This window comes from Saimiri boliviensis, chromosome 19, assembly GCF_048565385.1.
Source record: "Saimiri boliviensis isolate mSaiBol1 chromosome 19, mSaiBol1.pri, whole genome shotgun sequence".
Classification (NCBI taxonomy): domain Eukaryota; kingdom Metazoa; phylum Chordata; class Mammalia; order Primates; family Cebidae; genus Saimiri; species Saimiri boliviensis.
Genome location: NC_133467.1, coordinates 22,245,604 through 22,301,781, shown reverse-complemented (window position 1 = coordinate 22,301,781; position 56,178 = coordinate 22,245,604). Strand labels below are relative to the sequence as shown.

The window sequence follows — 56,178 nt, the reverse complement described above, 5'->3', positions numbered from 1 at the left end:
GGCCCGCCTGTGTAATGGTCAATGCCCTTCCCCCCACATAGCTCAGTCCTTCCGGGTCAAGGTCAAATTGACGTGCTGGCTGCAAAGCAAGAGGGCTTCAGCCTGCTGGGCTTTGTTGGGGGAGGGACCCGCCTAGCCTATCACCTACATCCCTGCTTTTAGCACCCCCTCTCTCCTGGAAGCCAGTAGCCCTCCCAGCCAGCCAGTGCAACCACCTAGATCTGTTCTGACAATCTGTGGCACTGACTGGAGCTACTGTTCAGCTCTATGCTAGTAATTTGGGCACTTTTCAGCCCGGCAAAAATTTCCTGGTCTGTGGGTTGCAGAGGCTTTGGGAGAAGTGCAGTATCTGGACCGGTGTGCTGGCAGGGGGAAGCCCTTGATCCTCCGGTCAGATGCCCTTCCCAGTGGAGCAGCACCCCGCCCCACCTCAGTTTGCCCTCTTTGGGCTATGCCCACTGTCCAGCCAGTCTGATTGAAATGAATCTGGTACTTTGTTTGGAGATGCGAAGATCACTTGTTTTCTGCATCTCTCTCACTGGAAGCTGTGCACCGGAGCTGTTTCAATTCGGCCATCTTGGCAGAAGAACAAAATAAAAACTTTAGACAAGTTATTTAGCATAGCTTATTTGAACAAACAAGTGATTCATGAAATGGGCAGTATCCTAAACCAGTGAAGGTTCAGAAAACTCTAGCTTGCAATCTGGGCAGTCTGTATTCATAGATGGAAAAAGGAAGTGACATACAGAAATAGTCTGACTGGTTACAGCTTAGCACTTGCCTTATTTGGACATATCTGAGCAGTTTGCAGCCTGTGATTGACCAAAAGCTCAGCTGCTATGTTTAACTCAGACTCAGTGACTTGTTACAAGAATGTAGTCTTAAGGTAGGTTTCATATGTATATGTATGTACATATACATACACATATATATGTACACACACATATATATACATTTTATATATATATATATATATATATATATATATATATATATATAATTAGGTTATAATTTGTTTCATGTAGAGACAGCTTTAGGCCAAGGTTCAGTTTAACAATTCCTCTTTTTCATTAGCCTTTCAATTTTGAGAAATTGACCATAACCTAGGTACTGACACCAATTTGTTTCACCATCTTAATGGACTTGTTTGGTCTCAGTAGAAAATTCATGATTCACAATGTCGAATTTGTTGGATTATTCTTTATACTTTCTTGATACTTTTGCTTTTCTAACTATAATGAGATCAGTTGATGTATGACAGATGGCTTCATATGAGCATTTAAGACTCTTAAGGGGCCGGGTATGGTGGCTCACACCTGTAATCCCAACACTGTGGGAGGCCAAGGTGGGCGGATTGCTTAAACCCAGGAGTTTGAGACCAGTGTGGGCAACATGGCAAAATCCCTTCTTTACAAAAATATACAAAAATTAGCTGGATGTCGTGGTGCACACCTGTAGTCCCAGCTAGTCTGGAGGCTAAGGTGAAAGGATGGCTTGAGTCTGGGAGGTGGAGGTTGCAGTGAGTGGTGATCACACCTCTGCACTCCAGCTTAGGTGATAGAGCCAGACCCTGTCTCAAAAAAGAAAAAGAAAAAGAAAGAATCCTAAGGGGTACAATACATTTGGAAGAATATTATGATAGTTATCAGGAGGAAAAATACAAAAACTTGAAGTACACTACTTAACAGGAGTCTCTACAAACCAAAATCATCAAAATTAAGCAATTTAAAGTTCAGGCAATATTAAAGACAATTCAACAGTATTCAAGTCCTATTGATATGGTCTTTGTTCAGTATATGACAGTGATTAAGAACCATAGTTACTAGTAAAATGGCCTGCTTTAAAGAGATGCCTGTTTCTGTAGTTAGCCTCGTAACACAAATCATACTAGTCTGAAGACCTACTAAGAGACACATAAAGACTTTTAAATCTTTGAATATTAGTCCCAATTGATTAGACTAAAAATAAAAATTAAAAAATAACTTGCAATAGCCAAGACTTCCAACCACCATTCCACCATTCAGGATACCTGCAAATCAACTGTTAGATCCTCCTGTAAACACATTATGTGTTCCTTTCCCTTGAGAAATTTCCTTAATATATTTGGTGGCAGTGTCTAGAGAAACATCAGGATCAGCCACATTTTAAGTTAAGCTTTTTGTAGTAGTAAAATCAGGAGAAAGGTAAGTACAATGTCCAGGTTTTTATAGCACATACACAAGTCCTCAACCTAGGCAAAGAGGAGAGCTGCGTGATGCTCCAGTGTTTTTGTTGAATGTGAATATTTTCATATACTTTTCAAAGAGCAGCTTCTACGCATCTGAACTTCTGAGAGGTCAGATTGGCTACAAAATCTAAGATTTTACCCAATTTACAGACTATCTTCAAATTCTATATAACCAGCACAATACTGCCAAGGGTGTGCCCCCAGTAGCCCCATTAAAACATTTCCTCCAAGGAAACTAACTTATCTCCATCTACTTCAAGGTTTGTACTAATTTTGGTTATTGATTGCTTTGGTCTCTGGTTATGAAAAATATAATGGGAACTTTCAGGAAAAGCTATTCAGAAGGTGGGAGGGAGCCAGGTCAGATAGCAAAATCTGAACCAATGAGGAAGAGTTAAGTAAATTCTCTGCAGTCCCAATGTAGGCCCTCAGGGGCTAGGAAAGATGGCCACCTAGTGGTGTTTGAGCCAAAGTAAGTTAAATTTGTCCACAAGTGCACTCCTAAGGTACAGTGAGAAATTTATTTAAAGGGTATGCTGTAAGAGTGCCTAACCACATTTAATGGAAAAGGTACTTCCGGATTTCATTCAGTGACATCATATAAGCAATTATTCATATCTGCATTGGTAGTACCCAAATCTTTAATATGTGATGCCTAGAAACACAATATACCTTTTACAGACATCACTCAGATACATTTTCTGTATTTGGTAACAATTAGGTTATTCATTGGAAAGTTCATGGTACTATTTTTAGTGAGTGTAGAAATGCAAGTAGCAGTAATGTCTAGAATTTTAGGGATAGCTTTCCACTCTTCCTTTTGGGTTTCATGATGACTCTCAATGGGAACACAGACAATGGAGAGAAATTGTTCCCAACACTTGCTTTCATTTCTTTCTAGGGTATAAGCTTTTGATAAAGCCATCCACAGATTATGGTCACATGGATTTTCCTTTAAAGAAAAGGAAGGGATTCAGACAGCAGAAAACTAGGCAAAACGGGGAGAAATAAGGCTTTCATGATGACAGAGAAATCTTAATCCATGATCTTGGAAAAGTGTCTATGTCTAGTATGCCAGCTGCTTCTGGGGAAAAACTTCCCTGGTCATCTTTACCTTAAGGTCTCCAACAAGTGTACACAAGGAGTCTGGAGGAGCCCTTCTTAGTAAAAAGATGTGAATATAAGACTCAAAACCTGGGGGTTTTGCTGCAGAGAAGAATTTGGTATATTCCCTATCAAGGGCAGTTTTTCTCTGCCATCATTTACAAAAGACCCAACCTCTTTGTTCTAAATTATGAAAGGTCTGGTTGTCATCAATTTGTGAATCACAAAGGATTTTTCTTACCTGGTGAAAATATGCTTTGATAGACAGACCACTAGCCAGATTAATAAAAAAGAAAAGAGAGAATAACCAAATTGATGCAATAAAAAATGATAAAGGGGATATCACCACAGATTCCACAGAAATCCAAACCATCATCAGAGATTATTACAAACAACTCTATGCACATAAACTAGTAAACCTGGAAGAAATGGATAAATTCCTGGACACTTGCATCCTCCCAAGCCTAAACCTGGAAGAAGCCGAAACCCTGAATAGACCAATAACATGGTCTGAAGTCGAGGCAGCAATAAAGAGCCTACCACCCAAAAACAGCCCAGGTCCAGATGGGTTCACAGCTGAATTCTACCAGACATACAAAGAGGAGCTGATACCATTCCTTCTGAAACTATTCCAGACAATCCAAAAAGAAGGAATTCTTCCCAAATCATTTTACGAGACAAACATCATCCTGATACCAAAACCCGGCAGAGACTCAACAAGAAAAGAAAATTTCAGGCCAATATCCATGATGAACATAGATGCAAAAATCTTCAATAAAATACTGGCAAACCGATTGCAACAGCATATCAAAAAGCTCATCCACCATGATCAAGTAGGATTCATCCCGGGGATGCAAGGCTGGTTCAACATACGCAAGTCCATAAACGTAATTCACCACATAAACAGAATCAAAGACAAAAACCACATGATTATCTCGATTGATGCAGAGAAGGCTTTTGACAAAATTCAACAACCCTTTATGCTAAAAACCCTCAATAAACTAGGTATTGACGGAACGTATCTCAAAACAATAAAAGCTATTTACGACAAACCAACAGCCAATATCATACTGAATGGGCAAAAACTGGAAGCATTCCCTTTGAAATCTGGCACTAGACAAGGGTGCCCTCTTTCACCACTCCTATTCAATATAGTACTGGATGTTCTAGCCAGAGCAATCAGGCAAGAAAAAGAAATAAAGGGTATCCAAATTGGAAAGGAGGAAATCAAATTGTCTCTATTTGCAGATGACATGATTGTATATCTGGAAGACCCCATCATCTCAGCCCAAAATCTCCTGAAACTGATAAACAACTTCAGCAAAGTCTCAGGATACAAAATCAACGTGCAAAAATCACAAGCATTCCTATACACCAGTAATAGACTTCAAGAGAGCCAAATCAAGAAGGAACTGCCATTCACAATTGCTACAAAGAGAATAAAGTACCTAGGAATACAACTAACAAGGAACGTAAAGGACCTCTTCAAGGAGAACTACAAGCCATTGCTCAACGAAATAAGAGAGGATACAAACAGATGGAGAAACATTCCATGTTCATGGTTAGGAAGAATCAACATCGTGAAAATGGCCATACTGCCCAAAGTAATTTACAGATTCAACGCTATTCCCATCAAGCTACCAATGACCTTCTTCACAGAACTGGAAAAAAACACCTTAAACTTCATATGGAACCAAAAGAGAGCCCGCATAGCCAAGTCAATTCTAAGCAAAAAGAACAAAGCGGGAGGCATCACACTACCGGACTTCAAACTATATTACAAGGCTACAGTAATCAAAACAGCATGATACTGGTACCAAAACAGAGATATAGACCAATGGAACAGAACAGAGGTCTCAGAGGAAATACAACATACCCACAACCATCTGATCTTCGACAAACCTGACAAAAACAAGCAATGGGGAAAGGACTCCCTGTTTAATAAATGGTGTTGGGAAAACTGGCTAGCCATGTGCAGAAAGCAGAAACAGGACCCCTTCCTGACACCTTACACCAAAATTAACTCCAGGTGGATTAAAGACTTAAACATCAGACCTATTACCATAAAAACCTTAGAAGAAAATCTAGGCAAAACCATTCAGGACATAGGTGTAGGCAAGGACTTCATGACCAAAACTCCAAAAGCAATGGCAACAAAAGCCAAAATAGACAAATGGGACCTAATCAAACTCCACAGCTTCTGCACGGCAAAAGAAACAGTCAGTAGAGTGAATCGGCAACCAACAGAATGGGAAAAAATTTTTGCAGCCTACCCATCTGACAAGGGGCTGATATCCAGAATTTACAAAGAACTAAAGCAGATCTACAAGAAAAAAGCAAACAAGCCCATTCAAAAATGGGCGAAGGATATGAACAGATACTTTACAAAAGAAGACATACAGGAGGCCAACAAACATATGAAAAAATGCTCATCATCACTGGTCATCAGAGAAATGCAAATCAAAACCACATTGAGATACCATCTCACACCAATTAGAATGGCGATCATTAAAAAATCGGGAAACAACAGATGCTGGAGAGGATGTGGAGAAATAGGAACACTTTTACACTGTTGGTGGGAATGTAAATTAATTCAACCATTGTGGAAGACAGTGTGGCGATTCCTCAAGGACTTAAAAATAGAAATCCCATTTGACCCAGCAATCCCATTACTGGGTATATATCCAAAGGATTATAAATCATTCTACTACAAGGACACGTGCACACGAATGTTCATTGCAGCACTGTTTACAATAGCAAAGACCTGGAACCAACCCAAATGCCCAACGATGATAGACTGGATAGGGAAAATGTGGTACATATACACCATGGAATATTACGCAGCCATCAAAAATGATGAGTTCACGTCCTTTGTAGGGACATGGATGAACCTGGAAACCATCATTCTCAGCAAACTGACACAAGAGCAGAAAATCAAACACCATATATTCTCACTCATAGGTGGGTGTTGAACAATGAGAACACATGGACACAGGGAGGGGAGCACTACACACTGGGGTCCGTTGGGGGGAAATGGGGGAGGGGCGGGGGGTGGGGAGGTGGGAAGAGATAGCATGGGGAGAAATGACAGATACAGGTGAGGGGACGGAAGGCCACACTGCCAAGTGTGTACCTATGCAACAATCTTGCATGTTCATCACATGTACCCCAAAACCTAAAATGCAATTAAAAAAAAAAAAAAAAAAGAAAATATGCTTTGGCATAATGCTCTAAAGCCTGACACTATTGAGTCATGTCAGAGTTTACAAAAGCATGAGATCCATAGGTTTTATTACTATAATTTCAAATACTTTATAATTTTTATAATTTCAAATATTTAATTTCATAAGCAGTAAACCTAGGTATCTTGTGAGAATTAGTCTGATTGCCATCAGTCGTCTAATAAAATGAGTACCTCTGTCACTGAAGAATCCTCCAGGAATGAACGGTAAAGGAAACACATTTTCTAATATACTTTAGCTACTATTATGGCATGAGCCTTCCTGCATGGGAAAGCGTCTATACAATCAGAAAAGATGCATTTAATATGCACTTGAAGGAAAGCCATCTGTAAGTGTTCAAATGATCCTGCATGTGTGTATCACCTGAAGTTTTTATTTCTTATCAGAACTATGAGGTTGACAATTTATAACCAAAATCAGTTATAAATTTTAGCAATTTTAAAGCAGTCACCTCATCAATATTCTTTATAATTTGAAACATTTTATCTCTTTCATGATGAATAGGGAGTGCAGAGTTTTTAATAATGGAAGCTTTAAGGACTCAGGAAGGACCAAGCAGCTGTCTAGACTCTTCATGAGTCCATACTTAATATTGCATTTACATCTTTTTAAATATCAATTTTGTTTATCCCATTCAGGTGAATAGCACTGCTCATTAAATAGGATATCATAGGTAATTTAACAGCAATCAATCTTTTAAAGTTTATACAGATTGCATATCTTAACAATTTCAGTACTGACTGACTTAGCATAAAAGTCTGCCATATCATTTCACTGATATCTAATTAATTCTTGTCCTGATATACGTTGGGTTCACAGTTTCATGAACCATTCAATTTTTTCATTAGAGTTTTAGAATTCTTACCCAGTCCAATAGTATGAGATTAAAGTTATCAGAAACCTGTATTTACTGGTGTCCTTTTCATGAATCTTCTTGAAGATGAAACACTTTGGGCTTATAGTTGCTCAGGAAAGTGCTATAGTAAACAACTAACCATCTGTGAATGACAAGACTAAGGACAAAGGAAAAAAAGAAAAAGACCTAATGAAAATTTACTACACTAATGATGAAATTGACAAGGACCCCTCCCCAAGGACCCCTGTGAGATAAAGTCAGAAATGGCTTTTCTGGGCTTCCCTGGGGACTGAGAACACCTACAGGGCTCTTCCCAATGCTTCTATTTTTGTATTTCATTTTGCTCTCTAAATTCATTTCAGCTCTAGGTAGGGTTATATCCTTATCCTGTGATCTGGATTTTTAGGTTCCCTGGTGGAGATGTGTGTTTGAAGGCAGACTTTTCTCCCTCTCATACTTTGGGCACTCACAGCTTTTCAGCTGTCTCATGGAGTTTGCAGTGGTAAGCCACTTCTTCCAAAGGTTCTGTCCATTCTTTTGGTTTTCCTGATATATTCTTGCAGTAGTTCTTGGAGGAAAATTTTACTATGTGAGTCACCACATGCTCTTCTCTCTGACTGTGTGGAATCTGCAAGTTAGTCCTGCCTCTTATCCATTATTTTCCAACAATACAATATTAACCATTTCAAAGTATAGAATTTGGTGACATTTAGTATGTTCACAATGCTGTGTAACCACCACCTCTATCTAGCTTCAAAACACTTTCATCACACCCAAAAGAAAACTCCATTTCCATTAGCAATCCTTCCCCATTCCCTTCTTTCCTCAGCCCCTGGCAGCCGCTCAGTTATGCCTATTTTAAACTGAGGAAACTAAAGCTGAGAAAAGTTACACAATTTTGCCAACATGACTCTGATAATAATAGCTGTTGAACACAATACTTGAAGCCAGGACTTGTGACTTACAAGGTCATGCTCCCCCCATATACCTGTCTTTTATTTCCCTAGTGCTTGAGCAGTCATCTATACTTAATAAGCCTTTACAAATAGAGTTTACTAATGTGAGTAATGTGCAATGTTTTAAAATAATAATTGTCTCTAAAGGTGAAATGGATCAAAGCCCTTAAAAGTGAATCTGTGGTGTAGCAACTGTTAACATAATTGTCTTATTTTATTCCCATCCCCTTAAAAAGTAAAAAACTGATGAACAAGCAAGGATGCTGGTATAACTCCCTAACCTAGTTTATAGTCTGTAGGCAGAAGAGTGAGTCTAAAGTGCCTATCACCAGACAGTGTTTCTCTTAGCATTTCACTGTTGCAATTAATCGACAAGTTAAAATATAAACAACAGCTAACCTTGGGTTCCAAATTTAACATTCCTTATCTCTTAGACCAGGTTCATCTACTGTGCCAGGGACTCCCAAGCCAGCACTGGCACATACTGATTCATTTTGATTTCTGCTAATACCGGAGTCCTGTGTGGCAGAGGCATTTATACCAGAAATTACAAGTACATAAAGTAAGTAACCAGATATAATCTCTGATTTCTTTGGATGAGGAAGTGGGGCCTGGATTTTTTCTGCTTAGTTATTGTGCTCCCAGGAAAGAACCACCTTATTAGAAAGCAGCTTTCTCTGCCCAACCCTGGAGGAGCTATAAAGCTACTCCTTAACCCAAAGTATAGGAGTAAATGTTTGAATGCTTAATAATGAGACAATATCGTTGATTCAACCACTTAATAATCTACCCAGCAGTATACTTACCTATGTTGTCCATGTTCACAGGTAAGTATACTGCTGGGTAGATTATTAAGTGGTTGAATCAAGGGGAAAAACTTGAATTTCTAATGCGAGAGGAAGTCATTTTGTTGTTGTTAGTGCTTCCATCAGCAGCTTCTAACATTGTCTGAGATCACAGTTTTTGAAGGCTGACTACCAAATGTTGGCATTTGTCCCAAGTGGAAAGCAAAAGGCAAGCCCCTTAGAATTTGACTAATCTGTTTTGGCATATCTTTTTTTCCTGTAGATAAAAGTGTTTTATGCTTCATTCTATGCATTATGTCAAAATTTATTGATTTTCATGTAATTGACAGGTCTTTTTTTTACTAATCCCGCTCCAGCTAAATTCACAAGAGTACAAACATCAAGGGTTTGAAAATCATTTCTAGATATCCAGTTCTACGCCAGGTGTTTTGCAAATGGAGAAACTAAGTTCTTGGTTATTTCTTAGAGTTTCCCCTGCATCCTAGGGAACCTGCTGTGGCTTGTAACTGGCACAGAGAACCTAAAGCCTGGAAGAATTTTTGGTATGTGCTTGTTGGTTAGAAACATTTCAGTAAATATGGAGCTGCTGCTAGAGGACAGAAATCCCAGAGTATGGCCCTCCCTTGACCCAAGTTTCCTACCAGATGTGCTCCTTTGTTCCCAGGGACTAAGTAGGCACTTTTACCCACCCTAATTACCATCTAGCTGAATCTCTCTCTGATTACTCCTGAAATGGCACAACCCACTTGAGGATATGCTATCATTGTGCAGTCTGTGCCAACCAGTATTCTGAAGAATTTTCATGCACTAAGGTGTAGGGGTGTTTGTGTATGTGTGTGTGACAGAGGGAGTAGGAAGAAGGAGGAGATGGGGAATGCATAGAGGGCTGGTTAGAAATCTGATAGTGCCAATGGATTCCTAGTAAATGCATAGGTGAGTCACACTGGAAACAGTTAAACATTGGCTAATTGATACAGTGCTGGGCTCAAACATAGTATAATATGCATTTTTTTTACTCCAACAAATAAAATCTCCAGGTCAATAAACTCCATGTCAACAAAATAAACTCTGAAAGTGACTCTTGCCCAGAAGTTTTCAAATGTTCTACGTTCAAGGAGCAATTTCTTCACAGTGGCCCCTGACCATAGTTCTTATTAAGTAGACAAAAACTTAGTAATTATTAATGTTCTAACAACTTTGTAGTTGTTTGAATAAATAAGATACAAATTTTAAAAAATAATATTTTATTTCATTTTTAATCACAATTACTTAATAATAGGTTTTATGGCCGGGTGCGGTGGCTCAAGCCTGTAATCCCAGCACTTTGGGAGGCCGAGGCGGGTGGATCACGAGGTCAAGAGATCCAGACCATCCTGGTTAACATGGTGAAACCCCGTCTCTACTAAAAATACAAAAAATCAGCTGGGCATGGTGGCGCGTGCCTGTAATCCCAGCTATTCAGGAGGCTGAGGCAGGAGAATTGCCTGAACCCAGGAGGCGGAGGTTGTGGTGAACTGAGATCGCGCCATTGCACCCCAGCCTTGGTAACAAGAGCGAAACTCCATCTCAAAAAAAAAAAAAAAAATAGGTTTTATGTGCCTGCTGACAACTTCTCAAACCTTGGAATCAGATCAGACATGACCCCTTCATTTCTGTTCCACCTTGGTTTTTAGGCAATGCTTGGTTTTTGTCGTAACGATTGCCAAACACCCAGCTTTGCAAAGATATGATGTCATCAAACGGAACACGGTCTTGCATAATATTAAAAATACCTTCAGCTAATACTTAGCACAGTGTGCAACTGACATCAAGAATCACTGTGCTTCTTCAAAATTTTAAGATAACTCCGGGTTCCTCTGTAGTTTGGGAATGACAGGCCTAGCCTCGTGTCCTGACCTCTCATGATCTATCATCCTACTAAACCAAAGTGGGCACTCATCTGACTTTAGTAAATTATATATTTGCATTTTACAACTTTGAAGGAGAGGAAGCAGTATTCACAAAAAACACAGTAGTTTCTAATCCCGTAGTTAAAAATCAGTCACTTTTATACAACCAGTAGTCATTTCCCAACTTATTTAGTAGTTTTATGTTGCTTAAGTTATTTTACTTGTTTTTTGATTCAATTTTCACCCACTGACATCTGCCTTCCTAATTTAGTCCTATTTTCTTATTTCATTACTTATTTATTTCATATTTAGTCAGCTTTACTGAGGCTTTTCTCATTAAAATAATAATAATACATTTGTTTTCAAACTTCCAACAAAGGAACAACCAAATTTTTATTAAATATCCACATAAGGAACAGTAACGTTTTAAATGTTGTTTTTGCATTTCCACATGAAATCGCACTCTAATAATCCGCGGTGGCATGTCAGCATACTTTCACCCTAAAAAAATCCCCTGTAAAGTGTTATCAATCACTCTGTCTAAATGCAAAGCAGTCCCTAACAAGAAATTATTTTTAGTTTAAATAAAAAGGTGGCGTGGAGAGACAAGCTTTTTCTAAAGAAGCACACTTAAATGTTTTCAATCACTTCGGTTCCTCGAGGCATCTCAGGCAGACATGAGCAGCTACCAGATGCTATGCCAGATCCTCTGTTCCCACCCCAGGCCCTGCCCTTGCCCTCTCATGAATGGTTAATATATATGTAAATATATATTTTAACAGTGACATTCTCAGAGAGCCCCAGAGCTGTAAAGCTCCTTTCTGCCAGGGTGGGGGTTCAGCCTGTCCTATCACCTCTGGGGTGCCTGTTGGCAGCCTCTCCCGCTGTGCTTCCTAATACAGTCCCTTCCCCATACCTATCACAACCAGACCAACGGCCTCGCATTTTTTCCCTGAGGCCAAAATTTAGGCCCCCCACCCCCCACCCCGCCATGCCATGCCTCTCCTCTTTCCCCCTGGCCTGTTCTGTCCCTGAGCCTTGTGTCCTCTATCTATTCCATGGCTGGGAGTCAGTGATGCTGCCTCTGCCTTCTGGTGCTGGACTGGCCTTGCTTCTACAAGTGTGCTTCTCCCACAGCTGTGGCTGCAGGGACTTAACTTACAGGGAGGGGCCTACAACAGCTGCCACCACAGCCACAGCTGCACTGCACTCACCACATATCTGGGGCAACCTTTTCTGGCAGAGGCCCTCGTGGCTTCTCATTTTCCATTCCTCTCCCTGTAGTGGCGGTGAGGGGACAGACAAAGGAAGGCTGCCTACTGTGGTCTGGGGCTTCAGGGTATGAGTTTGTTGATTTAAATGAATCTCAGTCTTTAAAATAAAAAATAAAAAATCACTTTGGTTTCATGTAATTGTCCGTACTTGAAGGAGTGGTTCGGAGCATGAGTTCTGATCTGAGAGTGAAACTGGTACTAATATCATGCACCTCCATGTTCATGTGCTCTCATGTTTACTTTTCTCACGTTTGAGAACAATTTCAAATGGGAACGTGGTGATATGCCAAGCAGATCTGAACTGAAAAATTAAAGGAAAAAAAACCATTCGGGGTGACTTTGAAACCTACTTTGTGTCCTTTTTTCTTTTCCTCTCTTTCTTTCTCTTATAATTCTATTTCCCTACTCGCTTCCTTCACTTTCTAAAACACAATTATTAAATACATATTTGTAGTTTTCTCCATGTCTCTGATTCCAGATGTACTGTGACTTTGTCCTCATAAATAAACCCAAAATTTTCAAGGCATATATCCATAAAAATATCAAATTAAACCTTCTACCTGTCCCATGAAAAGCCCAAAAGACCGCCGGGCATGGTGGTTCATGGCTATGGTCCCAGCTGCTTTGGGATGTGGAGGCAGGAGAATCACTTGAGCCCAGATGTTCAAAACTAGTCTGGGCAAAATAATGAGACCTCATCTTCTTAAAAAATCATAATAATTAAAAGGAAAAGCCCCAGGGAGATTTACTGCTCAGAGAAGGCTGACTACATCTGGTCCAGCTGAGGTATGGTGGTGACCTAGGGAGAAAGCTTCTGTTTATTGGATGTTTAACAAAAAGTTGTATATTTTTTAAGACTAGTCAAGTACAGTGGTGAGAAAGGAGGAGAAAGCAGAACGAGGAGTTGCATCTGTAACTCTGTAACTGAGTGGGAACAACCAGTTGAGATAGCTTGCTACTTTTGGACCAGCCAATAAAAGGTAATTTTTTGGAAGGAATCTTTGACCTAGGATACTAGCTTATGGCAAATTTTTACTGAGTTAATTTTTTTTTTTTTTAAGACAGAGTCTTGCTCTGTCACCCAGGCTGGAGTACAGTGGCTCAATCTTGGCTCACTGCAACCTCCACTTCCCGGGTTCAAGCAATTTTTCTGCCTCAGCCTCCCAAGTAGCTGGGATTACAGGCACGCACTACCATGCCCAGCTAAATTTTTTTGTATTTTTGGTAAAAATGGGGATTCACCATGTTGGCCAGGCTGGTTTTGAACTCCTGACCTCAAGTGTTTGCCTCAGCCTTCTAAAGTGCTAGCATTACAGGCATGCACCACCACACCCAGCCTGAGATAATTTTTAAACTGGAATGGATATAAGATGATGAATGAATTCATTTTACCCATCACAAAATCAACCCATTGCCAGATAGTTACACGACAGCTATTATAGACCAAGTGTGTTACTAGGAGCTACAAGAAAATAAAGAGATGAGCCAAAGTAAATGCCTACTTTGGGGAAACATATACCTTACATATAGAGAAGACTAAGAGATATGATCAGTTTACCAACAATGTCTTGTGGATGATACACTGTGGTTGGTCTAGGAGTCAAGAGTAAGGCAAGCTCACTGCCTTACTCACGTGCCTCTGTGACCACCTCCAGCCCTCACTCTCAGTGCTCCCTAACTCTAGAGCCCACTTCCTGCCCTTCTCTGCCCACTGAAGTATATTTATCCTTCAAAACCTGGAGCAAATAGTACTCCTCTGTGTTGTTTTCCTCCCAACCCATTATCAGAAATGGCACCTCTTTCTTCGTGCTCTTACTGTAATTTGTACATAAGACGTACTTCTGTCTCAGCATTTTAAACAGAATCTTCTAATTATTTATTTTTACGTCTGACTTCCCTATCTGACTGGTTGTTGCTCTAGAGAAAGCATCATGCCTTGTTCTTCCTTTGTACTCCCAATACCCAGCCTTTGGCTTAGCAATATAGAAGCCACTGAGTGTTTGACACCTGAACTAATCAGAGAATGAATCACAGATCTGAGTTGATAGAATTTTATAGAGCATTTGATTCCACCCTCTCTATGATCTGTTAATCTGTTTATAATACCTCCAAATATTTGTCATCTAGATGCTGCTTGAATAAAGCCAATTTTAGAGCTTGAAATGCTGAAAGGTGCTATAAGCAAAAATTTGCCTTTCCAGTTGTACCGCTGGCCATAATTCTAATCCTTCCATACTGATCCTTCAAATGTTTAAAGGCAAATGTTTACATTACTGGCGTAGGCACTTAGATTAAGAGATCCTCTTTTGCAAAGTGAACCCAAGGCAGTTCAATCCCCTGCTTAAGGTCTCCACAGTTAGCTCACAACAGAGCCAGGTCTCTGGCTGCACTTCCCTCTTCTCTAGGCACTTGGAATAGATGGTTCCTTCTTACTAAACCAGCCAGTTGCTTTCAGTCAACAGTGTGTACCTGAAACTACATCCTAGGCAAGGAAATACATAACGCTGGTCCTTCCTACACCAGAGCCCATTCCTTCTGCCTGGGACACCCTTCTGGACATCCTGGCAGGATAAACACTGCTGCTGGCCTTTCTCCAGGGAAATAACACCCCCCTCTACTGACCTCTTCTCTAGTTTCAGGGAAATAGGAAAATTGCCTCATCCTCTTTCTTTTTTTTTTTTGAGACGGAGTTTCGCTCTCGTTACCCAGGCTGGAGTGCAATGGCGCGATCTCGGCTCACCGCAACCTCCGCCTCCTGGGTTCAGGCAATTCTCCTGCCTCAGCCTCCTGAGTAGCTGGGATTACAGGCACGCGCCACCATGCCCAGCTAATTTTTTGTATTTTTAGTAGAGACGGGGTTTCACCATGTTGACCAGGATGGTCTCGATCTCTCGACCTCGTGATCCACCCGCCTCGGCCTCCCAAAGTGCTGGGATTACAGGCTTGAGCCACCGCGCCCGGCCCTGCCTCATCCTCTTTCTCAACCCAGCTCATGGAAATGGCTCCTCACCCTCCCCTCATGCAAAGAGAACCTGCTTTGTTTTCCACTGTCCTACTGTTGGCACTAATATCATGCTACGGTCAAACCTGCTGTCTTTATAGAGCCAGCATGCTTCCAAGCACAACTCCCAATGTCATATGTATAGATGCAATACCCTCTCCTTTTTCCTGGAATTGTTTTTCTCATAAAAGTGAATATTCTTTATTGAATGCCTACTATGTTCTATAAAAATGAGTCGCGGCCGGGCACGGTGGCTCAAGCCTGTAATCCCAGCACTTTGGGAGGCCGAGGCGGGTGGATCACAAGGTCAAGAGATCGAGACCATCCTGGTCAACTTGGTGAAACCCCGTCTCTAACTAAAAATACAAAAAATTAGCTGGACATGGTGGCGCGTGCCTGTAATCCCAGCTGCTCAGGAGGCTGAGGCAGGAGAATTGCCTGAACCCAGGAGGCGGAGGTCACGGGTGAGCCGAGATCGCGCCATTGCACTCCAGCCTGGGTAACAAGAGCGAAACTCCGTCTCAAAAAAAAAAAAAAAAAAAAGAGTCGCATTCTATCCCATTTTGCAAATTAGTAAACTGAGGCTCAAAGTAGGTAAGTCATTTTCCTATGTCACCAAGTTGACTCATGATAGAGCAGGATTCTGAAAAACATGTGTCCACTCCCCAGTACCCACACTTCAACTGCCTCTCTAAACGTGGGGTCACCTTACTCCTGTTGGTCCCAGAGAGGGGGAAATTATACAAGGTTTTTGGTTTTATAGCGTTCATTAGGGCCTAAAACATGACTTCCCCTAGAAGGAATCTACTAGTTCTTCCCCAGTAAATTATGTCCAGTTGCTATGGGAAGCAACCAGCTCTACAACACTTTCACATGTTGCTTGAAAAAAGGGGACCTTTTTATTTTTAAAATATCGAGTATTTTCATCTCTATAGTTGAGCTACTTCTCTCAGATTCCTAATCAAAAAAAAAAACAAAAAATGTATATCCAGCTTTGAGAAGAGATTTCACCTGTCAAATTAAAAAATAGCAAATTTTTAGAAAAAAAATTATGTCTGGGGGCACTTACCCTGCACTTAAGAAACAGGGAGATAAAATTGTCACAAAAATATATTGGGGAAAAAGATAACATCATATAATTTAGTGTTAAATGTGTGTGCTACTGACCAGAAATGCTATCGGAATTAAAAGAACAGAGGCTCATTGATGTGAAAGACAGATGAAACTAATTCTGGGAAACACTTTTACAATTTCAGTAACTTATAGCTACTGACCACTTACTCTGTGCCAGGAACTATTCTGAGACACTTTACATTATTAACTTATTTGATTCTCACAAAGCACTTCAAGGAAGCTGCTACTACTGTTTTCTTTATATTTGTGATGCACAGAAGGGTTAATCTGTCTGAGATTATACCATAGTAACTGACAGAGCCGGGCTTTATCTCAGGCAGTCAGAATCCAGAGCCTGGTTGCTTAATCAATGCACTCTATTACATCTCAGTGCTCTTACACATGTGTGTTATTAACCACGGCTTGGTGCCAGAAGATTCTCTGGCCTGTGCCAATGGTGTCTGTACCATGTGCCCTGGAGGTGAATCAGTATCCAACTGAGACGGGAAGGATGGCTTCGCATGCCTACTTTTCTACCACAAACCCTACCTGGCAGCCACCCTCTCTCTCTCCCGCTGGTGACCATCACTAGTTACCTGTGAAAGAGACACACCAACAGCACAGCTGGGGCCCTGGCACTGTGCTGGGGCAGGATCACAAAGGGCAGTGCTACAGCAGGACCTGTGGTGCCACAAGTCATGGCTCCTGGTCCCAACTCCACGCCACCAGCTGCTGTGTAGTATTGTGTCAGGTCACCACACCAATCTGAGCTTCAGTTTTGCATGTGATCAAGAGAATGTGTCTGACAAGGTAACCTTTTCCTAGTCTGCTGATCTATGCAGTTCTAGGGCTGCAGAATGGAAACCAGAGGCAGCAGCTCAGTCCAAAGTACAAGACTCTGTCCAGTCAAAGGTCCAATTCCAGCAGCTCTGCCAGGAGCTACAGCCTTGACCACAACTGTACTAACATTTGGCACCCGTGCTGCATAAGGCAGGCAGCATACCAAGCACAGGGTTAACCAGTGACCTGAACATTTCCCTTCTCACATTCACACACCAGAGACCAGCTAACAGAAGATTCGAATGGAGCAAATTGCTTATTCTTCCAAATTCTTTTTCCTGGTTGATTAGAGCAGCCAAGGATGGGGTGGAGCTCTTGTGAATAAAAAGCCTTGCTTCATTTTCCCCACACAGGAGAACATGGGCAAGCGAGTTGCCATTGTTGGAGCTGGGGTCAGCGGCCTGGCCTCCATTAAGTGCTGTCTGGAAGAAGGACTGGAGCCCACCTGCTTTGAGAGGAGCGACGACCTTGGGGGGCTGTGGAGATTCACCGTAAGTGGGGTTTCACCAACTTTATCTGTCTATTGGAGAATGGGTTGGTAGCTGGGAAATTATATCCATACTTCTTTCACAAGGGCTGGTGGCCCTGAGGAAGGTTAGACATGTCTGCTGAACAGAGGACCACGAGGAGCCTTTGAAATTGTAAAAGAAACAGGGCACAGGTGAGCTTGGGTGGAAGTCAGAACAGACCTGTACTCTTTACCTAGAGCCAAGGGGAAGAAGTGTTTCCAAAGATGTCCACAAAGTATGGAAGAGAATAGAGTGATTGGGCCAGGCCAGGGAAGTCCAGAGGCAGAGGAGCAGGACCAGGGGCTCTGAAGCAAAGCCAGAGACGGCAGGGTTAGGGGCAAGAGCAAGAATTTCAGCCTCTGCCTGCAAGGCTGAGCTGCTTTACCTGCTTCTTTTCCCAGCCTGGCTCCATCTGCATTAAAGACTCAGGGCTCCGTGTAGGATGAGCTCCATAATCAAGGTACTACCGCCCTGGCAATCCCAGTGCAGGCCAAAAACAAAAGTAAAGAATATGAGTTTTTGAGTCTTTTTTTATTCCCTGAGCAGAAGAAAAGTAATATACCCAAATCTCAGCATGGTTACTGCCTGGATCAGAGAAAGGAATGAAGGGGCGAGGACTGAGGAAAGGGTACTATAAAGCCCACCCTTGCCTGGCCTGGGGCCCCACGGGATCACAAGGGCCCTACTTAAAGCCATCGAAACCCTGAAGCCAGGCAGGGAAAATGTTCTGTGAACTCCATGGCTCAGTCAGGGGAGCATTTGCATCAGATCTTTCCAGAGTTTCTATTTTCCCTCCTTTTGAGCAAAAACATTTCCCATGAGCTTTAAATTTGCTAAGGAGAAAGCTGTCAGAAAGAGAGAAAAGAAGCAAGGTATCAGATAACCTGGCCTCAGATCCCAAGGGGCTAAGAGAAAGACACAGCATTTCTCTATTACAGAAGGGTAGAATTTGGAACTGAAATAAAGTAATTATTTTCTGGCTGAGTGTGTAAAGCTCCAGAGAGGCCAAGGTTACTAGTTTAATCACAGTCCTCCAGCCTAGGCAGCTTGGCTCACATAAAGAACTGCATATCTTAAAGTGTACCCCTCCAGCAAATGTGATCATCAGTGCATGGAGACCTCCAAAGAGGGCCAGGTAGAAGAGCATGTCTCTTCTCAGGAATCAAACCACATATGTTTCAACAGGATGGCAGAAACCTGACACTTAATCCAAAAATCTCCCCCTTCCCATGTCCATCGAAGACATTACTAATCAAACATGATGCCTTTCCCCTAGTGAGCCTCAGAATCTTCTTAACAACAGTATTCCAAACAAGCATACCTAATCAGTCAGGGTTAAGAGTTGGCTTGAAAGATGAAAGTGCTCAACTAAATTAGCAGAGTTATTTGACTAAAGTAATCTCTTTCAAAACAAAAAGTAAGCCTAAAGATCAAAAGCCTCTTAAATACTCCTTATACAGGTCATAGGCACCTAATCATTAACATTAAAAATCATTGATCTAAGAATCAAAAGAAATGGGTCTAGATCCAGCTGGGCCCATTTGCAGCTGTATTACTCAGATGGGTCAAACACCAATACACAAAGCACAAAACACAGTGAGGGACACAAAAATGAGAAGAATTCACCCTGCCCTCAGGGCTGTCAGGCAGATGGAAGAAGGCTGGAGTCTGCAAGTCAGAAACAGTGCTGTGGGCATTTAATTGAGAGCAAGATAATGGTCACATTTAGGAAGCCCGAGAAAGCTTCACTGAAGAGGTAGTGTCTGATGGACTTTGAAAAATTTTGACAGTTAGAAGAGATTGAGCAGAAGACACCAGGGAGGGTAGGAACAGTAAAGAAAAAGTACTGGGCATATTCAGAAAATAAAAACAGCTTCTTGGTGCAGATGGTACACATAAGAGGAGGACTGGGAGGAAAAAGAGTGGCTGCATGTTTGGGCAAGGGGTTCATATTCAACTTTAAAAGCAATAGGGAATGAGGAGCAAAATTAAAGAGATTTCCTGGTTGTTGTGTTTGTTTTGTTTGCACGATGGGAAGACCCAAAGATGTTTGTAGGCAAATGGAAACTATCCAGATGAGCACATAAATCCAAATCGAGACACGATCCTAGCAGGAAAAGGGAGGGGTGGAGTTGTAGGCATAAGTGGAAGGGTTAGCCCTGGCAAGGTGGGGACACTAGAATATCCCCTCCCCAGTGAATTTCTGACATTTAAATGTGTCATTACAAAATGCTTTAAGTTTTTTAATTTATGTATATATATATATATATATATATACATATAAATTTTTATATATTAAATTTATATTTATATATAGAGAGAAATTATACTTGGGGTTATGTTGGGTTAAATAAAATATATTCTTAAAATTAATTTCACTTGTTTCTTTTTACTTTTTAATATGGCCACTGGAAGATTAAAAAGTGTTTATGTGACTTCTATACATCCTATTGGGGACAGTGCTGCTCTAAAGCTTTCTCACTCAAAATATGGTCCATGGGCCAGCCGCATCTACATAGAAGCTTGTTAGAAATGCACAATCTTAGGCTCACTCCCACTTACAGAGTACGCATCTACATGTTAATAAGACTACCCAAGCAATGCCTCACAAAATTCAAAGGTGCTGAGCTAGAGAGCTGTGCTTCCCAAACAGTGAAGAACAACCTTTTTTTTTTTCAATTAATTATAGACTGCTGTCAAATATAATAAAAATGAATCCTTAGAAAAATGAAAATGACACAAAGAAAAAATACAAAATGTAAGTTTGAAATTTATAGTCAGAAATTATAAAATTAATTTTAATAAATGTCATTAAACAACATAGATATAAGGGAAAACAATTACAAAAAATGAACATGTTGTTCTTTGAAAGTGTGCACATATACAATTCACACAGTAAGTCACCATTACCCTTGTAACTTTTTGCCAAGCAAAGAAATATTTTGTGTGAAATTGTATTTCTCCATATTAAACACTGGTAGGCATACTTTAAATATACATTTTTTATATTACTATTTAAGGTTTTTAATGTGACAATTAATCTTGCTTTCTGCTTGTCAGTTTACCTAATCTGGCTTGAATAAATGGCAATGCTCTTTGCAGGGGATAATGTGTATCTAAACTATTTCTAAACATTGCTTAATAGCAGTAAAGTAGAGAAAGGAGACTCACGGAGCTATGCTGATTGAAATAAGGAAGAGATTTTAAAGCAGTCTCAGCAAGTTCAGGGTATTTTTTTTTTTAACTGCTATCCAAAATGAAGCTGATAGTCCTACTTTTTCTTGATGTATCTTCAATCTTTTATCCATGGCCAGTTCAAATAACTTATACTATAAGATTAAATATAAATTATCTTTCAATGAAAGAAAATGATTCCAGATTTTATGTGCTTTTGGATACGTTTTTAAAATAACCTTAAAACATCACACATAATAATACAGTCCTATAGCATATGACTAGTACACAACTGAAACTCATCACGCAAGTTAGGCAACAAGACTGATTTATATCCTGTTCAACAAAATGGTGTCCACATACTTACATATTGAGCAACGTCAAATTATTGCTATAGAAGTTTGTAAATGCTTATTTTCGATTTCTGTATTTATCTTGTAACAGACTGGTAACAAATAATTCCTATCAGTATTGCTCTGCAGACTATATTTGAATAACACTGCTTTAGATATTTCCCCTGAATAAAATATCAAGATTTAAATAGTCATCTTTCTCAGAAGTAAGCCAAAATAATAGACAGCAGGCCTATACCACATCTACTTAAGAGTTAATTTTCTTCTGTTTAATAAGTTAGCCTTAGTTTAAGATTTATAGTTTATAGAAGTTTGTGCATTGTAACAGCTAAACATAGAGTGCAACTTGTACTTTGTAAAACAATGCTGGGTTGGTGAGAAAGTTTGTAAAGTGCTGATCTCAGCCCTGAAACGTTTGGGTATCAAAGACTGGAACACCTGGCCCATTGCTCAACCTCCTGCTGCTTGAACCCCTCAGTAAGGGTCTCGTGGCCTGGAGGAGGGGACCCTGCTCACAGGCTCATAAAGGGTCTTGCAGGGGGCCTCTGGGATGGTCGAGATAAGAGTGGCATTCTCTAGTCTCCCGCCTATTCCATGGGTGACTGGGCTCAGGAGATAGTCTCTTCTTTGAGGTATGTCATGTGATTAGAACTTGCTGGCTCTTACCCATTCCCACACTCCTGCAGCAGCACCGCAATGATTATCTGTTGTTTAACTATAAAATACTAGTTTAGTTTTTTAGAATAACCACATACCTCCTACTAAATGGAGATGATATAAACTGTTTCATTGTGCGTACTCACTCCGTGATCACCCCAACTCGAGTGATATGATCAAACTATGTGTGTGTAACAACAAATACGTGCAGAGCCTAAAGCTCTGGGTCTTCACAGTCCTCATCTTGTGAAGAATCCCTGGGTCCATGCTAATGATTTCTATTTCTGTGTCTGTTTTTATTTTTTTCCTTAATTCCCTCGTCACCACCAGGGCTTAGAACACCCACAAGTTGTGCTGCGGCTGGTCCACAATACTCAGAAGCATTTTAGCTGAGTCTGTCTGATAGGTGGGCCACAGATAAGGAGGTTATAATCAACTCTTATCAGTCAATGAGATAAGTAACATTAATTTAAACCAGTTTATAATGTTTATAATTTTGTTTTATGTGATTGCTGTATGTTTCATGCCAATACACAAATCTATATGTAACACAGATTCATATCTTTTGCAGAAAAAGAGAAATCCCTCTCTATATGTGAGATTTGTGTTCATGTTTCTACTTGTTCACATAAACTAAATAATTTTTATTTCACAGGAAAAAGGAACTATACATATGCAAGATGGTAAATAATGTTAAAATACAAGAACCTTCCCACTGAAATCAGAATAATCCTCCTTACTACCTACCACCCAAAAGACAGCGGCAATGTATGTTAAAGACATTACTAAAATTGCTTATTATTCAACTTTGCAGTAGTCTTATGAGATATTGGTATTTGCTAGTTAATTGAGTAAAAACTGGGGCAAGAAATTGGCTAGTATTATGCCATACACACAGTTGTCCAATCTGGAAACCTTTGACTGTTTCCTCTCTCAATCCCTAAATCTAATTGGTTTTGCAATCCTATGTATTCAACCTTACTACCCTCTGACAAATCTCACCTCACTGGGTTCCAGCTGTCATTGCCTCTACTCATGCCCTCATTAGCAATCAAGTGGATTTGTGTTTTAGGCTCCTAGCTAGCCTCCTTCCTTCCTTCTCAGCCCCCTCTAATTCATCTTTTGTAGAACCAGAATTCTCTTTCCAAAATTTAATATGAATCACTTCTATATTTAGAACATTCAGTAGATTGCCATAACCTTCCTGTAAAATCCAAATTCCTTAACTTCAGATACAAGATCCTTCATAATCTGAACCATCTTCTCCATAATCATTTCAAGAATACCCCATGAAACCAAATTGTCCATCATACAAATAAACACTACTTCCTGATTCTCATGTATTTCCATATTCTCCCGTGTTTAGCAATGATACTGCATGCATCTGGACAGGCAAGTTCTTTCCAGGCTTATTTGTAAGCATGCAATGAATGTTCATGTGTGTGCACTGCTGGTACAGGAACATGTTGAAGAAGGCAGAGCCAGTCTCTACAAGTCTGTGGTTTCCAACAGCTGCAAGGAGATGTCTTGTTACTCAGATTTTCCATTCCCAGAAGATTATCCAAACTATGTGCCAAATTCTCAATTTCTGGATTATCTCAAAATGTATGCAAACCACTTCAACCTTCTGAAACACATTCAATTCAAGGTAAGACACAAAACATCAGTTAGTAGTCAGAAAGTATTTTCCTGCCTCTTATCTCTCTAGCCTAGCCCTGGTCTCTGTAGATGAGATACTAAACTGGCAATATTAATGACACCTGGCTGGATTTATTTTCTCCTTCTACTCACTCCCCACTTTAAGTAAATCTGGAGGTGGGGGTAGATGCTTTGTGTAAAGATTCACATGTATAAAATTTTGGTTTGCAATACTTACATCCAAGTATCTTAGGGGACCTAAAAAATATCAAGACACATTTTTTTTTTTAAGACAAAGTTTCTCTCTTGTTACCCAGGCTGGAGTGCAATGGCGCTATCTCGGCTCACCGCAGCCTCTGCCTCCTGGGTTCAGGCAATTCTCCTGCCTCAGCCTCCTGAATAGCTGGGATTACAGGCACGCGCCACCATGCCCAGATAATTTTTGTATTTTTAATAGAGACGGGGTTTCACCATGTTGACCAGGATGGTCTCAATCTCTTGACCTCGAGATCCACCCGCCTCGGCCTCCCAAACTGCTGGGATTACAGGTTTGAGCCACCGTGCCCGTCAAGCCACATTATTTTTGTAGAGATGGGGTTTTGCCATGGTGCCCAGGCTCCACGCTTATTATTTTTATGGTTAAAAATAAATTTATTTTGAAAGATTTTAAACTGAAAATTTACTTTTAGAAAAGATAGTTGTAATACAAATGTAGAAACACAATAAGCACTTCAAATAGTATAAAGCAAATAGTGAACCCATTAAGAGGAACTTAAGAATGAAAGAAACAAGTTGTAAAATATCTACAATATGATCCTATTTTTAATTTTTAAAATTTACATACACATATTTATTTTATATGCATAGTAAAGAGATAAATATACAAACTGTTATCAGTATTTATCTCTCAGGATTGGAGTTGGGAGATGAAGAAATAACTTCCATTTTATACTTTTATACTTTTGTATTGTTGGAAAAACGTTTTATATACATGTATTACTTTTGTGATAGAAAATTAATATAAATAGAACAAACAAATAATAAAAGAAAATGACAGAAAAAAAAAAGAAACCTATATTCTTTAAAAACTTTAAAAAGGAAAGAAAAATAGCAAAGCCTCTTGATCAGTGAATAATTTATCCTTTTAAATTTGACTTGTCTGCGATTTGTTGTATATATACTTCTTGAACCAAAGCCCAGTAATCATGGACATGTATGTACTCAATAAGAAGAAAAAATAGATTCTTTGAAATTTGAACCACTCTCAAAAATTTCAAGCCATAATGTTAGCACTTTTTAACTGCTTTCTAGTTCTGGAAAAACTTCAGCAACATATTCTATAAAACCTCATAAGCTAATATACCCTGGACAAATTCATGTTTTCAATTATATCTTATCCATGTCTCTGTCAAAGAAATTGTTGTTAGAGAGAGAGCTCTGTGAGAAATAAAGTTGCATAACAGAAAGAATAATGAAAAAGGCATCAGAGACTTTGGTTCTAATTCTGATTCTATCACTTTCTGTGAGAATTTGAGCAAATCACTTAAAATTTTTGGATGCCACCACTTGTCTCAGATAGTTCTCTAAGCTTAGAGTACTTTCATCGAGGGAATCATGATTAGTCTGGTGACCTGATTAGTTTCCTAGGGTTATACTTATTAATTATGTTTATTCTGTGTTCTACAACTTTTAAAATGTCAATGATACATCAACTGGCAAGCCCTTAATGGAATATTGACAATGGCTAATCATATCTGTGATTCCTTTTTCAGACCAAAGTCTGCAGTGTAGCAAAATGCTCAGATTTTACTGTCTCTGGCCAATGGGAGGTTGTCACTCTGCACAAAGAGAAGCAAGAGTCAGCCATCTTTGATGCTGTCATGGTCTGCACTGGTTTTCTTACTAACCCTTATTTGCCATTGGACTCATTTCCAGGTACAGCATTTTCTGCAACTAACTTTTAAGTTTTTTCATGGGAGCCATTCTGATGCTTGATTAGTCTGAGAATGAACTCCTATGGCTGTTCCATTAAATAGCTAAAGTTGGGAGGTAACAGGAGTTTGTCCGTTTTTCTTTTTCTTTTCATTTATTTATTTATTTATTTACTGAGATGGAGTTTCACTCTTGCTGCCCTGGAGTGCAATGGTGCGATCTCAGCTCACCGCAACCTCCGCCTCCTGGGTTCAAGTGATTATCCTGCCTCTGTTTGTTTGCTTTTCTAACTAGCATCTTCTGTCCAGTTTTTTGGCTTTCATTTGTTCCAAATGATCTACGAATACAGAAGAGCAAAATGTATAGCAGTATAAGCAGTTTCATGTTTTACTAAGATTCAGTGTCCCTTAAGTGACTGGAAACACTCAGAAAGTCTTCTAAGACATGGGATGCTTACACAAGTCGCTAGCCTTAGCAGCAGGCACACATTGCCAAAGTTGAGTTTAGAGGCCACAAAAGTCAAACTGTACATAAAGAAAAAAGTTATTTTTTGACTGTTTCTTTTATGTGAGTGATAGCAATTAGATTAGAGGTTTATAGCACTGGGTCAATAGTCAAGAGGGAGCTTAGTCTTGGGAGACAAGTTAAGACATCTTTGGATCTCAGTTTCTTTATCTGCCTTTTACAACCATGGTCACGTTAATCTACGCCAAATTTTAACTTGATTTTAATCCAATGGAACAGAAAATGTAATGGTTTGGTTTATTTCATCTGTAACAAGCATTCAAAAAGTTGAAACTTCTCTCCAAGTTTCTCATCTAAAGATTGCCTAGAATGGCCGGGCGTGGTGGCTCACACCTATAACCCCAGCACTTTGGAGGCCAAAGCACATGGATCACGACGTCAGGAGTTCAAGATCAGCAGGGCCAACATGGTGAAACCCCATCTCTACTAAAAATACAAAAATTAGCTGGGCATGGTGATGGGCACCTGTAGTCCCAGCTACTTGGGAGGCTGAGGCAGGATTGCTTGAACCTGGGAGGTGGAGTTTGCAGTGAGCTGAGATCATGGCACAGTACTCTAACCTAGGTGACAGAGCAAGACTCCATCTAAAAAAAAAAAAAAAAAGATTTCCAAGAACAATTCAAGAGGCATCTTACAATAAATTTATGAAAACCCAGTGGTCCTGGATCTGCCCCCTGAGGTCACTCAGACCGGCTTATATTAGGGCAAAGCATATCCTGAAAATTGTCTGGGAATAAAATCATTGAATTGGAAAGAACAAAGTTCAGTCTTCTTCCCAATGCAGAAAATTACTTTTCAGCAATTCTGAGAAAGGCTCAATAGTCTCTTCTTGAACCCATTCAATGATGGACTCTTATCATCACAGAACACAACCCAATTTTTTGTCATTCTTGCCTACAGAGCAAGGCTCTGAGCAGCCATCCATTCCAAATTTCCAGGAAGGAGTACCTAGTCACTGCAAGAATCCAGAAAGTTCCATGGCACAGGGAGTAAACTATATTCATTCAGCATTCACAGTACATTGCACTAGGTGCTAAGAATACAGAGGTGAATAAGGCAAGAAGTAACCTGTATTGGAGGAATGAATAGAGAGATTTATGGAGTCTAGTAGAGAAATCACAGTCTACATATGACATGGAGTGATTCCAATACTGTAAACATATACCTCTCATAGTCCTGGATTTGCCCCTAGAAGTAACACAAGTTCACATCGGATTAAAATAATAAAGCATACCTGAAAGCAATTGAGCCAATATGCTCAGTTTGAGTAGAGGAGGTAGGGACCCAGCAGGTATGAATTCTAGCATTTACAACCACCTCGCTGATAGTCTTGAGTCTCCTACTTAACCTTTCTCAGGCCTCCATTTTTTCACCCTCAAATTGAAAAGTTTGAATTACTTTAACCAACAGTATACATCACAAATCAAGAAAGAAGAGCTCTATAAGACTTATAATCTTTCTTAAAACCCATCTTATCAACCACTACCAATTTAAAATCCCTGACTAAATGATTAAGGAGACTTTGAGCTCTAAAATTCTCTGATTTTAGACTTGAAGAGTAGTTCTCCCAACCTCACTATCTGCTGACTAATGGAAGACTTGCTTAGAAGGAACATACTCCTTGGGGTTGTTGTTAGCTGTCATAAAAATTCAAATTCACTGAAGATATTTAAAAATATTGTATCACAAGCTCTAGAAGCAATTCCAAAGAAGGTGCTCTAAAAAGTCTAAGTAAAAATATAGGTATCAGAGTTAGAATAAACGTGAAATTTCCCAAGATGACTACTTTTATCATTCACATATATACATTCTGATATTTACCTTTTTTCCTTTTTATATTATAAATTTTTTTCTTAGATAAGACATTCTGCTACTTACTAACACAGCCACATTTACCTAATGTAAGTTCTTACTGTGTCTTCCTGTAAGAGAAAGTATTGGTCTGTTAAGAGACAGCCACAGAGTCTCATTTTTGTTCATTTACGACCACCACCCCCACCAAAAAAAAAGCCTATCCAAAGAGAATCTAAAATAACATGAAATTCAGAGATAATTCTGTTTCTACTTAGCCTTTTCTAGCTCTCCCTTCTCACCAGTTCTCTGATCCATATTGGGTTCCTGTGCCGAGTAAATATTGGAATTTGGTTGCATTCTTGCTAAAGAGCCACCAGGCCTTGTAAGGCTACTTCCCACAAGTATATACGTTTTTCCCCCTGATCACCTTTTTTTTTTTTTTTTTTTTTGAGACGGAGTTTCGCTCTTGTTACCCAGGCTGGAGTGCAATGGCGAGATCTCGGCTCACCGCAACCTCCGCCCCCTGGGTTCAGGCAATTCTCCTGCCTCAGCCTCCTGAGTAGCTGGAATTACAGGCACGCGCCGCCATGCCCAGCTAATTTTTTTGTATTTTTAGTAGAGACGGGGTTTCACCATGTTGACCAGGATGGTCTTGATCTCTTGACCTCGTGATCCACCCGCCTCGGCCTCCCAAAGTGCTGGGATTACAGGCTTGAGCCACCGCGCCCGGCCTCACCCTTTTTTTTTTTTTTTTTTTTTAGGAAAAAAGAATTTCTTTGTTTAGCTCATATTACTTCTGATTATGTTATGTGGTCTTAAGAGTATTTTCTGCTTAAGTTATTGCTGTTAAAAAAAAAAATAGTATTTTCAAACATTCTCCATTCATGTGATGTTTCAATAAGATTCAGCATCATTGCCTAAGATACTCTATTGAGTTAACCCAGTAGATTAAATCCTGGTGTAACTGACATAATTCCTTTTTCTCTGAGCCAACTCTAGCCAACCCAGCAAACTTATCTTGAGTTACAGTCAGTCACCAAGGTGAACTATCAGTGAACTTCACCAGCTCACATGAAACTTTGTGAATAGGGACAACATTTTATCTTATTCCCCCCATACCATCTAGCACAGTTCCAGGCACATAGCAGACATTAAAGAAAAAAAAAAAAAAAACCTTTTCTGAAAAGAGATACTGACTCACACTTCCTTTAAGCTTCTTTGAACTTACTCCTTGCTTATGAAAAGTTTATATAAATCAAGTATGAATAAATAGAATATTATTATCCTGTTGACTTTTCCTTAAAATGATAATGACCTCTTATACTTTTGCTTGATATATCTTTATGTCACAATATTTCAGCTTAGTAGTTAATTATCTAGTAAGTAAAACTGGAGACCAATCTAGTGAGATAGAGTAATAACTCCCATTAAATAATTACCTGCCAATGTCTTATAGAGTCATGTATTCATATTTCAGATTTTCTCAAACTTGAGAATACTAGTAAAAATGACCAAAACTATCTGTCAAAAGAATGTTATCAACTGAAAAATATTTGTTTCATTCACTGATCCTATAAATTCTCTATTTCACTTCTCTTTTATTTTCTATAGGTATTAATGCTTTTAAAGGCCAGTACTTTCATAGCCGGCAATATAAGCATCCAGATATATTTAAGGACAAGAGAGTCCTTGTGATTGGAATGGGAAATTCTGGCACAGACATTGCTGTGGAGGCCAGCCACCTGGCAAAAAAGGTACCATTCCTGATGTTACTGGGTGAAGAGCTTTGTCTTAAGATGCATGCCTCAAGCAAATGGTGTTTGACACCATGATAAATGTTAAAGGAAAAAAATGCCTCACACACACGCAACAGATTGCTAAAGAATTTAATTTTTTCTGAATGCTCACAGATTTTACTATGAATTCCGGTGGTTCACCTTTCCTCCCAAAATCAACTTCTCTGACTTCTTTTTACTTTTTTTTTTTTTTTTTTTTTTGGTTAGTCATCCAACAAGAGCTACAGGACATATTTCTTCTCTACTCAGTCCCATAATTCAGAAAGTTCTACCAACTTTTTCCTGCTACTATTTCCCATTTGCCCCTTTCTCTCCTTATTTATTATCAACACCCTCAACAGGTCCACACCACCTCACACTGAGGCTATTGCATTGTCCTCCTAATAATAATTGCAGAAACAGTTAATATTTATTAGGATTACTCTGTGGCTGGTACTGCACTAAATGCATTTTTACTCTATTACTTTTACCAATCATCAAAACAAGCCACTGACATAGGTAGTTAGTATCCTTGACTACACATGAGGAAACCAAGGCTTAGAGAAGCTAAAGAACCTGCCTAAAATCTTACCACTAGCAGGTAGCAGAGTCCGTTGTCAAACCCAAGTCTCTTTTGACTCAAAGCCGACATTCCTAACTATCCTCTTCTACCTCCCACTTCCAGGCCTTCCGGGATTCTCAAAGGTTTTGTTCTGCATTTTATTTTTGCCTTGTACCCCTACCCACAGGTCACCCCCACCCGCAACAGCCATCTAGACCCCAACTACCAACAAAACAAATCCTCAGAAAAGTCTTCTCTCATTCCAGTACTCTCATGCTTTAAAAACCTCTAATTTCTCTCTTTACCTGAAAAAAATAAATTGCAGATGTAGTAGCTCTGCATCATAGAGTTTTCCATAATCTGGTCCAAATCTGCCATTTTAATTTTAACTTCTGTTTCCTGGATGATAATCAACTGTCGCACTTTCCAGTTTCTGTGTCTTCAGTTCCCCTTTGCTCACGCTACCACTCTCTTCTCCAGAGCCCCTTTCTCTTCCGTTACAATCTATCTTTACATTCCCAGATATCTCACTACAACATGAAGTGATCTATCCCTATTCAGAATTTATGCAATATTGTAACTTGCACCCCTCAGTCATCACTTTTAAATTTTTAATATTGTAAGTTACCTTTTATCATATATATCTTCTTTTCACCTATGCTGTAAACTCATTGAAGGCCATTCAGCTAACTAATATGTACTAGCTGCTGGCTTCTGATGTGCCCAACATTGTGCCAGGCTCTGGAGATAAACTGGCAAACACAATAACAAAATCAAGATACCCACAGTCATGGAGCTTATAGTTGTGGGAAAAACAGATGCCAAATAAATAAGTGTAAATAATTAAATCAATAATTTTAGAAGTGAAAACAGCTGTCAAGAAAAAAGGTTGGGAGTGTGTAACGTTGATATTCCTTTTCCAGACTTTCAAAAAAAGACTCAATGTTTGATTTATTCATTGAAAGATTGTATTTTGGTTTTGTTTGTTGTTTGTTTTTGTAGAGACAGAATTTTGCCATGCTGGCTAGGCTGATCTCAAACTCCTGGCCTCAAGTGAGCCACCTGCCTCAGTCTCCCAAAGTACTGGGATTATAGACATGAGCCACTGCGTCTGGCCCACTGACTGACTGATTGATTGATTGACTGATTGAAACTTAGCAATTAGGTGGCATTACCCTAAAGGAAGAGAAAGGAGGCCCTGAAACAAATATTAACAAAGGCCCATCCACTGTGACCACCACATGTGCATATTATTATTTCTGTTTCTCTAATTGTCCAGAAATGTCTTCAATCAGAAAACATGCTTTGACATACATCTTATCATTTATATATTAACAAAGAAACTTCCCGTAACTTAGAAGATAATTCGTATCTAGCGAAATGTTGCATTCAATTCTGCATCATGATATAGAGAGATAGGTTTAGTGTAAATGCCTCATGTCAGAACCACTGATGTATCTGTAGTTCTTGCCACTGCATTTCCAGTATTGTATATTCAGCTCCATTATGAGGCCAAAGAAAATATATAACACAAACCCTGACACTGGAGCCGCAGTCATCATGCCCCAGTTTGGTGGGGGAAGAAACAATCGTTAAATCAGCTGTTTTGTATTAGCAAATTAACAGATTGCTTAACTAATTATTTGCTTTGTAAACAATTGTACATGTAACTACTTATTGTGTCTGTACTAAAACTATTAGCTTCATGAACTCAGTCAACTGGTAAACTCAATCAGCCAATGTTAAAAAGAACAAACACCAAAAGTAATCGTAGTACTGAATTTTACTGTCATAAGCCAATGGTTTGCATTGAAAATCTGTAGACAGCTTTGATACTGCCATGCCCTGTTCTTACTGCCTACAATTACAGTGAGCACACAAGGTAGCAATCACCTATTCATTGTTTTCTTACATAGACTTTAAGGTCCCTACTGTTTGCTACAGGCTGGCAGATACTAAGTATTCAATAACATGTCTTAAGGCATTTTAACACTCTAGATACTCCGAATCCTAATTCAAAAGGATTGACTTTAAAATAGAAGTTAGAAGAACCAAGACTATCTTGTCAGGGATGAATTTTGAAAGTGGCAGACTTTTCAGTGCCTTTCCATTCATGACACTTCTTGACTCTCTGGCAGAACCAGCCAACCCTGTTCACAGTGTCAAATGAAGGGATGTCTTTAATTGCTTCCAGGTGTTCCTCAGCACCACCGGAGGGGCATGGGTGATCAGCCGAATCTTTGACTCAGGCTACCCATGGGACATGGTGTTCATGACACGATTTCAGAACATGTTGAGAAATTCTCTCCCAACTCCAATTGTGACTTGGTTGATGGCACGAAAGATAAACAACTGGCTCAATCATGCAAATTATGGCTTAATGCCAGATGACAGGTAAATATAATGTGACTGCCAAGGGCTTTTAGGAAGAAAGAGCCTCTTCCTTTCCAGCAGTCTGTACAAGCCATGCAGTACCACAATAACATGGCTGAATGTGTTGGAACACTTGATACAAAGTTGCTTGATAATAACAGCTAACTGTTCTTAAGTGCTCAGAAAGTGAAATTATGTATCTCACCTTGTCAGCAACACTTTAAGTACTATTATAATAATCCTTTTATTATGGAGAAACTGAAACAGCAAAATTTAGCCATTTACCCAAGCTCATTGAGTAGTAAGTGAACCTGTGACCCTGGCAAGTTACTTGAGCCTCAGCTATAGCAACCAAAAGAGAATGATCTATCTATGATTTTGTTGACAAAAGAAACACACTTGCCTAGTTTCACTGTGTGGGAAAAACTGAATGCTTTAGTCGCCCCTCACCATTGTAGCAGGAGCAGCCGTGAGAAACAGAGCTCCCGAACACCAAATGGGGAAGGAAAGGGTTTATTACAGCCAGGAGCTGAAGAATAATTTGTCCAAATTCAGCTCATCTAACAAAGGAAGCTTCTGCCTTTATATAGATAGGCTTATACTTTAGATATTACTCATGGAAGAATCTTAGGTTTACAGCTTCAGGAATCACATATGAAAGGGTTTCAGTTTACAGCTTCAGGAATCACATATGAAAACTTCGGTTTACAGTTTTAGGACTCAGATATGAAAAGGTTTCAGGTTTGATCTTGTTTTAAGTAAAAACAGTGTCTTCCAGAGAGTTTCCCGGAGACCAAGCCTGCCACCTACAGAAAGGAGATTCAGGAGGCACCAGCTGGTCTGCTGTCTCTTCTATTGAGATGCACTGTGAATGGCAGAGAGGGGAGGGAATCCCAGATGCCTGGGTCTCCTTGCTCACTATCTCTCTAATGGCAGAGGCTTCTTCCCTTTGTCAGGCTTCTTCCCTTTGTCAAGTAAGATTGACCTTGGCCCCAAAAATGGCTCAGCTTATACAAGATCAACTCACCAAGTGTTTGTCTCATCATTCCAGAGGTAGAGCCAGAAAAAGATTCTGCCCTTGTTCCTTTAAAATACATGCATGTTTCCCTTATGCAACTGCTTCCTAGAGAAAGAGAATAGATCTTTCAGAAGTTCTCAGCAAATCTAGAAGTCCTTGGTTTCCCTTGGAGCCCTTCAGCTCTCAGCCTTCTCTAGATTGACACTGATAGATGAATGCGGAAAATCAGCAAGAGAAACAGAAGCTAGAGAAGGTGCTGGCTTCCTCCTCAGGCTTCCAAACTCTAGTAAATGGCAAGCATATTTTATAATCCTTCTTGAATGTTCATGAATCCCCTTCCACTGAAGTAATGTCTCCCAAGACGTGCAGCAATTCTTGTCCAACCATGGAGACAGCCCCAGAATGACAGAGGAAGGTAGGGAGAAAGAGCTGGCTGCATTGTTCACAGACAGATCTCTTCCCTATCCATGCTTTTTGTTTAGGACTCAGCTGAAAGAGTTTGTGCTAAATGATGAGCTACCAGGCCGTATTATCACTGGGAAAGTGTTCATCAGGCCAAGCATAAAAGAGGTAAAGGAAAACTCTGTCATATTTAACAACACTTCAAAGGAAGAGCCTATTGATATCATTGTCTTTGCCACTGGATACACATTTGCTTTCCCCTTCCTTGATGAGTCTGTAGTGAAAGTTGAAGATGGCCAGGCCTCGCTATACAAGTATATCTTCCCTGCACATCTGCAAAAATCAACCCTGGCCATTATTGGCCTCATCAAACCCTTGGGTTCCATGATACCCACAGGAGAAACACAAGCTCGGTGGGCTGTTCGAGTCCTGAAAGGTAAGTGTAAGAAATTAGCAGGGTATGTGTTTTTGGTTTGCCATATGATTCTAGATACTGGAAATATTAAGAATATTATCCAGCTCCTATTTAAAACAACAGAATCTTTAAAAGCAGGATGCATTCCATTGTTTGCTGCATTATACTGTCATAATGATTTATATTGTTACCAGCATAAATGGTATATGAGGGGTCAAAAATATAGGCTGTATCTATGTCTACCTTTTTTCTTTCTTTTTTATTTTTAAGAGACAGGGTCTCACTATGTGACCAGACTCATGTGCGGTGGCTATTCATAGGCATCATCATAGATTACTGCAGCCTGAAACTCCTGGTCTTAAGCAATCCTCCCACCTCAGCCTCCTGAGTAGCTGAGACTACAGACATGCACACTGTACCCAGCTACCTGTTATTTTGACTAAAACAAAATGACAGTTAACAGTTCTGTCAGTTGACTGATTCAACTGCTTCAATCAAAATTTTGAAACACAAGCAACTGAGTGACAAAATTCAGCCAAACTAGTTTTAAGATTCTGCCATATCAAATAACTAGTGAGATGACCAGATGTTTATCTTTTCAGCTGATGGCATTATTACCAGGAGCATATAGCCAGTCATGTCAGGCTGCTAACATTTTTGCCAGAAGGATCAATGAGTAGCCAGTACTAGACACAAAAGGAGAGCTGTAGTAAAGCATCTTTATCTATAAGTCCACAGCTAGACCTAAACTTAAATTGCATTTTTGGATTTTTTTTTTAAATCCTACAGGTGTAAATAAGTTACCACCACCAAGTGTCATGATAGAGGAAGTTAATGCAAGAAAAAAAAACAAGCCCGGTTGGTAAGTTAAGTATTTATGCACCCTTTTTAAATTATAAATGAAATTGGTAAGAACAATAGCAGAGAGATGGAAGTTACATTGGAGAAAAAATGAATCATCTGAGACTTAGAAGAAAAATGCTAGGACAGCCTATTTAAGAAGAGAAGGGAAAGGGGAATTTAGAATTTTCCTAGACCATCCTGGCCAACATGGTGAAACCACATCTCTTCTAAAAGTACAAAAAATTATCTGGGTGTAGTGGTGCATGCCTGTTGTCCCAGCTACTTGGCTGAGGCAGAAGAATTGCTTGAAACCAGAAAACAGAAGTTGCAATGAGCTGGGATTGTGCCACTGCACTCCAGCCTGGCGATAGAGTGAGACTCTGTCTCAAAAAAAAAACAAAACAAAAACAAACAAACAAAAAAAAACAGAACTTTTAGTGTCCCCAAAGTCATCACTTCAGCTCATGGTTTTCTAGCATCACATAGAGTTTTTATTCCAAGCCAAGTACTACTTAATTAACCCTAATACACCAGGTACATTATTCCATATCTTATCCATAATTAGCAGGCAAGCAATAGTACCTATTTACTCTGACACTAGAAGTGTATGCTCATTCACTCATTGAACAAGTCTTTATCAGCTCTATTGTTTTTATTCAGATTGTTGCTTTTGATTTTTATTTTCAATTGGCTGGGAAAAAGGAAGAAGAAAAATAAGATTTTGTGATATGTGAAAAGTATATGAAATGGAAACCATATTGGACATAAATAAAATTTTATTAGAACACAGCCATGTTTATTCGTTTACATATTGTCAATGGCTGTTTTTGTGTTACAGCACCAAAGTTGTTTAGCAGTTGAGATAGAAACCATAATGCGGCTCTCAAAGCCTAAGGCATTTACTGTCTGGCCTTTTTCAGAATAAAGTTTGTTGACCACTTCTCTGTGGGAAAGGTTTTCACTTGTGCTGTGCTCTGTGGCTACCACTCAAGGCCAGAGAAAACGGAAGGCTGATGGCCAGCAAAGTAAAGAGCCTTGGCCCTCCCCTTTCACTCTCAATCCAACCAAAACATTTCTGATTGCATCCACTTTATTGTTTTATCTGTTCATCTGTTTCTGGGTTTGATATAAATTTTCACTTGAATTAAAGGTTCTGTTGGGGGTGGGGAACAGCAAGTTTTAAAATCATTGTATCTAAGGAAATTATTATCACTCTCTTATTCATACATATTCCCAAACTTCAAGGCAGGCGTCCCCAAACTAGGGCCCACGGGCTGCCCCCTGAGGCCATTTATCCGACCCCCCCCCCGGCCACACTTCAGGAAGGGGCACCTCTTTCATTGGTGGTCAGTGAGAGGAGCACAGTATGTGGCGGCCCTCCAACGGTCTGAGGGACAGTGAACTGGGCCCCTGTGTAAAAAGTTTGGGGACGCCTGCTTCAAGGGTTGATCTATCCTTGACAAAGTATCAAACTCCAAAACAATAATAGCATTTTAGATGGTTCTTCTTTATCCTCAACTTGGGATATGATTTGATCTTCATTATGGAACTCCAGTGTAATAGATAACTAATTAGAACTACTATACAATGAAAATCTTCTTGTCACACAGGCTGGCAAACAATTTTAGGGGCCAGGTGCAGTGGCTCATGCCTGTAATCCCAGCCCTTTGGGAGGCTAAGGCAGGGGGATCACTTGAGCTCAGGACTTTGAGACCAGCCTAGACAACATAGCAAGCCCCCATCCCTACCAAAAAAAAAAAAAGTCATCCAGGCATGGTGGCACATGCCTGTAGTCCCACCTATTCAGGAGGCTGAGCCAGGAGGATCACTTGAGCTGAGGAGTTCAAGGTTGCAGTCAGCTATGATCATGCCACTGCACTCTACCCTGGGTGATAGAGCAAGGCCCTGTCTCAGAAAGAAGAAAGAAAAGAAAAGAAAGAAAGAAAAGATTGATTAATCAGCATTTCAGGGAATTTTGCCCTATGGATTTTTGTGGCTTTTCACATTGTAGAAATCACTGGATGTATTATTACTGAATAATGGAATTTTATAAAGATTTAGAAATTTTAAAATATATTTTCCTCTAAAAATTGCTAATTATTTTACAAAAGAACTAAGATGTACTATGAGCATTCAGAATACCCATTGAAACCCATATGTATAAAGTTTCTTTGAAAAGACTCATCTTGATTTAAGAAACAGAAGGAGACCATTAGATAACTAGGGAAATAAAGGGGGAAATGCAGAAACCATCCCAAATTCTGCAGCAGTATTTGTTTGCTTTGGGCACTTTTACTTGTTCTAAGATTATCATTATTAATTTTTTTTGTCTTCACCTTTTCCCCCAATCTTCCTTTTATAAAGGTTTGGCTTGTGCTATTGCAAGGCTTTACAAGCAGATTATATCACATACATAGATGAACTCCTGACCTATATCAATGCAAAACCCAACCTGTTCTCTATGCTCCTAACGGATCCACACCTGGCTCTGACCCTCTTCTTCGGCCCATGCTCACCATACCAGTTCCGCTTGACTGGCCCAGGAAAATGGGAAGGAGCCAGAAATGCCATCATGACTCAGTGGGACCGAACATTCAAGGTCACCAAAGCTCGAGTTGTACAAGAGTCTCCATCTCCCCTTGAAAGTTTTCCTAAACTCTTCAGCTTTCTGGCTTTGCTTGTGGCGATTTTTCTGATTTTCCTATGAGTAAAAGATTTCCTAAATAGCAGATGCACAGAGTAGATTTACAATGCTTCAATTCCTCTCTTACGGCAATACTGCTACCTTCACAGTTATAAACCATATCCGAACAGTAAAGGCCACACTGTCGCTTCCCTGGCTGGCCCCAGGGCTACCACTGGTATTCCTGAGCCTCTCCCAGCTCCACTTATGTCTAATGCTAGAGAATGGTAACTAAGATTTCTGTGCATTTGAAGGTTGTTGGAAAGTTACAGGTTCATTTTAGAAAGAAAGCTGTTCTTGACAGCACTCTGAGCCACCATACCTCTTTCCCATGTAAACTGTTTTCACAGATCTCAACTAAAACCCCTTACTTCACAAAAGATTGTGTTGTGCTGAAACGGTGCTCTTATAGTATTGGCTTATTAAAAGCAAAAAAGAAACCTAGAAATTGATTGTTTCAAGTGTGGTCTTTTGTTCTCTTTTTTTTATTGCATTGTAGGCTTTGGGGTACATTTGAAGAACATGCGCTCTTATGAAAGGTTGGGAAAAGAGAGAAGAAGATGGGGAGACTACGAATAAAGCCTATAAAAGGATAGGGGGTTCAGTGAGTTAGGTTGAGAGCTTCCCAAAGGACTGTACCTGCCTGGGACTGCTCGTTCCTCCAGAATACTCTTTATGACAAAGCTGGTACTCCAGCTGGCCTCCCAAAGACCCAAATCAGATTCCACAGAAAACCATCACTTCCATGGGCTCTTAGAGCCAGCCTACAGCAGCCAAAGGAAAAAACCCACCCACTCAGATCCTGCTTCACAACCCTGCTGTAAGAGACAAATGGAGCTGCCTCCCTTTAAAGAGTCAGTGAGAACCAACCAAATTCAACAGGAATTTGCTAGATAAAGAGCACAGCCAAGAAACCTTTAATAGAGAGAAAGCAGGGAGAGGAAAAAAAGGAAAGAAAAAGAGGAACAAAAGCAAACATGTCAAAAGCAGCAGTTTCAACCAAACTAGACCCAGCCCATCTCACAGTTACATCTGATGAAGATATGACTCATAGCCAGGAAAGGCTTTGCTTCACTTCACCTCGTGGTTTATATGGAAAACCCTGTGAGTAAACATCGCCTCACGGAGAGGTCCACGGTTTGGATGCAGGGACAAGATTCAAACACCGTAGAGTCAGGAAAGAGTGAGCTCTGTAGGGCAAGAACAGATACAGATCATTTCTCCCCAACTTTGGTTGGCTCTGCCAACTCCTCAGTATTGTTCCATTTCTTACTTTTCCTTGTGACCTATTTCACTCTTACCATAGAAACTCATGGTGAAGAATTTCCCTAAATTCTTCTAGAACTGAATTCGTACAATTTAGATTACTCCTAAAAATGCTTTTCTCTCCATTGAAACAAAGCTGATATTTTAACTTTCCTCATGAAGCTGGCTGGGGGGAAGTTTAGTGCCCAAAGTGAAATAGGGCAGGATAAACTCCCCAGACCCCAGTGGCAAATCATGACACAAGCGGGCACCTGAACCTAATCATGTCTACTGTAGTGGGAGACTGAATATACATATGGACAATGACCAGACCATCTACAGCAATAGATTTTTTTTTTTTTTTTTTTTTTTGAGATGGAGTTTCGCTCTTGTTACCCAGGCTGGAGTGCAATGGCGCAATCTCAGCTCACGGCAACCTCTGCCTCCTGGGTTCAGGCAATTCTCCTGCCTCAGCCTCCTGAGTAGCTGGGATTACAGGCATGCGCCACCATGCCCAGCTAATTTTTTGTATTTTTAGTAGAGATGGGGTTTCACCATGTTGACCAGGATGGTCTCGATCTCGTGACCTCGTGATCCACCCGCCTCGGCCTCCCAAAGTGCTGGGATTACAGGCTTGAGCCACCGAGCCCGGCCCTACAGCAATAGATTTCAAACCCACAACCCCTGCAGCAATTAGCTCAGAACAGTCAGGACTTGGTTAATGAGTGCCAGCTTCTCTACTTGTTGCCCCTGCTTCCAACTCAGGAGCGACCAAAAAAGTCAAAGAAGTTTCCCAAATCAGTTCCATATGATGTCTTGCTTCTAATTAACCCATCTCCATCTTCCCCACGCCAGCAACCACCAATGAGAGTACCTGAAGCCTTCCTTTTCTTTCACTATAAACATACACAAACACACACACGAAACCTCCCCTGCTGCCTTTGAATCTGCACCAAACATTAGTGGTGATACCAGTAAAAAACACGTTATGTAAAGACTACAAAAATAATGCTGCACGTTTTATACTATTTTAAAATTAGCCGGGCGTGGTGGTTCACTCCTGTAATCCTAGCACTTTGGAGGCCAAGGCGGGTGGATCACACCTGAGGTTGGGAGTTCAAGACCAGCCTGACCAACATGGCGAAACCCTGTCTATTAAAAAACAAAACAAAACAAAATTAATAAAATTCCAACTGTTATCTCACTTAATTCTCACAATAATTATGTGATTGGGAAGACAACTGCACTACATACACAATTTGACAAGAAAACTCAGACAAGTAGATGTCAATTGATTTGTCCCAGGTAACAGGTAAAATGTGGCTGAGTCAAAACATGAGTTTTCAGAACATACATCTCGGGCTCTTTACCATTTAAGTTCACAGCCTCCAATGTTCAAATGACTCCAGAAACCTTAGTAGTGATATTGCAAAAGTCGTATTACAAGAATGTTACTCCATGAAAGTATCTGTCGGTCTCTCTCTCTTTCCTACTCTCCCTGTGAGTGTATGTGGGCCTGTCTGCTTGTCAGTCTGTCATGCTGTGCCTAGAATTTCCTCTTTTCCTTTATATACACATTTAATTTCTGAATCCATGGGTCTGAATCTCCACAAGCATCTTTGTCCCCATTTCTCCCTCCCTCTTTTTTTCCTGACTATGGCTATGCTAGGCCTACTCTATGACAGTACTATAGAACAGACTCAATAGAATGAAATGATTCTCATTTCTAGTCTAGAAATATTCCATACACGCTACTGAAAAAAGTATCATTTTTTCCATTCAGAAAAAAAACTGAATGAATTCTCATAAATCTAGGAAAATAGGAAATATGTAAAACATTTTGATGTTACTTGCTGTTTCTTGCACACTATTTACATTAGAAGAGCTTCTGAGGCATTTCATCTCAGAGTAATTTTACATTTTCTGAAATTATTTTTTAATGTCTCTTAATAGTAACCCCTGCTAGACCAGTCTTAAGTTATCTATCTTCTCATGTACTAATGCTCTGGGTCTTTCAACATGACTCATCATGTGGAGATTCTGGGAGAAACAAGCCCAGTGCTTAGGAGCGAGGGCTCTGCCACTTACTAGCTATGCGACCTTGAGCAAGTCATTTACTTTTCCTAAGCCACAGTTTGCCTTCTATAACACGGAAGTTATAGAAGTTATTTTCTGAGAATTTATTTTGCCTCATAAGGGTGTTATGAGGATTAAATGGCATGAACCACATAAAGTACTTAGCATAAATATGTACAAGGTGTATGTTCAACAAATGATAGCTATTATTACTATGTTACCTAAGTAAGATGTTTGTTTTATTGCCTGATTTATTTTTTCCAGGTTATAGATCCAATTCCTCATAGGGCATTTACACCACAGTATGTCACAGGCTTCTCAAATGCAGTATGTCCAAAATTAACCTCGTTAGTTTCCTGAACAGTTCCCTTACTTAACTGCTAATGTCATCATACTTATCCTCTGTAGGGAAATGATTAATATCCATGAATAATTACACATAAGGGACATTAATGGAGTTATCTGATTTTTATTCTATGGTAACTATTTTGTAATAGCAATGCAAAACAATTCTTGTCTATAGACATGTAGATAATTTCCAGTAGAAGTCTAAGTGGTGTCCCTTCCCCACTGTGCAAAATGCTAGTTTCCCCTCCATTTGCACATTCACTTCAACATTCCTGATCTATACATGTGTATCTTTTTTTTTTTTTTGAGATGGGGTTTCGCTCGTTACCCAGGCTGGAGTGCAATGGCGCTATCTCGGCTCACCGCAACCTCTGCCTCCTGGGTTCAGGCAATTCTCCTGCCTCAGCCTCCTGAGTAGCTGGGATTACAGGCACATGCCACCATGCCCAGCTAATTTTTTGTAATTTTAGTAGAGACAGGGTTTCACCATGTTGACCAGGACGGTCTCGATCTCTCGACCTCATGATCCACCCACCTCGGCCTCCCAAAGTGCTGGGATTACAGGCTTGAGCCACCGCGCCCAGTGTGTATCTTTTCTTTAACGTTTCCTTTGAACTGATTGTAACATCTTACCAATTTCCTTTTCAATAACAAGTGAAATAAAATCTCTAACATGTATCTATCTTATATTTGTATGAATCCTAATTTTACTTTTTTGAAAATTACCTTTTAACACCCCTTCCAAGGAAAAGCAATACTATTTACTGATAGTTATGTTTCCACTGAAACACATCACCTTTGACACTGACCATCATACCTCCTATCCAACAGTCTATGAACCTTATCCCACATGTCTGTAACACAGAGCAAAGACCACTGTGGTACCAAGTGCAAACACATGGGCTGTGGAGTCAGGTGGCCGGAGCTGAATCCTACTTTGCTGCACAACCTTGGGCTAGTTAATTAATGTCTTCTAGCTTAGCTCCTTTATCTGTAAAATACGGGAGTAACACTTTGGCATTGCTGTTAAGGAGGAATTAATGAAGATACTACATGTAAAGTATTTAGCCTGGTGCCTGGCATGTGGTGAGCACTCACCTAAAGGTAACTACAGCTAGTGCTCAACTTATGACCACGATTGGTTCCGACAGACCGGCCATAACACAACTTAGTCGTAAGTTGAGAAGGCTATATGAACAGTACTGTGAAATGATGTTATAAAAATCTTTGTCGGCCGGGTGCGGTGGCTCAAGCCTGTAATCCCAGCACTTTGGGAGGCCGAGGCGGGTGGATCACAAGGTCGAGAGATGGAGACCATCCTGGTCAACATGGTGAAACCCCGTCTCTACTAAAAATACAAAAAATTAGCTGGGCATGGTGGCGTGTGCCTGTAATCCCAGCTACTCAGGAGGCTGAGGCAGGAGAATTGCCTGAACCCAGGAGGCGGAGGTTGCGGTGAGCCAAGATCGCGCCATTGCACTCCAGCCTGGGTAACAAGAGAGAAACTCCATCTCAAAAAAAAAAAAAAAAAAAAAAAAAAAAAAAAAAAAAAACTTTGTCATATTTTATCATAATTTTCTTTATTATATATCATAATTTTCTTTGTTCGTTTTATGCCATTTGTATCATCTCTGCACCATTTTGTTTCTTTTTTTTTGAGACGGAGTTTCGCTCTTGTTACCCAGGCTGGAGTGCAATGGCGCGATCTCGGCTCACCGCAACCTCCGCCTCCTGGGTTCAAGGGTTCAAGCAATTCTCCTGCCTCAGCCTCCTGAGTAGCTGGGATTACAGGCACGTGCCACCATGCCCAGCTAATTTTTTGTATTTTTAGTAGAGACGGGGTTTTACCATGTTGACCAGGATGGTCTCAATCTCTTGACCTCATGATCCACCCGCCTCGGCCTTCCAAAGTGCTGGAATTACAGGCTTGAGCCACCATGCCCGGCCCACCATTTTGTTTCTTATTTTTACATTTGTCAGGTTTTAAGTAAAACACTGCATTACCAGTACAACTGGTTTAATATTTGCAAAACATACAAAATTACAAAATACAGGTGTAAAAAATACCATAGGAAACATTTTCCCAATTGCAAAACATATCAAAATATATAAACATGTACAAAACACAAATTGCTGTACCGAGTCTGGGATAACAGTTGAAATGGTGCACGCAGAGATGGCAGTGCTGCCAGAAGCTGGTCCACACTGTCGTACGCCCAGCTGGGCAACGTTTGCACTGCCAGACGCGGAGCAGTCGTGGCTAGCAATTGTGGTCATAAAGTCGAATGGTCGTAAGTTGCATAGGTCGTAAGTCGATCGATACCTGTATTAATATCTCACAGACCCATCTGTCCCTTACCCACCCACTTTCCTCACTGGCTAGTTTAGACCCATTTAATTTCCTGACTAGGTTACTGCTCCCTGGCTTCCCTGGTCACCATACCACCATTTAGTCCCTCTACCCCTGTCTCCTTGCTTCCCCCAGAATAATTTGTGGGTGCTGCCATTCTCAGAAGCAGTCATAGTAAGAGGAGATAAAAATAAAGAGCTTCTTGGGCCGGGCGTGGTGGCTCATGCCTGTAATCCCAGCACTTTGGGAGGTCGAGGCAGGTGGATCATAAGGTCAGGAGATCGAGACCATCCTGGCCAACATGGTGAAATAAAGAGCTTCTCATGTTCTCCTAACCCCAGTGTCACTGTCTCAATCACTGCTTCCCAATTTAGGAAGTTTCATGTGGGGACTGTAGACAACTGAGAAAAACAACACCATTTAGGGTTGTCCTGACCCTCATGAGATAGAATACATTATTATTTTAAAATAGTCTAACTTGAGGGCACTTTGATTAAAAATGAACAAAATCTGCATTTAATTCTTTTGCTGCCGAAAAAAAAAAAAAAAAGAACTTGATTAGACATTTTAAAGAGGTCCTAAATATTTTAAGCTAAAAGGGAAAATATGAGATCAGCTTCTATTATTGAGCAAATTTTCCTACAGAGTAAAACTTATACTACTTAACTATGCATTTTTTTTAAAAATTTCAGACACTTATTTCTGTGTAAGCAGCCTTTATAAAGAGTATGTTTCTTATTGGAGTATAGGCAGATCAGTAAACAGAGAAGGAAGGAGTGCAATCTGAGGTTACAAATAGGAGCTAATGGCCGGGCGCAGTGGCTCACACCTGTAATCTCAGCACTTTGGAAGGCTGAGGTGGGCAGATCACCTAAGGTCGGGAGTTCAAGACCAGCCTGAGCAGCACTGAGAAACTCTTGCTCTACTAAAAATGCAAAATTACAGGTGCATGCCTGTAATCCCAGCTACTTGGGAGGCTGAGGCAGAAAAATTGCTTGAACCCAGGAGGCAGACATTGTGGTAAGCTGAGACTGCGCCACTGCACTCCAGCCTGGGCAACAAGAGCAAAACTCCATCTCAAAAAAAAAAAAAAAAAAAAAAAAAAAAAAATATATATATATATATATATATATATGAGCTAATCTTAAATGCTGGCAGCAAAGGAGAGTCCACATTGACAAAATGCTCCTCTACAAAAGCCATACTATAAAATCAAGACACAAAAGGACTCAAAGGAGGTATTCCAGGCCATTAGAGGAGGAAAGTGGTCATTGTGAAATGAAAATGTTATTAAATGTATTTGGGGGCAATTTGGCAGTATTGTCCAAAATTTTAAATGTGTGTCTCCTTTGACACAGTTACGTATCTCACAATCTATTCTACAGAAATTGTCATGTGAACAAAGATATTTATATAAAGATGTTCATTGTCATATTGTTTGCAAAAACATGAAAGTGTTGTCAGTGGAGGGAAATGGTGAGACAAGTTTCAATCATGTTAGATATATTTGCCAAAGGTAAGGTTGTGCCCAGGAGACAGGTCTATGCCTTTCTCCGAAGATGATTCTGAAGGCTCCAAATTTAAAAGGGAAAAAGCAGGATATTGAGAAATACATAATTTTCATGTAACCGAATCTTTACTTTTTTACATAAGGTTACATAAACAAAAAGGGCAAAGGAAAAATGTGAGGAATGTGCATTTTACATAATATAACACAGACCAAATGAGGTAGGGGAACAATCAGATATGCGGAGGTGACTGCACTTATAAAGATACACTATCAATTTGCCTTGCCCTGGTGAAGTTTTAACAGCTCACTAGGAATTTCCTTGTGGGTAAAATATGGGGGAGGCATGTCCCTTTTCATCTTGTAGCCATCTTATTTAGGAACTAAAAAGGGGAGGCAGGTTTATGTGACCTAGTTCCTAGCTTTACTTTTCCCTTTGACTAAATGCGTTGGGGTCCCAAAATTTAATTTTCTTTCACATTTCCCCCCTTTTATCTTTAAAATCTTTTGAAGAAAAGCATTTTAAAAGGAATATGGGGCCAGGCATAGTGGCTTATGCCTGTAATCCCAGCACTTTGGGAGGCTGAGGTGATGGATCACCTGAGGTCAGGAGTTTGAGACCAGCCTGGTCAACATGGTAAAACCCCCATCTCTACTAAAAACACAAAAATTAGCTGGGCATGGTGGTGGGCGCCTGTAGTCCCAGCTACTTGGGAGGCTGAGGCAGGAGAATCGCTTGAACCCAGGAAGCAGAGGTTGCAGTGAGCCGAGATTGTGCCACTGCACTCCACACTCCAGCCTAGGCCAGAGTGAGATTCTGTCTCAAAAAAAAAAAAAGAAAAAAGAAAGAAATATGGGATCCTGGCATCGGGTTGCTTTTTCTTTCTTTTTTTCAAGCTGGTTTCTCATTACTAGGATGTTTTATTCATAGAAGTTCAGGTCCCACGTCCCTAGGAAGCCTCATTCCTAGGAAGTCACATCCCACATTGTTAGCAACGCTTGTTCCTAGAAAGTCATGTCTCACGTTGCTGGGAAGTCTCATTCCTAGAAAGTCATGTTCCATGAAGATAAAAATAGAGGGAGGGAAGAAGGAAAAAGGAAAGGAGAAAAAAGAAAATATATAGGGACCTAGGCTAGATTTAAAGGGAAAGCAAACCTGGAAGCTGGGTCAGGCTATATCACCACCTCCCCAATTACAGCAATTCTCTGGGTAATCAGTATCCTTGCACTTTCAGTTGCATTTTGACTTATTTCCAAGCACATACTATATAACAACATTGTAAGCAAAAACAGAACACAAACCATTATTATTATTCCTGTTATAAGCAATATTTCTGCCACCAAGTTCCCCAGGATCTAAACCCACAGCCCAACCAATCGATTAGTGAGGGTTTTGGATCTGACAGGTTTGTTATCTGGGTTTTCCTATCAGTCCCAAGTCAGGTTATGTTTTTTTATTCGTCAGGAATATACATGCAACATTCAGTTTTTATGATGGTACAGGTGGTGCCCCCCTTGCGCTGCCATGAGTATATCTAAAGCCATATGGTTTTGTAGCACAGCTTTCCTTATAAGCATGACCTCATTGAACAGCAAGAAAGTACTCACGTGGCTATCATTCAAGGCCTTTTGGATGTAATTCATTAAGGTCTTTATATGCCATATAACATCTTCACTATCTGTGGTACACAAAGATTGACGGTAAATGATCATATCATTGGAATGTCAAATGTGCCCAATGAGATTATAAATTAAAAATCCTAAGGCCGGGCTCAGTGGCTCAAGCCTGTAATCCCAGCACTTTGGGAGGCCGAGGCGGGTGGATCACAAGGTCAAGAGATCGAGACCATCCTGGTCAACATAGTGAAACCCCGTCTCTATTAAAAATACAAAAAATTAGCTGGGCATGGTGGCGCGTGCCTGTAATCCCAGCTACTCAGGAGGCTGAGGCAGGAGAATTGCCTGAACCCAGGAGGCGGAGGTTGCAGTGAGCCAAGATCGCGCCATTGCACTCCAGCCTGGGTAACAAGGGCGAAACTCTGTCTCAAAATAAAATAAAATAAAATAAAATAAATGAAAAATCCTTGCTGGTTTGGCAGTGTCTGAATTACTTGTCCTTGTGCCTAAGCATAACCTAGGGAACATCCACCCTGGAGGTAACCATGGCCATAGTTAGTGCTGCATAGCCAATAGGTCCCATTTGGAGCTAGCCAATAAATACCTGGTCACTGCAATTGGTGGCATGCCAGTCAGTGTCTCATAATACGATAATGCGGTCACTGTGTTCTCCAGGTATCCACTCCATCTCGCTTATACTGTTTGGCCATAGGTCCTTGGTGTGGTTTCTTTGCTCCCAACACAAGGGAACATTCCGGCTGAGTTGGCCAAATGAAGGAATGAGCCAGATAAATCAATCGCAAATTTGCATTACTCCATTTTGAAAATGGGCCGTCGTTTAGGGCGTGGTTACCAACTTCTGTTTTAGCTGCAGGGGATGCTAAAGTGAGAGCTAATGAGCTGGTCCTTTTTATTGAAAAACTTTTGCCATGTCCTTGTTTTTAAATGTTTTTAATGGGGCAACTGTGTATACTGTCTTTTGTAATGCCAGCACTAAGAATACCAGACTGTTTTTGAGATGTGATAAATTCTATCCAGTCCTGACTTGGAAGGGGGATATCCACCATGGCAGGCCATAGCCACTGGAAAAAGGCATGAGTCTGAATGTCCAGCAGGTGACCTTTTGTACTCTGTCTGCATAATCCTGAGCCCACTGTAGAAACAGGTTTTTTTCATGGGTATCAGTGGGTGGCAGTAGCAATAAGGTGTAGGGATATATGATTAATAATAGCAAGACTGTGAAATTTATTTAGTTACTAAAGGGTGTTCAGACAAGGCAAGTGCCTCTGTTCTTTATAAGACAGCAGCTGCCAGCATATCGAGGACGATAACTGTAATGGTTATTGTACAATAAATATAGGCATTCCTTTGTATACAGGCCTGGTCCTGTGTCTTGGGTTTAAGCAGTCCACAACAGCTTTGTCTGCTTCTAATCCTGCGTTGAAGGTTGCTGTTTAGTGAACTAGGGGAAAAGGTCTTTGGTGGGAGTTACAGTCCAGTCAGGAGGTTGTGTCTTATTTAAGATGAAAGATGTGAATCCACGAGTCTATACCCTTGAATTTTGTGGCACATGGATTAGTCAATAGTACCTGGTATGGGCCCTTCCACTGGGGTTGAAGGAAGTCCTTTATTAGCTGTCCTTTCCAGTAGACAAAATGTCCGGGTTGCAGATCATGACCAGGCACCTTCTCTATAGGGAGCACATTGTGAAAGGAATTATTTACCAAATCTTGATTTTTTTTTTTTTTTTGAGATGAAGTTTCATTCTGTCACTCAGGCTGGAGTGCAGTGGCATGTGGCTTATAGAAATTCCACTTCCTAGATTCAAGTGATTCTTCTGCCTCAAGCTTCCAAGTAGCTGGGACTACAGGCACACACCACCACACCCAGCTAATTTTTGTATTTTTAGTAGAGACGGCATTTCACCATATTGGCCAGGCTAGTCTCAAACTCCTGACCTCGTGATCCGCCCGCCTCGCTCTCCCAAAGTGCTGGGGTTACAGGTGTGAGCCACCACACCCAGCCCAAATCTTGATTTTTTTAAGGTAATAAATGAGTCCCTCACAATATTGCAATTATATCTTCCTTGAGAAGAGCTCAATTGGTTATGTTCATTCCCAAATACTTGGACCTCCCTGTTATAATTTCGTAAGGGGAAAGTTGATGTTTTCAAAAGGCGCGGATCGGAGTGTAAGCAGCACTAGGGGAAGTGCTTTGGGCCGGGGAGGTGAAATGCCTCTGTGAACTTAGCCAATGTGTTTTAAACATTCCATTGGTCCTTTCCATCAGGCTGAAGACTAGGGATGGTAGGCACAATGGCAATGTTGAAATATGGGCCAAATTTTACAAATATTTTCAATAATCTAGCCGGTAAAGTGATCTCCCCTGTCACTGTGAAGTTCACAGGGGACTCCCCACAGTGAGAGAATTTTTTCTAGTAGAATTTTCCAACTGCCATGGCTGTTGCTTGCCTGCAGGGAAAAGCTTCAACCCAATGGGAAAACATCCAGACCATTAATAAAACGTACTTATAACCTTGAGAGGATGGCAACCAGATAAAATCAAGCTGCCATACCTCAAAAGGTCCAGCCAGAAGCAAAAAACAAATGACCCTGGGCCCCATGAAGGGGCTTTCCTAAGTTATATTTGGGACAAATAACACATTGAGAGTAACCTTTTTGTGCCACTGCGAAAGATGGTTTTCAGCAATGTTCTTTACACCAGGATATTATTTTATCTAGATTCCAAAGGGTTAGATTATGAACTTATTCTGACACTTGACATCCCATTGGAATAATGGATTTATTATTAGGTCGACACCGTATTTCCATTTCAAGAGACAAGTATCCCCTGCCTGTTTCCAAGTAGATATCTCTTTCATAGGAGCTATGCTCTGGGTTTCTTTCAATGTGTTTTTAAGTATTTCGGGTTTTGTGGCCATTTCCTGGATTGGGACTGGTGGTTTGGATGCTGCTCTTTTAGCTGTGGCATCAGCCAGTTGGTTATTCTGACTTTCTGTGGTGTCTAATCTTGAATGACCAGGGATTTTTGTAGTTGCCAAACATTTTGGTTTTAGAATAGCTTCTAACGGCTCTGATACTTGTTGTCCATTTTTTATGGGTTGCCCTAAGGAGGTTAAATATCTTCTCTCTTTCCATAACATACCAGAGTCATGAGCAACCCCGAAAGCATAGCATCTGTCAGTGTAAGTGTCTGCAACCTTGTCTTTTTGCCAATGACAAGCTGGGGTCAGGGCAATCAATTTGGCCACTTGAGCTGATTGGGCCTGGGGAAGAGGACTGGCTTCAGTTACCTCAGGTAAGGAAACCACAGCATATTCTGCTCTAAAATTTTCATTCTGGCTGGGCGCGGTGGCTCAAGCCTGTAATCCCAGCACTTTGGGAGGCCGAGGCGGGTGGATCACGAGGTCAAAAGATCGAGACCATCCTGATCACCATGGTGAAACCCCGTCTCTACTAAAAATACAAAAAATTAGCTGGGCATGGTGGCTCATGCCTGTAATCCCAGCTACTCAGGAGGCTGAGGCAGGAGAATTGCCTGAACCCAGGAGGCGGAGGTTGCGGTGAGCCGAGATCGCGCCATTGCACTCCAGCCCAGGTAACAAGAGCGAAACTCCGTCTCAAAAAAAAAAAAAAAAATTTCATCCTGTCCTCTTGAATAAGACCCATCTGTATACCATTCTATCTCAGCATTATCCAGCGGCATCTCTTGCAGGTCTGTCCCGGGGGAGAGAAGTCAGTTAGTCATCAGAACACAGTCACAAGGGGTTTTGTCGGAAGGGCCCAGCAAGAGAGTGGCCAGATTAAGATTATCACCCAGCAGGAAAGAGTAATATTGGGAGATGATAAAAGAAAAATTTCATAAAAGGCTAATCAGTTGACAGACAGATGTAGAGTATGATGAGAATTTAGAAGGGTCTCAAGAGAATGTGGCACAAAAAATGGTAAGGGGGGAACCCATAATTATACCTTCAAAAGATTTGTACAGAAGGGTCATGGCTGCTATGGCTGTCACACAGGAAGAAGCCCTAGAGCCAGAGGGTACAGGTGTTAGCTGTAATAGCCTATAGGTCTCTGATGATCACGGTGTCTCTTGTCAGTATCCCAGATGCAGTACCTTCAGTGAAAGGGAGAAAGGTAATTTGTAGTTTGGGTGGCCGAAGGCCAGAACATTAGTTAGAATTTGTTGTGTGGCTGATTGTCCCTCTGGAGTCCACATGATGGGATCAGGTTGTTTATTTTTTAGGTATGCATACAGAGGTTCAGACATAAGGGAGAAATATGGTATCCAGTTTCTACAATAGCCTGCAAGGCCCAAGAATCCTCTAAGATTTTTCTTAGTGATGAGCATTGGGAAAGCTAAAATTCCTCTCACTCTGGGGGGGTTTATACACAGTCTTTTGACCAAGATAATATGCCCCCAATACTTAACTTTCAGTAAGCATAGCTGAAGTTTGTCTTTGGACACTTTGTGTCTCTTAGTGGCTGTTTGATGAAAATATTATCTGCTTCATGAAAATATTATCCAGGTTTGCAAGTGTACATGTTTATTTGAATGTAAATCACTGTTTCTTGGAACCCTATGTTTTTTCTTAAGAATTATTCTGAATCTAAATATGTATTACTTTAGTCTTTCCTACAAAATACTTATAAAAGGCTTTTCTTTCTGTTCATGAATGGATGCCTGTATGTGATCGTTTTGTGTATGTACAGCTTTAAGGACAATTTCAGAAATGCATTAGATGAATGACATTTTATAAAGCAATCACAATTGATTTCTACAGGCCATTATGTCTCACATTGATTCATGATCCAGGAAGTTTTATGTATTTAAAAAATTGCTATTGGCCGGACGTAGTGGCTCACGCCTGTAGTCCAAGCACTTTGGAGGCCAAGGCGGGCGGATCACCCGAAGTCGGGAGTTCAAGACCAGCCTGACCAACATGGTGAAACCCCGTCTTAAAAAAAAAAAAAAAAAAAAAAAAATTGCTATTGCGCTATATTTTTCCAATTTGGGGGGAAGAAAATAGCTGTTTTAGTGTCTGTAGCCACAATAAATGTGAGCAGGAAAAAAAAAAAAAAAACCAACTATCTTCCTGAGAGGATACATAGTGTATCTGGACAAAGGAGAAGGTAATCCACATACTGAATGAGTGTTAGCCCTGCGGAAAAATTAAATCCTCTAAATCAGCTTTTATTATTTGGGAAAAGTAAGTGGGACTTCCTGTATATGCTTTGGGTCATTACAGTCCACATATATTGATGTTCTTTTCAAGCAAAGGCAAACAAATGCTGACTGTCTGGTCTGGATCTACAAAAATACTAAAGGCAGCACTAGGGAGACGCACAACTGAGAAACGCTGGCTGGTAGTGGGTGTAACTAATACAAGGGTATGTGGGTTGGGGACTACTGGGTACCTGGGTAATTACAATATTGTTTATTGCCCTCAAGTCCTGCACAAATCTCTGTTCTCTCCCACCTGGTTTCTTTACAGGGACTATAGGGTTGTTGCAGGGACTCATGCAGGGAATGATGAGCCCCTTTTCCAGATAATCTTGTATGATAGGAGCAATTCCATCTATGGCTTCCTGTCGTAGACAATACTGCTTAAGGTTGGGTAGGGGTTTCTTTGGGTTCATCTCTACTATTATCAGAGTGGCTGAGAATGTTTTCCCTATACCTGTATTTGACTGAGACCATAAACGGGAGGGGACATCCTTGAGCAAGTGCTCTGCTTCTGGCGTTAACAGGAAGATTGGGGAAGCTAAAAAGAGTTTTGCTGTTTCCTGCTTTTTATTCCAGAGTTTTCTCTCTCTCTCAGTATTTCCTCCTCTGTCTCCATTTCATTTTCCCGGTCACAAGCTGATGTTTTAACATTACTTGTACTAAATTGTGGTACATTATCAGGACATTTTTTAATTCGGTATTTTTGGTACCCCGGCTCCAATTCTTAAAAAAGGTTCAACTGTAATCTCAGCACTTTGAGAGGCCGAGGCGGGCGGATCACCTGAGGTCAGGAGTTCAAGACCAGCCTGGCCAACATGGTGAAACCCCGTCTTTAAAAAATAAAAAAAATAAAAGTTCACCTTTCTATGAAAAAGAGAGATGGGCATTCTGGATGTTGAGGAGATTAGAGCCCAAAAGATTGACAGGGGCCCCAGGGCATATAAGAATTGCGGTTGCAAGCGCCGGCGCCGGCCCGGCGGAGCGTAGAGAGGGCGCCGGGTCCCGGAAGGCGAGGACCCCCTGCCGCCGCCCGCCCCCGAGCCCGCCTCCCCCAGCGCGAAGGCCGGCGGCCGCGCCCCTCAGCCCGGCGTGGAGCGTGCCAGAGACCCAGGTGGGACTGGAGCCCCAGCGGGAGCCGGGCCTGCAGGGAGCAGCGAGCGCGGCCTCAGACAAAGGGGCCGGCGGGGCCGAAGCGGCGCGGACCTCCAGTCCCCGCAGAGGAAGCACAAGTGCCACTACGCGGACTGCGAGAAAGTTTACGGGAAATCCTCGCACGTCAAGGCGCACCTGAGAACTCACACCGGTGAGAGGCCCTTCGTCCCCAGCTGACAGGAAGAATTTCGCTCGCTGCCACCAGGGGGCCCGGCCCTACCGCGTGAACTTCCCGCGAGGGGAAGTTCCGCTGCCCCGTCTGCCCGAAGCGCATGCGCAGCGACCCCCTAGAAAGCGCGCGCGCCGCCACGTCAGCTTCCATCCGGGCGTGCTGCAGCGGCGCGGCGGCGGCTCGGGACCCGCTCCTTCAGCGACTACAGCCGCTCCGACGGCGGCAGCCCCACCATCACCCCGGCCAGCTCGCCCTGAGCCCGCCACAGCCACGAGCAGCCGCTCCCGCCCCCTCGTGAGTCCCTGGCCTTTCCTTTTGTAATAAGAAAGAAGAGAGAGCACTCGATGCAAACTCCACGAAAAAAGAATTTTCTTCACCTCAGGTGTCAAAGTAAATTTGTCTTAAAAAAAAAAAAATTCAAAAAACATCACCCACCAATTGCACAATAGACCCACAAAGTTGAGATTCGGCGGTGTTGAAGCCCCTTTCTCGGGGATGGACACGTTCCACGAGGTCAGTGAGGACACCCCTTCCTGCCCCGCCTTACTCTGTACATAGACTGGCACTCTGGCGTTTTCCGTTAGGTTCGGGAACACCCTGGGGACAGAGCAGGCCGGCCCGTCTGGAGCTCAGCGTCTGGCTGGCTGGCCAGCCTGTGGGTCTGTTGCGGGCAGACGTGGTCGCCGACGTTTGTGCTTCCAGGGCAGATTCCTAAGCGGTGGGCCGGAGCTCTCCCTGCGCGCCCCACCCAGCCTCTGGCCTCTGCCCCACGGGCCTGGCCGGACTTGCAGCGCGGCTGATTCTGAGGGACAGGCCCCTGCAAAGGGCAGCCTTAAAGCTGTGCCGGGCCGGAGGAGCACGCCACCGCAATGGCTGTGGCGTGGGCTCTCAGCCCTCCGCGCCCTGCCTGCCTCCCCGCCTAGGGCTCCTGGGAGCACCGGAAGCAGAGGTGCGATCCCTGGCTGAGCGCGACGCTGCACCATCCGGCCTGCTCTGAGGCAGGAGTCGGGTCACACCTGCCGGGACTCCACTTCTTTGTGTCCCTATGGAAGGCACGCGGGACCCCGTCACTCTCATACCTGGGCCTCCGACGAGGAATTCTGGGCTTCTAAAAACATGTCAGAAATTCCTGGTGGCACATCCAGTTCCGGAGTCCTCCCCCTTTGTTGGAAACGGTGGGCCGGTCCTGGGCCTCCTCATTGGAGGGTCTGTGTGCGCGGCTGTGCATGTGGCGGTGCACCGAGCTTCACAGAGAACATTCGGTAGCAAGAGACCGGAACGTTGTGTCTCGGACCTTTTCAGGAGAGGCGCGGATGCTACAGGAAATGCTGTCAGAGAGCGGGCATTTTGCTTCCTCCCCAGGGACCGCCAGATGGAAGCTTGTGGGAGACGCGTTTCTCAGACCCACCGCATCCCCAACTCAGACTTAGCAAACGTCCAGCCTCTCCGTGTCCCCTGGACTCTTCCTCCCTTTTCCTCCTGCTTCTCCCTGCTCTGCCCGAAGGCCCCAGGCCACACCCAGGTGGTGTGGCTGCCCTTGCGCCTCATCGCCGGCCTTCTCCTGGCAGGCGAAAAGGAGCGAAGAGCCGGGGCCTGGGTTTGAGCCCTGGGCAGGTCAGTCAAGCTGTGGTCCAGCAAGCTCCTCTGCAGATGGCTGGAGTGTTGACCGCAGGCTTGTGGCCCGGGTACCGCCCTCCCTTCTTCCTGAGAGTTGGGGCCTGTAAATGCAAGGGCCCAGGACAGAGTCTGTGTGCGTGCATGTGTGTGCGTGCATGTGCGCATCTGTGCGTGTGCGCGCGTGTGTGCGTGCGCGTGTGTATGTGTGCGCATGCACACACGCATGTGTGTTGGGGGGTGGGGGGATTGGGATGGACTCAGGATATCTTGCCAGAGATACTTTTTTTTTTTTCTTTTTTTTTTGAGACGGAGTTTTGCTCTTGTTACCCAGGCTGGGGTGCAACGGCGAGACCTCAGCTCACCGCAACCTCCGCCCCCTGGGTTCAAGCAATTCTCCTGCCTCAGCCTCCCGAGTAGCTGGGACAAAGTGAATTAAAGACTTAAACATAAAATCCAAAACTATAATACTACTAGAAAAAAAAATAGGTAAAACACTTCAAGACACCAATGTAGGCAAAGATTTCATGGCCAAAAGCCTCAAAAGCACAGACAACTGCAATACAAATAGACAAATGGGACTATATTAAACTAAAAAGCTGCACATCGAAGGAAACAATCAACAGAGTGAAAAGACAACCTATTGAATGGGAGAAAAGATTTGCAAACCATATATCTGATAAGATGTTAATATCCAAAAAACAAAAATAAACAATAAAGAAACAAAACAGGCCAGGTGCAGTGGCTCATGCCTGTAAATGTCAGCACTTTGGGAGGCCAAGGCAGGAGGATCGCTTGAGCTCAGATGCTTAAGACTACTCTGGACAACATAGTGAGATCTCATCTCTACACAAAAATTTAAAATTAGCTGGGCAAGGCCAGGCACAGT

At 41.3% G+C, this 56,178-nt stretch overlaps 1 protein-coding gene and 1 pseudogene across 3 annotated transcripts; both read left to right on the top strand.

Annotated features, from left to right (window-relative positions):
• The first annotated feature begins 8,817 nt into the window (after positions 1 to 8,817).
• Positions 8,818 to 38,427, top strand: FMO1 (flavin containing dimethylaniline monoxygenase 1). Of its 3 annotated transcripts, none has more exons than XM_003925375.4 (9): positions 8,818 to 8,947; positions 17,662 to 17,799; positions 23,461 to 23,649; positions 25,412 to 25,574; positions 29,502 to 29,644; positions 32,422 to 32,621; positions 34,101 to 34,456; positions 35,225 to 35,297; positions 37,643 to 38,427. In XM_003925375.4, the coding sequence occupies exons 2-9, from the start codon at positions 17,668 to 17,670 to the stop codon at positions 37,983 to 37,985; spliced, it is 1,599 nt and encodes a 532-aa protein (XP_003925424.2). In that variant the 5' UTR covers positions 8,818 to 8,947; positions 17,662 to 17,667; the 3' UTR covers positions 37,986 to 38,427. The 3 variants fall into 3 exon arrangements, with proteins under 3 accessions (XP_003925424.2, XP_010334437.2, XP_074246324.1); XM_010336135.3 differs by lacking the exon at positions 8,818 to 8,947 and adding an exon at positions 22,657 to 22,769 and having other exon boundaries at positions 17,713 to 17,799; XM_074390223.1 differs by lacking the exons at positions 8,818 to 8,947; positions 17,662 to 17,799 and adding an exon at positions 22,698 to 22,769 and having other exon boundaries at positions 23,368 to 23,649.
• Positions 38,428 to 53,243: 14,816 nt separating this feature from the next.
• On the top strand, positions 53,244 to 53,932 carry LOC101028481 (Krueppel-like factor 13 pseudogene; annotated as a pseudogene).
• The last annotated feature ends 2,246 nt before the right edge of the window (positions 53,933 to 56,178 follow it).

Bases quoted from the DNA above. Each gene is read 5' to 3' on its own strand.
- FMO1 (XM_003925375.4), top strand. From the start codon at position 17,668: ATGGGCAAGCGAGTTGCCATTGTTGGAGCTGGGGTCAGCGGCCTGGCC. The intron at 25,575-29,501 runs GTACAGCATTTT...TATTTTCTATAG, and splicing joins GCCATTGGACTCATTTCCAG to GTATTAATGCTTTTAAAGGC. The intron at 29,645-32,421 runs GTACCATTCCTG...AATTGCTTCCAG, and splicing joins CCAGCCACCTGGCAAAAAAG to GTGTTCCTCAGCACCACCGG.